The sequence below is a fragment of the Protopterus annectens genome, chromosome 4.part0 (assembly GCF_019279795.1).
Source record: "Protopterus annectens isolate FY-2018-M chromosome 4.part0, PAN1.0, whole genome shotgun sequence".
Lineage (NCBI taxonomy): Eukaryota > Metazoa > Chordata > Ceratodontiformes > Protopteridae > Protopterus > Protopterus annectens.
The window spans coordinates 1,719,108,058-1,719,180,146 of NC_056733.1; positions in this window are offsets into that span (position 1 = coordinate 1,719,108,058).

Consider the following 72,089-nt stretch of genomic DNA (forward strand, 5'->3'; position numbering starts at 1 on the left):
TTATCCAATCAGCAGATGTGACTAAACAGTCTCAAGGCTTATTAGAGTGACCTGGTACTTGATCCTTATATACATGCAATATACTCTTCAAGCTTAACTTATCTCTACACAAAACCAGCCACAGTTAAAGTTTTTAAAATGTTTAATAATAAATAATTAAGACCACAAGACAATACTTTCTACTACACAGTCAGTGCCAGTCAAGAGTTCAGAGATCACACAGAAATACTTAAAACAAATCAGTAATACAGTTCTGACATCATAGAAAAACACTTAGTCTAAACTTTCTAATTCCTAGCTACATCTAGGAGAAAACACAGTTCTAACATGCTACTTACATAAAGAGAGCATAAGGCAGTGCTGGGTTGGATGTTCAAGAAGAAAATGCTTAATAATCTCTGGTTCTCACTGTTTAAATTGAAACTGCAGTTCTGCTAAAACATTACATCATTTCACACTTTCCTGGTGTTCCAGGCTGACAGAACCTGCATTTACATTATTTTACAGTTACAGCAATAAAGGACAATCTGCATGTAAATTCTGGTCATTAACTTTAGCCTTGAAACAACAGGCAGGAAGCCTTCATCTAGCCCGGCTGGAGCAGAATTGTAAACATCAAAGGCGCTCATGAAATTATTTTAATTTCAAAGGACCAACAAGAAATGTTTGACTTAGCTTTCTTTACAGCAGAGGGCAATGTTGCCACATTGTTTTAAGTTCAACATTTCACAGTATTTACAAATGATAGAATTATGTACCAAATTCTATTTGACTAGGCTAGCAGCCTTCACCCATTTCTACCAGTCTTTATACCCTGTCTTACATGGATGGTTGTGATTTGTCTTTTGTTACTAGAACTCAAAATTGTCAGGCATGTGCTAGCTCCCAGGAAACAGCATGTTCCTTACTGCAAAGTGTCATGCTACACAGTGGGTGCATAAAGCAGGTATAAGATATGATATACAGCAATCATTTGTGTTTTCAAGATGTAATCCAGGGCAACTTGTAGATAACTGAATGCATTCCAGTAACACAGGCAGTGTCCATGACCAATCACCACTCTTAAGAATGTAGTAAAAATGTGGAAAAAGCTCTAGATTATTTATTTATTATAATTTATTGACAAGGAATGCACTGCTGGAAAGAACCCATTTCCAGTGGTCTGCTGGTAAGCAGATTTCTAATCATACATAATTCATTGAATTGAAATAATTAGGCATTCCTTTGGCGTGCATTATTAACTGTGTATACAGATAAACTGAGAATAAACAAGCAAACAAACAATAAAACACTTGAAAATATTTATACAGAGACTCTTGCAGTGAAGTGACAAGGCTATTCACTGCACCACCGTACCACCATTAAAGTGTATTAATTGTCAAATATTTCAAAAAAAAAATCCAATCTATCAATACCCTCTTTTTAGCATAACATTTTAATCACAATGACTTGTAAATTCTACTTATTGGTTTAGTCTGTTCAGCCTAAGATGCCATATGTACTGTCATTAGCTTCTGATCCATTTAAAATACATCATGAATAAAGTCTGTTCAAAATGCATTGAATGATTTGTTTATTAATTTAGTCTATCCACCTTTAGATGCCTGATGTAGTGTTATTCTTTGAGCATGAATGTATTGCTGAAATGGAATCATTTTGAAATTCCTGCACACAGCTAACATTTTTGTTAATAAATAGATAATTGAAATTAACTGGTCCTTCAGCAATACTGTTCTCTCCTACTACAGTGTCTTTCAAGATCTACCTGACTGGAGTATTTTACTTTATCCTTGAAAGGAATGGCCACATGACATGCCCACATTGTCCATATTTTATTCGTCCCTATCATGATGGCAAGTGACATCATCTTCATAATGAAGAATTTCTTGTATTACTTATATCTGAATTCATTTATCAGCCTTAACTGATAATCTCATTTGCAAGAAGAAAGGCAGGTATAACATGTCTCAAAACCAACAGGTACTAAGTTCATCTTGTTCTTTCTCTCAAAATATCCTAGTACTGAGTTGTTTTTATAGATGTAAGTACTAAGCCTTGGAGTGCCTACTAATTCCATCTCTGTAATATTGGGATCTCTAACAAATGTGAACTCGACAGGCAAAGACAAACTGATAAATCCAAGAAGTAGGGACTGAGACAAGCAAACAGCACACCACCAAGCAAATGCAAATCCTACATTTTATTAAGCGCTTTTCATTTGATTCAGTATACACACTTCTTCAGACTGGTAAAACCATGTGCACGTATACAATAAATACTATATCAATTAGTAACCCAATTAATAAGGTTCTAAAAGGAGTAGATACACATTTAAAACCATTTTTCACAATACCACTAAGGGTCTTCATATATGGTAAATAATCCACTTTACACAAATCATTGACAATGAAAAGTTAGGAAACTAAATTTTAATTTGATGATGGGTAGTAACATCATTGTCAATAGTAATGATTTTAGAATTCCTAGTGTTTATAATCCTCCCCTGCACCCACTATTGCTAATATTCGAGCTTATGTGTGAGTTGGACATTCGTCAGAGATTCCATGAAGTGAAGCATGCGTATACTATTGACACTAATTTAAAAGCTGAGAAGGAATGTATTGACTTTGTTAAACTATTTGATGCACATATTTGCAAACCAGACAAGGGTGGGGGGGCTTGTGATTTTTGATGGTTCCGACTAGTGAAAGGATGTCACTTGTTCTGGATAGCCCTTCCTATATTCTTAGTTCGAGATTTGAAGTCAACAGGCCTTGCACTACCATCAGGAATAGTATCGAGGAAATGTATATAGAGGGAAGAATCAACCAGAATACGTTTAATTACATGTCAACAATGTATCTTAGATTTCCTTGTATGTTTGGGATACCAGAAATACATAAAGATTTAATTAATCCCCCAATGCGTCCCCTTGTTGATGGGAGGGGTTCCCCTACATATCCCTGTGCGAAAGTTGTTGAGTCTATTCTACAGAAATATTTGGTTAAAGTCAACCAAATTTGTAAAGACTCTTGGATGTTCCTTGATAAAATCAGCAAGTTAGAATTTAATCCTGGTCACAACTTTCTCACAATTGACGTTAAAGATCTGTATATCAGTATCCCGCATGATATAGCTTTGCAATGGGTTGACCAAATGTTAAGACTACATGGTGACACTGGGAATGAGTTGGACCTTGTCCATGAGCTCTTGGATTTAGAATTAGATAATAACTTTTTCATGTTTGAGGATAAATTTTATCTACAAAAAGTCGGTGTTGCGATGGGCTCCCCTTGTGGTGCCAGTATTGCTAACATGGTCACGGCCCACTGGGAGCACCTTTTTGTTTTCAATAATTGCATGTTTAAACAGCGAATAATTTTTTTATACTCGGTACCTTGATGACATCTTTATCCTTTTGGATGGTGACAATACTGTTAGTGATCAACTGGTCGACTATTTTAATAACTCGACACAGTTCTTAAAGTTCACATCCACATTCAATACAGAGACCATAGCATACATCGACATCTCTCTAACCAAAGACTACTCTATCCATAAGTTTATCTCCAGTATTCATAGAAAAAGTACATATTCCAATTCTTTTTTACACTTTTCCAGCTGCCATCCATTTCATCAGAAGCGGGCAGTAGTAAATGGTCAGCTGGTTAGGGCAGCCCGCATTACTACTCTTGACAAGGATTTTCATGCTGAATGTACACACTTGAAGAATATGTTTCTTCATCGTGGTTACCCAGGTGATATGGTGGATGATTTGATTGAAGAAGTCTCCAATAAATGTTTGAGACAGTTTTATAAACCAATTTTGGAAAGTGAACACATTCAACATGAGGATGAAGATGTTACACTTTCTGAATTGGTAAACGAGTGCATCTCTGCCCCTGAGCTTAAAACACAAAGTGCTACTTTTATCACAACATACAATCTCAACAGTAGAAACTGTTTTCAGATTTTATGTAAGAACTGGGCAATTTTTAAGAGTGACAACAGTGTGTTTCAGAGAGTAGGTGACAACCCTATTGTTGTTTATAAGAGAGCTAAAAACTTAAAAGCCCTTTTTGAACAATGTCCTAATGTGTGTAGTAAAACCACGGGTATGTATAAATGGCAATCCTGCAATTATTGTCAATACATCATCAAGTCTAATAGATTTAAGATCCATGACCATCAATACACCTTAAATTTTAGAGTGAATTGTAATTTGAGAATGGTAGTTTACCTAGCTCAGTGCCAGGTCTGTTTAGCCTATTATATTGGTAAAACGGAGAGACGTCTTCGTGACCGTTTATATGAGCATATTTATACAATAAGAAAAAACAAACTTGACAATGCGTCGGCTAAGCATATTCTTTCCCATCCTGACCACAGTTTTAAATTCATGGTAATTGACCAGGTTTTTCAGAGTCCTCGTTTTGGCCTGACTGCTCTAAAGTTAGAGGAACTTGAACTGATCTGGCAAATCAGACCAAATGCTTACAATGTACCTGGCTTGAATGAGGGCTGCTCAATTAGCAGTATACTTAAATTGAAGAGTCTTTTTAGATGATAGTTTTTAACGTATCATCACTTTAATTTAGGCACTAGTATTTATTGTGTTTTTATTTAGGTTAGTGTGAGTGTTATTTTTATTATTTTTATGGCTTATTACTTCTACTTTTTTGATTTTTTATTATTTTCATTGTCAATGATTTGTGTAAAGTGGATTATTTACTATATATGAGGACCCTTAGTGGTATTGTGAAAAATGGTTTTAAATGTGTATCTACTCCTTTTAGAACCTTATTAATTGGGTTACTAATTGATGTAGTATTTATAGGATATGTGCACATGGTTTTACCAGTCTGAAGAAGTTTGTATACTGAATCAAACGAAAAGCACTTAATAAAACTTAGGATTTGTATTTGCTTGGTAGATTGCCGTTTGCTTGTCTCAGTCCCTACTTCTTGTATTTATCTCTAACAAATGTGCTCTTCACATCTTTTAAGCGTTTTATGTACTTGAATATTCTGTTTCATGAGTCTTCATTTTTTTGGACTGACATCATTACCATTTGGTCATATTTTGCATAGGCCTGAGGAATCTTTAGATCTAGTTGTTTCAACCTGGCATGAACCTGCAGACTGAGTGACCACTGTTTATATTCATACCACTATCCCTGTAGTTGATAGGGCAAATAAATGTTTCCCCCGAAGAGCATTTACTCATGCCCTCCTGTTCCTTTGATGGGAAGCTTGTCTGTTGGCTCTTGGATCAAGCAATAAGAGACATCATTTACGTCAGTCTTGTCAGTCTCTCTTACATGTCATTCAAAATCAAGCAACACTGTCTCTGTGTCAGAAGACAAGGCCAAAATGTTACCCATCCACTACCAGAGTAACTAGACAAAATCAAGCAATACTGTCTCTGTGTCAGACGACAAGGTAAAATGTTACCCATCCACTATCAGAGTAACTAGATAAAATCAAGCAATACTGTCTCTGTGTCAGACAAGGCAAAATGTTACCCATCCACTACCAGAGTGGCTAGACAAAATCAAGCAATACTGTCTCTGTGTCAGAAGACAAGGGCAAAATGTTACCCAGCCACTACTAGAGTGAATAGACAAAATCAAGCAATACTGTTTCTGTGTCAGAAGACAAGGACAAAATATTACCGATCCACTACCAGAGTAACTAGACAAAATCAAACAATACTGTCTCTGTGTCAGAAGACAAGGGCAAAATGTTACCCATCCACTACCAGAGTAACTAGATAAAATCAAGCAATACTGTCTCTGTACATAGCTGGCGTTAGGCACCCGTGAAACCCGCAGCCACGGGGAGCCCCCGATTACTTCCCCACAAATGAGGGCCCCCATTCAGCATCTGCGGGTTACTCCGATGGTCTGACCAGCGTTACTTTGCTTCAGCTCTGCTCCTCGTGGACGTCCACATAGTCTAGCTCCGTCATCACGAAAAACTGTGTTTCCGTTTTTTTTTTGATTCGCTGGCAAGCTGCACTCAATCAGGTCCACTCGCTGAAACAAGGGATCTGATTGGCTGCAGCAGCCTGCAAACTAAGTCCTTGTTTTTTTTTTTTTAATCACACACTTCAAAGAGAAATGTGTTACTTCAGACAACAGCAAAAGAGATACCTCACTAACACATGCACAAGATTGCAACGTTGTTGCACACAAGCATACTTATCTGCTGTGTCGGAATGAGTAAGGGGGTGATCACTTCTTTCCAGAAAATGCAATTTTGGCATACAGTTCAGATTTATTGTAGTGCTGCTTACTGCTTTGATTACAGTGAGTGTTTTACTAAAGCGACAAAAAAAGAAAAAGGGACAGACATTTGGGACAGGTAAACCACTGCCACTACGTTTCCCACAGATAAGGTCTGCAGTGTAAAACTGTGCGCACATGCCATAGGGTGCCCTGTGAGACTAATAACATTAATTCAATTCAATAGTGGTTAAACCTAGTCAAACACTAGGTTTGCTAGCAGTTTCCGTTCGTTTTATGCAGTTTGTTAAGTTTCTGATGTTTGGACTCTCATTACACTCACAAACCCAGTAGTACTTTTACAATACACTGACTATGCTAACTATAGTAAGGTAATACAATCTGTGAGTCATTCAGACAGAATGACCTTGGAAACATGTTGTCCCATTTTAGTGTGATGAAAGGAAATTAAGAAATGGTCATCCTTCCTAATAGTTTGCTCTACCAAAATAAAATTGTAGTTGATGATGAACACCATGGAAATACAATAAGGACTCTCCCTAGTTTGAATCCTCAGGGAAGAAAGCAGAGCAGTTAATGTACTTACCTTGGGCATCAGGGCCAGCCTTAGGTGAAAGACCCCATTGTGACCGCATCACCGCCCCTCCAAGCATATCACCTGTTCATAGCTGGCTTTAGGCACCAGTGAACCCTGTGGTCACTGGGGGCCCCCTGTTCCTGGGGGTCCCCCAATCACAGCAAGTTATTTTTTCTTGATATTTTGCACTGTCTGTAAAACCAACAAAAGCCACTATAAGACTCTTGTATACTTAATAAGCCAGGTGAGTAATAACTCTTATTTATATCTCCTTTGAAATTCAAAGATGACTCTCCTGATATTAACAGTGTTTTATCAAGTAAGAGGCTTCAGAATTTCATTAAATATTTTACCACTGACATACTGCCCCTGACTTAGGTAAACCTAGATGGTGGGCATTATCGCCACTAAAATTAACAACATAGCCAGCTTTAAGTAACTGCAGTACATGTGACTGTGGGGGGGGGGGCACTTTAAACATTCTTGACTGTGTGAGGGCCTGCAAAAGCTGCTGCTGGTTGGGGAAAACAAGGAGAGAAAATGTATTAATTTTCTGATTAGCTCTTTAACTTGGGTGGGACTGTAATATGACTTTGTTAGGGTAATCCTACAGGCTTTTGAGGGGAGATCTATGCTTGGCATACAGGGCATTGTCAGACCCCACTCTGATGGACCTCCTGCATGTCCACAAAACAAACAGCAACAGAATTAATGGACACAGGCAACCTGTAAGTGGTTCATCTCCCAGGCCCCTGCTTACACTTATCAAGGGTATCAGAACTTATCAGTGATTTGGGATGCATGGCTAGGCTTAAAAAGGCCCTTGTAGTAGCCTAGTAAACACCTATGAACCTATGCTGATAATGAATATGAACAAGGTAAGCACTAGAGAGCTCAACAGCCCAGAGTGACTGATCTCAGTGCAAACTTTGGATTGTAAGAAGAGCTGATGCTTCTGCTCTTCAGGAATGGTTTTCTTTTTATGGGAAATTTATAAATGCTGGCAGAACCAGATAGTATAACTCTCAACTTCTTTGCTTAAGAATTCTGGGCAGAGCCAAAAATAATAGCAGAATAAAGGCTCAAAATCAGTAACATGTTTTAAATATTTCTCTAATTCACTTAGTAGAATAACAACTTTTGCATCAACATGCATTTTTGGACAATAAGAAGTATAAAACTCTGATGTCTGCATTTCTTGACTGTCTGTCACTGAATGATTTACAAGCAAGTCAAACTTTTTATGAAAGACAGAGCAAAATCACAAGCAAAATCAGTGAAGGTCTGTGAAATTAGAAAAAGAGGCAGGTATGCATTAGTCCTCAGTGAGGTAAATAAAAGTGACTTACTCCTGCTGCTGTTTGATGACTGCTAAACATCAGTCACTGATCTGGTGTGGCAGTACCAGTGTTGCACAATGTATTTCTATTTGCTGAAATAAGTACAAAACTAGTATTACTATAGTTCATGCATGCACGCGCAAGTGTGTGTAAAAAAATCAAAGATTTTTATCTGTGCACACACCCAATAATGCCAGACAGTGAGGACTAACGAGGCATGCTATATGTGTCAGTAGACACTTGAAATACATGACTGTGGCAATTTGAACCTCTGTGTTCATCCCGATCTAACACCAGAGGGGTACATAGGCAGTAACTGTCTTTTTTGGGGGGGTTAGGGGACAGTCAGTATTCCCAGATAGGACCTGTGTATCCTCACAACAACTGGCTTCTTAGTCTATTGTAAGCTACTATTTTGTCACCTTTGAACATAAAGGTTTGGGCACAATTTATGTCTTCCCTGAAAAAAATAAGACTGAAATTTTTTTCTTACCCATGATTTTTGCTTAGGCCAGCAATTAAAAGGTTGGGAAAATGCTCTAAAATGCATCCCAGAGCATCTATAACTCTGTGGCTTCTTGTGCCCTGGCTTATTTGAGTTACTTCCTAAATGTTTATTACTTTGCTGTCTTGGTCAGGGAAAGTGTGTCAAAAGGATGCAAAGAAAACTAAAGCTAAACAGCAACGCAGTGAATTTCTTTCCTTAGTCATAATTTCTGTTTAAGCCATCATTGGATGAAAAGGTTGTATGAAAAGAAAAAAATAACCTTAAAATACACTTCAGAGCATGTTGAAAGCTATGACTTCCTGAAAAACTGAAAGCTAAGGCAAAATGTGCAAAAAGGAAGAAAAAAGGAATGTGCATAGTCTTGGGATCCCAAGATGGGGGAAGCAGAGGGGAGGACTGCAGGGTGTGTGTGTGGGTGTATGGGCCGGTGGGTTGGTGCATGGGTGTGTTTGGGGGGGTTGACATAGTAGGCCTAGGGCACCATTTGACCTTAGTCCAGACATGGACATAGAGATGTTGTAATATATCATTGTTGCAACTAAATGCCAGTAACTGGAAACATTCCACTGAGATGGGCCAACATAGTATGGTATACAGGTCTGTTGTAATGTAACAGCATTGTATCGACAGGTCAGTCTGTATGTACTACTCCTAAATGTTTGCAGCCTGAACTAAAAGGTTACTTAGGAGTAGTGGCAGTGACAGGGTAATACTTAGACTGGACGTGCCTAGGGGGCCCCCAACTTGACATTTTGCTGGGGGCCCCCAAAATGCTAACACCGACCCTGCTCTGTGTCAGACAACAAGGGCAAAATGTTACCCATCCACTACCGGAGTAGCTAGAATAGACTTACTCTGCTTTAGTCACTGCCAACTCACTGTGTTTGAATTTAGATATAGGATTGATTTTAGCTCTCTTTAACTTATTGGCCAAAACTTTGCTATCCACAAAACATAACTGTGTAACATGTTTTCACACCTCTTAACCTTCTTGATTTTCATAGCATGTCCAGACTATTATCTAATTTCGCTGGTCTGTTACTCATAAACTGTATGTTTTTTCTGGCAAATCATTGAGGACTGATTTCACTAAATAATGACAAGCATTTAGGTTTCAGACTTCATATCCTTCAGAAAATGAATAGAAATGCAAAACCCTATTATTCTAGCAATGTTCGAATTTTATAAGAATAAGATGTAATATCTTTCCCTTTTTGTGAGTCTTTGGCTCCCTATTAGTTTTGGCTTTGTCCAGAATTCTTGTTCTGAGCAGCTGACGTCTATGAATGTTTATCTTTCCCTTTTCAATTACAGGCCCTTAAATTAGCGAATTCTCTCCTCAATCAAGTTCATAGCATCTCAACTTTTAAATACTTTACAAACCTTTTAAAGTACCTCACCTACAGCCTAGCCATCTGTACATTCTTTATTTCCATCTTCCAGTATTCTTCCATTATACACTGACAAATTATCCTACATTTTATTGTCACATCAAAACTTTCACTACTCTTTCAAGCAACACCATCCATTAACTTAGCTCTCTTAAGGGAATGTCTAAGAATATGGATTAATATTCTTCTATTAACAACTTCACACATAGTGCATACATACTCTTCTTTTATGTATTTACCTTATTAACTATAAACTTAAAAGAAGTTGCATTTGTATAGTAATTTTATTATTATTATTATTATTATTATCAGTGATTGCTGTCTCTACTTAGTATGGTGTTGTATTTGGCTTATTTGTTATACTTTGATCTTATGAAACCAAGATGATATATTTATGCATATATTTTAATAGATATTGACTTGTGGATAAAAAGATGCTATTACACCACAGTCCAGCTACCACAACACTAAATGAATAAATGCAATAAAATATATCTACAGGACACTATACATCATGTGTAGTAACTGTAAGAACTGTTTCATTTCATTTTTTTTCCTAACTATTGTACTGTTAGTTACACTAGCAGCTAGTTACTGCTAGTTAGTACATTATATGCCATTATGCTTGGGTCATTCTGAAAACAGTCCTTGAAATGTGTAGTTACCCAGTTAGTAAGTGGAATGAATGAGAATATAATATAATATAATATAATATAATATAATATAATATAATATAATATAATATAAATAAATAAATAAATAAAGTAAACAGGATATGACTATGGCCAAGCCAGCATCATTTTTATATAGCCTACTCATTTGCACAAACAAGAAAATTGATCTGTACTTTGATGAAGTAAAAATGTCCTTCTTTCAAAAAACTTTTACTCATGGTATGTTACAAATAGAAAAAAATCATAGATTATTATATAAGTAAAAATATGAACTAAAGCATAACTTAAAACTTTAGGCCCTTTTTAATGATTTATATATCCACTACATTTTGATGAATGCAAAACTTTGGACTTTTCTCTATAAATAATCAGATTAAAACTGTTCATCAATGAATTAAATATCATATTGTCTGCATTATTTTTTTCTGGCCGTGCCAGAAGACTGCAGTTAGACTGCAGTTATTATCAAAAGACAGTTGCTTGGTCATGTAAAGCTGCAAAGAGGACAGGAAAGAGTCATAGAAGTAGTTTACTAAGGAGGTATGACTTACAGAGTGAAGTTTCAGTAGTGGACTAATATGACTTTACCATATTTAATCACCTGAACATGACCAAATCCTTTAAATATACAGGGGTTGGGGACAAATGTATTTGTGACGGTTAACAGTTCACATTCTTATTATGATTACATGAGGAGCTCCATAACCTCTTCTTGACATAGCATGTACAGAAGGTCAGAAATAATACAAGTGTAACGTGGGGATAGGTATGAACACGAAAAGCAGAAGTCCTACTGTTAATTAAAAGAATGGTAGGAATGGAGTTTGAAGGTCTCTTATCAAATATTCTGTGGATAAACATACAACATAGCAAGACAGAAAGGTATATAGTTGGAATACTAGCATACAAATTGATGAACTGTTTGTAGATTCGACAATTTATTCTCCGTCATAACAGATTATAGATATATCTATGAAATCTTACTCAAAGCAGTTTGGGTCCACGAGAAGAAGGATGAATTGTCCTAGTGGCATCCAGGTAACCTCAGATACTGAAAATAAATGACATTATATTGTAAAAAGAACTATGCAAACTGGATCCAAACAAAGCACAAGGAAGAGACAGAATTAGTAATGATGACCTGAGAACACTTTGGTATGAACCTATAGTACCATTATATTTGTTATTTGCTAGGTTGTATAAATATGAAGACATTCCTAATATTTGGAGACATGCAGCTTTTAAACCTATCTTTAAAGGAAGGAGAACCAGGACAAGCCCAGAGTCATACAAACCCATAAGTTTACTTTCATGTTGTGGAAAAATAATAGAGAAAGTAATATTGGATACATTTTTGTCAGAATTGGAAAGGCTAGGACTTGAAACCATATATCGTCATGCATAAATTGAACATAGAGTTACTACAACCTGAAGCATGATGTACTATAACAATATAATGACAGTTATTAATGAAAAATTGTGCTGTGATGTAATATATATATACATATACATATATATATATATATATATATATATATTTAATTTCAGCAATTAATAGGGTCATACACACACACTGATCAATAAATTAGACCAACTAGGTATTGATGTACTCTTGATAAGACTGATAGCTGCATGGCTTACAAATAGGACAGAGCAAATATCATACAGCAACTGGACAGGTGAAATTCTTGGTTACAGTTAGGGTGCGCCACAGGGTTCTATCCTAGGCCCATACTTGTTTAGATCATATCTTTCAGAGCTATCTTTTTTCCTCTGATGTGTTCTACAGTCTGTATGTAGATGAATTGAAAATGGGTAAACTGGTTTACATGTGTTACAGATAGAAAATGTCTACAGAAGAACTTGCCTAAATTCACCATTTGAATACAGGAAAATAATATGCTTATAAATACATCAGCAACTAAGCATATGAGGTTTGGGAGACATAAATTGAAAGGCAAATGCTTAATGCAGCACCCAGTGATTGAAACTGTAGATTAATTTATAGATTTATGGCTAAATCCAGCTTTGAGTTTTTCCAGTCATATCAACCAGTTAGTTAATGATAGTTATAGAACTGTATGTTGCATGAAATGATTTATAAAGTCTATGAAATCAGAAATGAAGTAATTGCATGTTAGTTACAAACTTGAGTATGGAATAACAATATGGAAACTTTATAAGACAACAAATATGACTAAACTGGAAAGAGTACAGCAGAAATATATCATGGGCATTGATGGGTATGAAACTTTAAATTATTAATAAATACTAAAATATCTGAACTCGTACAGTCTCATATAGATATTTAAGTGAAGACCTTTCTTCAGGTATACAGAGCATTTACAGGCAACTACCTTTGGGAATGTATGTGGTTATCAAAAAACAGAGAATCATCAGGCAACCCATGTAGAAGATTATATTAGGGATGACAGGGGTAATTGGTTCTTTGAGACAGTAACTGATACATGGAATAGACTACCAAATTACATTAAAACAATCACTAGTTAGATACTTTTAAGAACAGCCTAGGCATTTATTATGGGAGCAACTGTTTTGGCATATTAGCATGCTACAAGGACATTACTGCCTGTGCTTGAAATATTTGTATGTATGTATGTATGTATGTATGTATGTATGTATGCATGTATGCATATACAGAAAAAGCCAAGACAAAAAGAAAACAGGAATGCATCATCACATAACATAGAAAGCTGGTACAACCACTCTATAGAGTAATATATGCAGTTCTAAGATACTTTTGTTTTCTCAGGATATAAACAAGAGAAAACCACTGTGCAAGAAGGTAACAAAAGCTGATCATGGTATTCACCAGGAAACAATCATTTTTACAAAGGTCTAAGTCATCTTCTGTTAAGCAGCTAAGTGGTGCTGACTGTGGATTCATTTCAGCCATGGTGCAGGCCACATTGGCAAGGGTAAATATTGTGTACACTGAAAATTTAGCGTAGCCACTGAGTGATATGCTTTTGGAGGCAGGAGGAAATCAGATTTCACAGTGAAAACCCAAAAAGACAAAAGGAAGGCATGCATTCTCCACAAAGACCTCCACAAAGACAATAACTACATACCAAGAATGAACTCTGGACCGTGGATATATTTTTTAATTTATTTAATATTTGTTTACTGGGAAAATCAAACTGGGACAGAGCTCATTTTCAGCCAAAGCCTGGGGAGAAATGCTCCAGATGCATGTCTTTGGAATGTGGGAGGAAAATGGAGCACCAGGAGGAAACCCACATGAACACAAGGAGGATATGCAAACTATGCAAAGACAGCACCTCAACTGAGAATTGAACCAAAGAACCTCTTGCTATGAGATGACAATGCTAACTGCTGCACCACTGCACCACCCAAATAAAGGATAAAGGAAAGATTTTAAAACTCAACCATCATGTTGCCTGCAGCTTAATATCTACATTGTAGAAGAAAAGAGCATGAAAAGGAATATTCTAGAAACATTTAAGTATTTCAAGAAAATTCACAGAGAACAAGTGAGAACAGTCTTTTCTGGAAAAAAAGCACATGAGAGACAAAGTTACAATTTGAAGATACTAGTTGGAAGAATCAATGGATAGAAAATAAATTTTCCTTTTTCAACAGAAAGATTGGAGGATAATAGAAACAACCTGCATTAAAATGGAGATACTGAATGCAGTAACAAAATTCTGGAATGCAAAAGGCAGGCATTATGCAATTTTGTGACAGAATAGAAGGAATAAGCTATTAAATAAGCAGAACATGGTTTTAGAAAAAGTGGCTTTTTAGCTGCCATCAATATTTACATCTGTACTATATTACAAAATGTAGGTGCAAGATGATGTGGTGGGTAAAGTCCCTATATAGATTAAGTGCAAATATAAGACCCTGTATAGAAAACCACTGACATAAACATGGTTTTCTCAGTTCAACAGTTTCCAACATTATTAGGACATAAACAGTTACATCTATGACCAATGAACAGTCTCACCACTGCCTTATGAGAATCACAAAGGCCGTACATGTTGATTCCCACAAACAGATACATTATTGTTTGGCAGTCTGTCCACTTGTTTGTATAAAATGGGTAACCTCATGAAGAAACTGTAAAGTAGTGAGTGAAATTCATTTCTCTGCCTCTGACTTTTCTGAGAAATCTATTCAAAATGGAGGGTTTATCACATGGATCATAGGATCCCCAGCTTTGCAAATGCGTAGATGACAGAAGTAAAAGAAGACAGGCATTGGAAGTATACAGGGTTTTTGGGGGGATGCCAAGTGAGAAGTTTAAATAAAGCTGAAGAAAAGGTATGGGAATGGGTGTGGATATGGTTATGAGAAAGCTGTGTAGCGGTCACCCTATCAGGGTCAGTCAACTCAAACCATCACAAAATGGCACAGAGATGAATATTTTGGCCTGTTTCCAGGATGATTCTTAACAATCCTTGTATACGCAGACCTGAACTTATTGATGTCTGATTGCTAGAGAATAAGTCAGATGCTGCCATGCAGGAGTAAAGAGAGATGAACTATATTTATAACTGCAATTTTAGAAGTGGGAGTTGGCAGATTTTGCAATGATACAATAGTCCCAACTTTGAATGAATCTTTTTCACAGCAAAGGAGATCTGTTTAGTGAATGATATTACCTCATCAAGTAGAAAGCCTGGGTATAAAAAGACTTTGCTCTTTCAATGTAACACAGGATAAAGACTTGATATCTAGTTAGGGCACCTCAGAGGTAACAGTATTCATGGTATTACATAGAATAACCAAGCTGTATCAGACATTATGGAGTAAGAAGGTGTCTGAGATTCATTCAGCTAATGTATGAAAGGAAGACTGCAGCACGGCTGGTACTACAGTGAGGTAAAGGCCAGAGCACAAGAAAGCAACGTTATCCATATACTGACTTGCAAACTCACCACATAATAATTACAGAGAAGTGTAAAAAGCACAGACACTTGTTAGCATATCAGCTGTCTGCCCTATCACAGGAAGAATCAGCATTAAGCTTTTAAGTATCTCCTTGTTAGGTAGCTCTTTAACCAATGGACAACATGTGTTATTAATCCAAACTGGCCTGATTTATGAAGCAGAAAAACATGAGAGATATTTATAAACACCTTCTTAAAGTCAACCAGAAAAAGTATTCCTGCATATTAGACTGTTTCCCGCAGAATGTCGGTCTAGTTTGATAAATGCATCATTGTACTTTTTACCCACAATTTACATCTGAAACTATGTTGATAATCATAAGGTAATTACAGTAGAGGAAGAAAGTATGTTCTGGATGCACAATCTTAATATGATTTGGTAAAAGGGGTAGTGCATTCTGTGGTAAAAGGGGTAGTGCTTTCTGTCCACCATCTTTATGCCTGAATTCACAGTAGGAATAAACTGTTAGTTTATTGCTGACAAGGTAAGATGTCGCTTACAGATGCACGGCCTTTTCAAGATGCTAAGTTTAGATTTTACAGAGATGCAGCAGTAGCTAAAGACAGGATCTTTTTAGCACATTTTTATAAATAGAAGCTGTGCAAGCAATATTTCTTAGTTTTGGGATGGTCTGCTCAGATATATAACATAACTACACTAGGGGTGTAATTTAAAAGGTAGCCATCTTTCATAAGTACAGAAGTTAGAGTATTTTCTCTGATTTCTCCATATAGTTTTATGGTAAGTAATAGTTTTAAGAGAGTACCACCCAAAAAAGGATGAAAGGAATGTTACTGCACAGACTTAATCAGATCAGTCTGGGAGATTGCTATAGGTGGAAGGCATTTACTGAGGTTCCAGTGTAGGTTCCCATTTCAGCACTGGTGAGTATGTTTCTGAGAAATTCCCCTCTTAGCAGTGTGTTTAGGTCTTTTCAAAAATGTTTCCTGCTGGAAACAGAGCCTTCATGGTGGTCTTGCAATAATCACATTTACCATTTCTGATCAAGTATTTGTGCTTATTGTGGCAGGCACTGCAATTATTTATGATGGCTTGGGTTTGCCCCTGACATTGCAAGCAATTAACCAAACTTTGTCTCTTCTTGACCAGAGAACTGAGTTCAAGGAATGACCATGCCACACAGCACCTCAAAATGTTTACTTTTCTTACAGGGATATACTTGGGTGGAACTGAGAAGAAGCAATTCTGGAAACATATATACATACATACTAGGCCAATGTCAAGGGAAATCAGTCAAGCACCCAGCATACTCTAGGAGTGCATATGCAATGAACCCTACTTGTGTGTTGTTAAGACAAAGGCAACCTTTTCCAGTTCACCAAAGTTGATGGTGGTCACTAGGAGACTCGGACAAGATAGCAACTACAGATGCGTCATCAAGCTCATTTGTTGGCACTGAGCTCTGTCTGCAATGTCTTTATGTGATTGGGTAAATCATTAGTGGCAAAGGTGCTCACTGCTGAAGGGACATCGTTACCGGAGAAGTTCTGCTTGATAAATTCTGCAGGATAGCAAAGTCAGCAATGATGTCACCCAGTAATATTATCTTATGTTTATTAGTCTGTGTTATCTATGAGGAATCTTTAGCTAAGATGTCAAGAAAACATGGGAACTTTGGTAAGCATGACAACTGGCCATTTTTTCTTGAAAGAGAATAATCTGAAAAAAAAACTATGCCTTCTGAAAAAGAGAACTGAACTTTGAGTTCTGAGTTCTAAGGTGAGTCCTTTATATACAAAAACACATAATCACATGCATTGCTTAGACTATCAAAGCTTGTTAGAGTTTAATCAGAGATGTGATCTTCATGACTGAAAATGGAAAGATTCAACAAGCGTGTTACTCCATATAGATCAAGACTATACAGTACTTGCAAAGATTCAAACTCAGACAATTTGCCACCAATAATCTAGGCTCCAATATGCACTAGTTTATTCCTTATATGCATAGCTCATGCCTGCATTGAGAAGAAGTTGATTTTGTACATTGTTTTTATGTTATGGTTAGGCCAGATGGCAATAGCTTATCTCATGACAAAATAAGTATTTTATTGTGTGAGGAAAGGTGCGAAACAGTACATGTATGTTAAACATGGGGATAGAGGGCAGAATCTATTTAATACCCACTGAGGTCCATAGGTCAAAGGTGAAGAAGCTGAGCTCCATCAAGCCGTAGCAAAGTTGCAGCATGGCAATCTAAAGAAATGAAAAGTTAAATAACTATTGTGACAAGGTGATTGGCTAAACACACAGAAGGGGAACCAGTAGGAGATATGCATTTATTGGGTGTATACCTTTGATAATAAAGAGCTAGCTACAGTATCTCTCTTTTATTTATTGGTCATTTAGACATTGCAAGGCATCAGGCAAGTAATGAATAAATATGTGACTGAAAATACAAGATATGTCTGCAGAATTAAAGAAATATATTGTTTTTTCTACAATGTATTCCTTTTATTTGTTAGCCATCTAGATACTACAAGAGACATCTGAGTATGAAGTGTAACTCTAGGTCCCAGAGGGTTTTGGAAAGCATTTTCTAAAAAAGATGACAAATGATTGGTTAAACAGGTAAATAACACTTGGAGCTGAAGAAATAAAGGTTGAGCTGTTAAAGTAGTGGATGTACAGCCCTAACTGCTGTCATGATATAGGAGAGAGTGAATCAATGTGGAGAACCAGTACAGACAAGAGTTGCATAAATATAAGGGTGCCTGCAATGTACCCCAAACTACTTACAAACCAAAGCTTACTGAATGGTTTGCTTGCATGACCTTTTTAACATTTGGTTTAGCATTAGTCCAAAAGAAAGACAACTGTGTAAAGGTCTTATGCTGATTTATATAACCTGATAGTGAGTGCATCCATCATAGACCAATGAATTCAAAATAAGGTGTCCCCAGAAATATTCTATTTTTGTGCTGCAGCTGAGAGCTGTCTGTGAAGTAAGCAGCTATGTTAACAATGGCAGCTGTAGCCTGTCATTCGTAGACTTTTCAGTGTGTCTAGTGCACCATGTATTTTAACTAATAGTCTAATAGTCTATAATGCTATACATCATGAGCGTAAATTCATGACTGATATCTGCAATGACCCCCTCTATGTCATCAGTGTGTTCATAGGTTCATAGGTTCATAGGTTCATACTAGGCTATCTGCTCTAGGGCATTTATAAGACTAGCCAGAGTGTGTTTGGCTTTCGCCACCCATTTTAAATGAATTTTGCTATGCCCTTTTTCGAGGTTGGTATACTGTGCCTCTGTCTAACAGTGACACAGAAGTGATACCCAGGGTAAACCTATGATCTTCCATCCACTCATCAAGATTCCTCTTGAAGAGAGTCAATGAGGACTCTGCCTAACCTGGACTGGGATTTTATTCCAGAGGGAAGGGAGCCTCTGTGTTATGAATCTGTCCCTCCAGCATGTCCTATTTATTTCAGTGCTGAGGTTCAAGTCTCTCGAGCGCATAGCTCAATGGGAATTGGATTTTCTGAGGTGTAGCATGTCCACTAATTCCGGGTTGGACATGGCTTTATACATCAGATCGCCTCTGAGCAGGCGGTATGCCACTGAGTAGAGCTGGAGTTTCTTTAACCGGGCAGCATATGGCATATGTTTGAGCCCTTTGATCCTCTTGCTGAGGTACTTTTGGGGTCTTTCCAGTTGCTGCAGGTGTCTGGAAAGGTACATCCCAAAATGGGCATTGTACTCGATTATGGGTCTGATGAAGGATGAGTAAAGAGGCACGATGACCTCCCCTGATCTAGATGTGAATCCCTTCATGATTAGGTGGGCTATATAAAATGTTTTTCAAACCACTTTGGCCACGTGGTTGTCAAATGAGAGATTGCTATCAGCTTGGGTCCCCAGGTCCCTAATTACTTCTTCTGTACTTAATGGATTACCACCTATGTGATAATTTGTGGGCACTATATACTTTTTGGTGTTTAGCTTGAGGACATGGCTCTGGCACCAGTTGTCTGTTTCTATGAGGCCCTTTTGGAGGATGCTTGTGTCAGCTGGAGAGTCAATTATGGCACCCAGTTTGCAGTCATCTGCAAACTTGGTCAGCCACAGTCCTTCTGTGTTGGCCTGTACCTCCGAGAAATATATACCGAACAAGAGAGGTCCCAGGACTGAGCCTTGTGGGATGCCACTTGTAACTGGTTTGGAGTCTGACATGGCTCCAGCAATTCTAACCATGTGGGTTCTGTCCTTGAGCCAGTTTGCAACCCATCTAGTGACATAGTGGTTTATATTTAAGCTGGTGAGCTTATCTATAATGCCCGAGTGGGGTATTGTATCGAAGGCTTTTGCAAGGTCCAGGTAGGCTGTATGGACCACCTTCCCCTCGTCAATGGCCTTGGTGACTGTTTCAAAGAAATCGACCAGGTTTAAGAGGCAGGATTTGCCCTTAACAAAGCCAAACTGGGTAGGATCCAGTGTCTGTAGGTCCCCAATATCTTTATTTATGAGGTCCATGATGATCCTTTCTATAGCTTTGCAGACCAAGCTAGTCAGTCTTATGGGGCGATAGTTTCCAGGATCTGTTGAGGCACCACCTTTGTGGAGAGGGACCACTGTTGCTGTACGCCACTCTTTGGGTACATATCCTGTAGTAAGGCTGAGATTGAACAGTAGTTTTATGTTTGGGTTTAGCTGTTCTTGGAGTTCATGTAGGATGCAGCCTGGGACACCATCTGGTCCCGTTGATGCTGTGTTTTTTGCTTTGTAGAGGGCGGCACTTACCTGAGCATCTGAGATGTCATAACTAAAGAAAGCCTTGTGATTTATTAGTGTCCTGTGCAATTTTTTTCTCTCAAGCTGGCCTTAGATTTTTTTTGCCGTAGTTTTTGCTAATACTGATCAAAGATGCCTTCCCTTTTTGGGATTTTGCTGTATCATGTAGTAGCTTCCTCCTTCTATTGTATAGTTTGTTTATGGCTGGGGTCCACCAGACAGGATGTCTGCCTTTGGAGGATTGGGTCTTGGTTTTATTTGGGATTGCATGATCCATGCATTCCTGAAGGTGTTCATAAAATGCGTTTATAAAGGATTCTGTGGTCTGGGCCATATTTTCCAGAGGCCTGGGGCTTTGAAGGATTCCACCTTAGTTTTGAGGAGTGAGAAATTTGCTTTAGAGAAGTTTTTCACTGTGGTTTTCTGGGCAAGGGGTGGGATCAGGATGTGAATATCCAGTGAGATTAGTTTATGGTCTGATCTTACCAGTGAGGGATACACTTCTGGTCTGGAGCATAGAGTCCCCATGTTGGTGATGATCAGGTCCAGTATGTTTTCCCCTCTTGTGGGAGTGGTAACAAGTTGTTCCATAGCATTTCAGTTTATAAATTCTAGGAGCTAGAGTAATGCTCCCAGTCTATGTTTGGGTAGTTGAAGTCACCCAATATAATGGTGTTTGGAGAGACCTTCATATTTTCCAGTGTTCTCAGGAAGGCCAGGTGGGGTTCCTGGATTTGGGAGGGTGGTCTGTAGCAGGCTATAAACTGGAAGGCAGTTTTACCCACTGTTAGCTGCACATGGATAGTCTCTGATGCTTCGTGCTGTGCCACCAACCTGGAGGTGTGGGTATCTTTGACGAATATTGATACTCCCCCTCCATTTGTGGTTCGGTCCAAGTTTTGGGGCTGAAAAGCATGGTATGAGGTATAACCTGGTAGTGCTGGGATGCTCTCGGGAGCCTTGAACCAGGTTTCTGTTACTGCAGAGATATCAATGTTCTCCATGCTAAGGAGAGTTTCGAGTGCATGCATCTTGAGGTTTAGGCTTCTGGCATTGAGTAGCATTACTCTTAGTTTCTTATCCCTTGTGATACCAATGGAGGTGGGTTTGTCTTTTGAGCCTTGCCTAAAAAAGGCACTATGGGGGTAGCAGGAGCCTTTGCCAATATCCGAAAGCCCAGGGGTGTCAGGTACAAGCTGCCCCTAGCGAAGCATCGTGGCTTGTCGAGCATGTCATCCCAGGCTGACAGGCATTGGATCCCCTTTGAATGACACCAATACTTAAGCCAATTGTTGAAATTGATCATCTTGTCTTCATATTGTGGCATCATTCTTGGTGAGGGTAAGGTGCTACTCAAGGTCAGGGTCATACCGGCCTGGGCTACATGCTCAGAGAGCTCCTCTATGTCTCTTATCATGTAGTCCAGTGAGGTATGTCTCAGGTCATTCACACCAGCATGGACAATGACTGAGTCATATTTGTACTTGCCTTGGCGTGACCTGAGTGCTTGTGTTATGTGGCGGATCCTAGCGCCCGACAGGCAGCTCACCGTGACCTTCTCCTTGTTCAGCCTGGTGAGTGGGACGTCAGTGTGCCTGATGCTAGAGTCACCTATTACAAGTGTATTAGGTGTGTTGTTTAGCCTTAAGGGCTGTGACTGTTCGGCACACTGGCTTTGTGAGCTATGTGTTGCATGTGTTTTGTTTTGGGGTAGCGGTTGCCTGGGTGTCTGCTTTGGAGGTCTCTGCTGCTTAGGCAGATTTTTATTTAGAGCCTCCAAGTATGTTTTTGTGTGTTTATGTGTTTGGTTTGCTGTTGTGGTAGGTCTATGTGAGACTGGAATTGTAGTGAGTGTGGTTTCCTTCTCCTCCTGACTGGTTACACCAGTACTGAGTTGAGAGAGCTTAGCCTCCAGTTTGGCTATATGGTTGCATCTCTCACATGTGTTGGAATTTGTTGGGAGGAGGAGAGGGTTGTCTGTGTACATGAGGCAGTTGTAATATTGCCTCAAGATTCCCAGATTCACCAGCTGGACCGGAGAGGAGATTGACAACTGACCTTTGGACATGCTAGAATAGTATTGGGAATTCTTTTATAATTGAAAAAAAGGGCCAATGGGGAACAAGGTACTTAAGGGGAGTTTGTGAGGGTGTGGTGCTTGTAATTTTTTAGTGCTGACTTAGTGAGCAAGTGCCAGGTAACTTAAATGCAATGTGTTACAGGTAACTTAAATGCAAAAATGACAAACAGTAACTTTCTTTCAAGTGAAACAAGGAAATAAGTACAGTAAGCAATGCAGATATCACTAGGGATCCAAAGAAGCACTGAAAAGTCGCCTTTTAGGTGGAATTAGCATTTCAGGAAAATAACAAACAACAAGCATACAAACAAAGCTAGATTCAGCAGGCCTGGATCTAGTCTATGCTACAGCAAACAAGGTGTACCAATTTCATTAAGAAACAGTTCAAATATGCAGGCACTATAAGCCTTTAACCAGAAATTCCCAGCTCAGAAGGGCAAAGTCCAGCCTCTCCTCCCACAAGAGTGCAGACCATGAACCTTCTTAATGTAAAATAACTGGCCTGAAGTCCAAGTGCTTAAACCAGAACTAATACACTTTTAGAATAAAAAACACTGAGCCCTCAATCAGCAGTTCCCAACTTAGAAGGATGTAAGCTACCTGTCCTGCCACCACAGTGCAGGCCACAAACATTCCTAATGTAAAACAACTGGTCTGAAGCCCAAATGCTTAATCGTTATACAAACAAAACTAGATTCAGCAGGCCTGGATCTAGTCTATGCTACATCAAACAAGGTGTACCAATTTCAGTAAGAAGCAGTTCAAATATACAGGCATTATAAGCCTTTAACCAGAAATTCCCAGCTCAGAAGGGCAGAGTCCAGCCTCTCCTCCCACAAGAGTGCAGACCACGAATCCTCTTAATGTAAAATAACTGGCCTGAAGCCCAAGTGCTTAAACCAGAATTAATACATTTTTAGAATAACAGACACTGAGCCCTCAATCAGCAGTTCCCAACTTAGAAGGATGTAAGCTACCTGTTCTGCCACTACAGTGCAGACCACAAACCCTCTTAATGTAAAACAACTAGTCTGAAGCCCAAGTGCTTAAACTAAAAGCAGCCCATTACTTCTGACCACTGTCCCATTGGAATGGTAGTTAACTGATTATATTATAGATGAGTTTCAATTGCACTGCAGGTAAAAGGACCAACACTTGCAACTCACAACAGATTGCCTTCTATTTTGTACCACATGTAAAAGAATGTGGTATAGGAACAAGTAACTGTACTTATTCTTACAGGTCGTCCATATTGTATCCATTAATGTCTCTGACATTGTGCAGCTTAAAAGGAAAATGCACTGATAGTGTGCGCTATACAACTAAGCTCATCAAAATATATACATCAGACTTAGCAATTCCTGCCTTCTGTGGAGAATTGTCTAATCAAGTTTTGGGCATAAGTGATTCATAAAAAATGTTAGTGCATTGCTCATGGATAGGAAGAATACTATATTTGCATGTGTGTTAATGAATAACTTACAGATCTCACTAGCAAGAGATCAACCGCATTACTGCTAGGGAGAGCAAGTCAGGTGTATCTGAGTTAGCATGTTTATGTGCACTGCAATGCACAATGAGATGTGTCATGTCATTCTAAGTTTGAAATTACATCTACTTGTAGTGCAAGTGCTTCTAACAGTGATGAAGTTTAGCAATATATACTAAACAATGCATCAGCGATATTTTCTCACTGAGTATTGGACTGGAGTTTATCTATTTATTTATTTAGGCATATGTCTTCTGTCAGAGAGTCATAAATCACTTCATTATTTAATAGTTCTTACATATTTTCCTCACTCCTTCATAAAAATCATTTCCCATGGCAGTTGCTACCTGGTGAAGTCCAGCTCTGTCTTATTTTGAAATTCTTATCACCCCAGATAACATTTTTCTCTCCCATAGTGTCCATATTCTGTTCATCTGTCCTATGCTCCAAATACAGAAACTGTACAATCTTAGGAGCATTCCCATGCATTTTCCTTATAATTCTATGTGCTTCCTCGTTTGCCTTTGTACTCTCACAAAACATGCATGTCAACCCTGCCTCCTCAGTCTCACATCTCCATCTTAAGCTGCATTGTTTTCTTCCAGCTTACCATAGACTTAGAGTTTTGAGGAACTATCTGTGGTTATTCATAACTGCTGAGCTCAAATACAGTACCACTGTCTCAAACTGTATGTTATTTCTTTCAGTCTTTCTACCTTTACTGAGATGGTTATTACTTGCTCCTCCTTCTAACTCTTATTTAAGTAATTGAAACACAGATGTATTCACATTTCACTCCCTATTTTCTCCATATATAAGATCTTATCTCCCTCTTTGGGTTTATACAATTTTATCTGAGGTGTCAGTCTCTTTCGTTGCATCTACTTTTCCTTTTAGTTCCATGTCCCCTTTTTATCTATACACTTTACCATTCATATGTCCTTCATTTGAATATAGGGGGACATGCCTCCTATGCCAGATATCAAGAGTTGGAGATGCTGGGTGGGTGGATTGGTGTGATGACAGATATAATTTTTTGAGCTAGGATACAAAATCAGAATTGTCTAGACATGGTAAGGCCTTGCTTTGTCTAATTATGGTGGCTGCCATAAAAGCAATTACTAGAAAATGGAAATCAAAATCTAAACCAACTATATTAGAAGTAGTGAATACAGTAACAGAGATAAAACAACTGGAACTAAGATCTTTAGAAAAGGGTAGGAGCAAACTACATAGAAAACAATGGGAAATGTGGGAACAATACATACAGTAGGGAATGAGGTTTAAAAGAAGGCAGGACTTAAATGAACTATGTAATGTTTGAAAATGATTGGGTTGATTATAAATGATGTAAAATGATTGAAACTAGGATTGTGTCTGTGCAGTTTGTTTTCATTTAAATACATGTATGATTGCTTATGTTGTAAGTGATGGTTTAATAACTGTGTTTCTTGTTTAAAAAAGGGGCAGGAATTGAATTCATTTATGTAATGTTGCTTAGGTTATATGATAATATGTGAAGTATAATGTCTGTTAATGTTAATTTAATACAGTTTAATTACTTTTGTATGTAAATTTGCCTATGTCACAAGTGACAATTCAATAAAGGTGTTAAAAAAAGAGATTCTGAATATGGCGACACATTTCTGTTTTGCTGCTGACCACTGCTCTACCTCTGCAAATTTCATTTTTTTTCCATATGGACCTATATAAATCACTTTCTCCCCATTCTAGAACTCCCTTCTCCTATATAAAACTTAACACTACCCCCACTATTTCATACCACCTCCTGTGCCCAAATTGTGCTGTATGCAAAATCTATTGTTTCATCAGACAGTTTAGGGATCTGCTTCAATATATCTGATGAAAGGCATGTACAAGTGGTGTGGAACCATGGTAAAAGCACATAAAGAATTCAGCTGTGAGGAATACAAGAAAATATATTAATAAAGAAAATATATTAATAAACCCATTTTATATAACAAGGCTGTTAATCAGCAGTGAGAAACTGAGAATGACAGAATAAGTTTTGTTAAATTTCAAGAGAGCATGTGGTTATTTAAAACAGTCTGTGTCTGGTAAAGGCAGAACAGCTTCAGTGCAGCCTTACATTTAGAGAAGCAGCATTAATGGTGCAATTTATATGTCAGTCTTTTTTGGGCCTAATACTGGAAGGGTTAGAATATTTCTGCAGGGAGTTTAAATGTGCTGTCAAAATATCTGAACTTTTTAGCAGATGAGAAGATGATAACAGCCTGTAAAGATATGAAAATCATCTGACTTAGGAAAAAAAATCATGGCAAGCATGTATTTTCACTGTTCCCAATCATTTGGCTGGAGTTCAGTTTCTTAATACTCAATGGACTCACAGATACAGTGGGTCCCTTTCAATAGAGACATTCTGATGCTAAAGACTAACAGAAAGCTAAGTTATACAGAAGCATAGGGGAGATAACCCACAAGGCACTTGTCATTCAGTTTTCCATTCTTAAAGTGGTTTTAAAACATCAGATAAAACTTTGAAATTGACTACTAAGAGATAATGGCAGTCTGTTACAAAGACAACAGGGCAACTTAATGGTATATAGACCCTTTAAGGACAAGTAATTTGAAACACTTTTTGTGGCATAATGTTAGTATTAACCTACTTTTCTGAAATCTTTACATGATTTGATTTAATGCACTGTACAGCTACTTTGTGTTCAGCTTATTTAAAACTAGCTTGTGATCTGTTTTTTGATTGAAAAATATTTGCTGACATTGAGTCACACAATCACCAACAAGTAAACAGAATTTTGTTTATATGTCTGTCTTTCTTGCTGCCTGCCCATGTTTATAGCTATATATCTTTATTATTAGAGTTATTTAGCATCCAGAGATTTTCTCTTACAAACCACGAAAGTCAAGTCACAATGATATCTTAAATCTGCTTAGGTATTCCAATGAAATTCCTTGATTCAAATAGTGAGAGGAGGACAATGTCACATATCTGTCCACAAAAGGTGAACCTGGACATTTTGTAACATGTGCTGATATGTTGGCAGATGCTGGAGGAGTTCACAGTACTAACAAAATGTCATGTGATATTAAATACTTAACTCTCAAACAAAATTGGAATTTATCCCAGATACATAGATTATTGTGTGGTAGATGGAAATGTTTACCCATCCCGAGTTTTAATATATTTATGTAAGAATGATATGATTGCATCAGAATAAATGTTAAGTCCTAAATAACGTGGTGATATAGGGCATAGGTCATCCTGTCCTGTGGCATACATTAATGACTTCCTGTGTTTGCTTTGTTACAACTCATAAAGTGGAAAGATATGCTTGCATAGCTTATCTGCAAAGGGTAATAAGCTCAAAGGTTCTCTTCCCAAATTTGTGACCTATCAGCCTTAAAAACACTTAAAAACACTTAATTGTTGTAACCCTTGTTTATACATTCCTATTTCCCACATAAGTATCAAGATTATTTTTGAAAGAAGTTGATGATGAATTGTGATCTACTGACCTTTAAAGAGCTTAATTGCTGTAATCCCATGATATTATTTTCTACTTCTTATGCATGTATAGTGATTTACTATTTTTTTTAAAGTATAGTGATTATTTTTGAAGGCAGTCAATGAATGACTTGCTCAGTTTGTAAAGGGATGCAAATTCTATATTCTTGGAAGACTGTATGTTCCTTTGCCATCATATTATTTTTTCCATTACTGATATTTACTTTTAGAGTGACGTTTCCGGTTTGATGTTATCTTAGCCAGTAGTATTATTCAGTCATATGTTTTGTAAAACAACTTTATTAAACATTTTCTAATAACAGAAATAAAATGCACTACAGCTTGATATCAAGGAAACAGTAGTAATAAGGAGCACTTAATGAGCGAATACATAATATATGGCAATGCAATATTTCTGATAGCATAAAATAATAATAAACTATGCCATATTAGCAAAGAAAGGTTTTCAACCAACATGTTCTACGTTCCCTTATGTATACATTCATTCTCAAAGATTAGGTCACAAAACTGCATACTCTCTAAGCTGGTAGAAAAATACTAAAGACTGTCAATACCTGCATTTAAATCTTTTGTTATAAAGCTCATTCGGTCACATTTTATCACAGTCATAATTAACTCCATTCTGTTCAGTGTCTGAGATTTCTTCCAGTGTTTTGCAAAACAAATTCCTGTATTTAAGTTTGCAATACTTAGCCAACTGCTACGGCTCTATATGAGGTGCACATTCAGGTATTGGTAACATCCTATCTTTACAAAGTGCTACAAAACAGTAGTAACTCTAAAGAAAAAAATAACTGTATGTTACGACTTCTCTTTTGTAAAGTATTAAATTCTATGTTTTATATTTGTAAAACTTTAAGTATATTAATAGAAACCCATCACAAACACACTTTATAAAAGCACAGTTTCATTACACCAGTTGACTCTGTTTGACCCTTAACTATTCTGCTCTGTAAAATAATATAACTAAAAATGACAAATACTAACAGACTACCTCATTTATACAACCAAGCACAAGCATTCTACTTATTAGTGTAGTTACACTATGTCATTTCTGACTCTTCTTATGACATTTATCTCATTTGGTATAATAACTAAAAAACACCTGAAACAGGACTGCAAAAACACTATACTAAGTGATGAATGTACTGCAGGTGCTCACATATTAGCAAACTGTGACATACTTGTTCACTGCCACTAGCAATGGCTTTAACTACAAGTAGCCTGATTGTCCATTTCTACATAATTCAGTCAGAACCTAAACTCTAAGCTAAATCTCCAACCCAAGTCCCAACCTGACTCTTCAGTCCCTTAGCCTTAACCTCCACTACCTATCCCTAAAGACCTCAACTGATCCCTAAATCTTAAACTCCGACCACCCTCCCTAAACCTAAATCTCGCAAATACTCCCTAGCACTAAAACTCCCCTTCATCATCCTAATCCTACAACTCTAACCCCAACCTAAATCTGAGTTCTCTAATCATTCCCAAAACAAAAATTCCCATTTCTGCTTCCTAAATCTAAAACTGCCTTCTTGCTGTCTGACCTGAAGATTCCACTCCCTCCCCATAGCTACTTGCTGCAACTCATTTTCAATTTCAAGCACACGCAGCAGCCTAGCTGACTTACAAGGTCCTCAAGCCCTTGGCTTTAAGACAGTGGTTTTCAAGCACTTGGGACCTGAGCACCTGTACTGCACTCCAAAGTGACTATATAGCCCCACAACTTCCTCACAAACATATTAAACTAAACTACTCTACTCAGTGGAAAAAATATATATGGTTAGGCTAAAATTATTAAGTAACCTTTTCCCTACATTACCATAAATGGACAAAGTCACACTTTGACATTATTTCTCAGCTCAGCATATTTATAGCATTGGACATTTACCTCCACCAATCCATATAACCTTTCAGCAACCCCCCCCCCCCCAAAAAAAAGGAGTAAGTTCAACAATTAACTCTAATCCATCAAGCTAAAACCATCAACTGTCTTTCGCACCTCATATAATGTTATCAATCTCCAGTTCAAAGTGTTCTTCCTCACCATCAGCATTCAACTTTACTAGAAGTCTAAACATGCATTTTAGTAGAAAACGTCAGAAATGGACATTTTAACCCCCAAAGCATTATGAACAAACTTAATTCCTTCAGCAATGCATAATCATTAACAAACATGATATATTAGGTAAAAGTGAAACATGGCTAAACTAGTATTTGTCTTTCAACCTTTTTTCCCAACTTTTTGTATTTATCTAACAGAATAAGCCACAAATAAGAGGTTTGTACAATGCTGCTTCGGAACAATCCTTAAAATTGCTGAAATAAAAACTAGTCATTCATAATTGTTGGTGAAATAATACAAAGATATGTATTTATAAAACTGTTTTCAAGAGCAAGCTGCTGCTACTAGTTGTTTTGGAGGCAAGATGGAAAATCACACTAACCTACTTATATGGAACTAAATTGATATATACCATAAATGTAAGAATGTACTGATAACCCAATTTAAATTTCACACTATCAGACACTACTTTTTGTCAGCACATTGCTATCAAGGGGAGTGCGATGTCCTTGCATGTGTTTTCTCACCGAATCCATCATTTTGGTCATGTGTCAGCTCTTTTCACTTTGTCTTATTACATTTATTTAATTTATTTATTTATTTATTTATTTAACATTTGTTGACCGGGAATGTCCGACTAGGTTCCACAGAGCCTGTTTTCAGCGGAGGCCCTGGGAGAAATGCTCCAGAACATGTCTTTGTTACTAGGCAGAATTTAATACATGTTGTACCCACTGTCAGCACAGACTTTGTGATCAGCCAGCATATGATTTTTGATTTTTAGTCAGTTTCTGTGGCTATTTAAAGTCAGCACATTTGTGTGACACTGCTCACTGCGAGCAGGGTTTGGTGGTATCTTGAACAGACACAGGCACCTTGAATTCAAACTTTCACTTTTAATCTTAGATAATCTCTTGTGGTCTGTACTCTTACATTATCCTAGGTAGTGAACTGTAGACCTTTCTTTTGCCATCCCCTTCTAAAACATGTAAATAGGATCTGTAACTATGGATATTCATTATCCTGCTATCTCTACAGCCAGCTTGGTGGATTTGAGCATCCTGACACAATTTAAGAATTATTTCAAGTATACTGACACTCACCTAATTCTAAAGCAAACTGATACAGTGTGTGAGAAATGTAGTTACACAATGCCACTGGAGGCAAGGCTCTCACTTACTAACACTAAAAGTACCAAACAGGTTGTCAGTAACACACACACTTCATCCACCACATATGGTATGCACAAAACAAACCTCAAAGTCCATCCAGATGTTGCACTTATATTTTCCTTAGAAACCACATAAGCAATATACAAAACATTCACCCCCCCATGACACATACAGTTACACCACAAGGTGTTTTAACCTCTGAGCCCATAAGACCTGCCACCACACAACTTGATATTTTGGTCATAGACACACAGATGTCCCACTTACTAGGCTGCATCAGGAATGGGTCACAGTCAGTTATCTATCAGGTGTCAGGATCCCCCAGATCACATAAGCACTCATGTCATTAAACAACAGATACCAGTAAGACTCAACTATGGTCCATGAAGATGTAAGTGGCCTGAGATGTACCTACTTGGACTATATGAAGACAGACATGATGGAGCTTTCAGACTATGTTCCTCATTCTGGTATGAGCCTAGCACTGGGCACCATTTTATCTTCTCCAAGGATGATGCCACAATATGAATAGGAGATAGTTGACTTTAATAATTGGCTTAGTTTCAGGTGTCATTTGAAAGCAATACAATATTTGTCAGTCTGGGAACATATGGTTGACAGTCAACCTGCTTTGCCAGAAATAGTCGGCACCTGTCCCCTCTAGGCTTTCAAATATTTGCTAAAACCTTATCCACCCCTAGACATTGACAACTGGATAAACCTTCTGACATAGCTAGACCTACCCATGATAATCTAAAGGTGTTACTACTCATGTCAGGAGTTGAAACATCAAACTCCACTATCTCCAAGCTCTATTCACCCTGGGGAATACAGACATCTCTGCAGTTACTGAGGCATGGTTTAAAGTCATGTACATTACCCAGGCAGTGCAGGGCTATATTATATTCCAAACATTCAGACAATCTACTGCACAGGAAAGGACAAAAGATGGAGGAATCTCAATTTGTATCAGACAGAAACTCACCTCAAGGCTGGTCCAAAAGTATGATGCGCTTGAGCTTATTTAAGTTCAATTTACCATAAGTACATTTCCATGATATAGCATATCCTGGCAAGCTATAGATCCCCCTGTATGACTCAGGAAGCCTCTAGCTTATACATAAATGAACTAGAGATATTCACCATTCAACTCCATACCATTATCATGTGTGACTTTAACTACCATACTATAAACTGGGAAACATACACAGCCTCAACATGCAGGCCCAGAGATTCTTCAGCTTTGTCAACACAAACATGCTGGACCATAGTATGGCTGCTAAGGGTGCTAATATCCGTGAATTAGTCCTCTCAAACATAGGGGAATGTTGCCCCATCCCAGTATAATGTTCTCACTTGTCAGGAAACACCATAAAGCCATCTTTCTTGAAACATAAATTAAATCTGGGACCCCAGCTAACCTTGGAACGTTTAAGACTTATTCTAAGGCTAGCTTCCTACTATTATGTGACACTCTAGTAAAATTCCAACCCCACTCCCCAAACCCTGAGAACACTGCTACCTATACAGAGCTGTTCACAGAAATCATGTCCATTCAGATAAATAGGTACATAGAGACAATTGTATCTACCTGAAATAAGCACAGAATAACTTCAAAAACAAGCCACCCTGGTGAAATCATCATCAGTAGGTTGTACAATGAAAGAAAGAAAATAATGGCAAACAGTAGGAATGGCTATGACCAGCGAGGTAATAATAGCTTCCTTATCAATCTTAACAAGCAGCTTAGGATTAATCATGTCTACCAAAGCTAAATTTAGGGTAAAATTATCCTCTCAGGAAAGAATACCCACAAGGCTTTCTTCAGCTATGTCCATAACCTCAAAAAGCAACACAAAGTAATACTATACTAATTGTAACTGGAGCCACCTAGACTGAGCTAGAAGGTTGCCTATCTACTGGCTGATAAATCTAGTAGCACTTTTACCCCCACCCCAGTCATCCCTCAGGAAATAACCTCAACTATAAGTCCCCCAATTATCACAAGGGAATAGGTTCTCAATGCATTCTCTAAGGCCAGGAACACTTCATCAATGAGCCCTGATAATATCCAAGGTTGCCTCCAAAACAACAGGAAACATGACCTGTGAGGACCTATAGAATCACTGTTTGACCATAACCTCCAGAAAGGCCTCAAGCCAGGTGAACGGAGGACTGCAACTTTTATTACTCTTCACTAAAGCAGGCCATCTATGGATCTGGGCAACTACAAACCCATAAGTCTGACTAGCCTCATATGCAAAGCTATGGAAAGAGTAATCACTGAAATGATAAACAATGACATAAGAAACCTACAGACAATAGATCCAACCCAGTCTGGTTTGTCAAGGGTAGGTCATGTCTCCTCAACCTGATTGGCTTCTTCAAGAAGGTCACTAAAACCAAGGACAAAGACAAAATGGTGCAAACTGCCTACCTCAGCCTGACCAAGCGATTCAACACAATACCTCACTCAAAAATTGTAGATGAACTCACTAAATTAGGCGTAGATTCCTATGTCACCCAATGGATAGCTACCTGGCTCACAGATTGGACCCAAGAAAATAGGATATGAGAGGAGAGTTTACTTCCCCAAAGAGGCCAGTCAGTAAAGGAGTACCTCAGGGCTAGGTTCTGGGGCCTCTCCTTTTTGGGCTCTTCTTCCCTGAAGTCAAGGTCATGTCAAGGTACTTTGGATAACCAAGTTTGCCAATGACTGAACACTAGATGCTGTCATTGACTCTGTAAAAGACATGTATACCCTTCAAGAAGACCTGACACAGACAAATAGCTTGTGTCTGAGCCATGATCTAAAACTCAAAGCATGTATAATAGTATTATTTGGAAAGACTTCCACCCCTGGAAATTACCACATTGATAATGCACCCTTAAGAGTAGATCCAGTTGTCAGGGATTTGGCAACACATTTAGACAGTAACCTGGTCTTTAAAATCACGTGTTTATGGTAGTGTAAAAATAAATCTATATTGCAGTTTATAAGCAAGTGTATGGCATCTATGCCCAAGGATGTCATTTCTCTACCATAGTTGGCCCTCATCCAAATGATAATTGAGTACAAACAACCCTTCATTATGTATATGATCAGGCAATTGCAACATCTGAAGCATCCATAGAGGTTCCTCACAAAAAGAATACAGGGTGTAAACAACAAAGCCTACATGGATCACCTAAAAGCCTTATAGCTCTACTTGGTGTCCCTCTGACTGCTCCAAGGAGATTTATTCCTGGTTTACAATGCGCACTCTGATGCCACTCTAATGGACATGTTGTACATCCACAAGAGTAATTACATCAGAAATACCTAATTGATGGACTTAAAACCATGCTTGCAACTTAAATAGGACATACTGGAGGGTCAGGTATGTGTCTCAGAGATTATCCCACCTCTGGAACAGACTTTCCATCCATTTGAAGCAGAATTCTTCTCTAACTAAATTTAACCATAACTTGGGCCAGTGGATAGCAAATTGGAAATGTACCCCTAGCCTGGCACCTGTGCCTCTTATGAACAGAGGTAGCAGGTAAATACTTGAATATTATTTGCCCAAACTATATTCAATTCATAAAAATGTACCCCATGGTATCAAAAAAAAATTGTACACTTTATTCAGCTGCTTTTTCTGTAATTGTGTTCTTCATACTTTATCACCTTATTTTTGCTGTTTGCTCTTAAGTGTTCAAGTGTTTTTATTCTGCTGCATTTAATACTGCTTGTTAGTAGCCTGATTAAATTTATCTGTTATTCTAAGCATTTTAAGCTTTGGTCTTTGCACTTGTGCTTCAGGCAAGTTACTTTACATTTAAGAAGGTTCTTCTGGTCTACACTCTTGTGGACAAATCCTTAACAAAACCTTCTCTCCATAAAGTCCTGCAAACCATTGATAGAATCTCTTTGTATTCTGACTGTGTGTGCTTCTCAAATGATTGGTAAATATAGAGCTGATAAGTATATTTTTTGGCACTTTTTAACTGTTCAGAGTTCTTGCACTGTCTTAATTTTTGCTTGATTGAATTTTATATATATATATATATATATATATATATATATATATATATATATATATATATATATATATATATATATATATATATATATATATATATATATATATATACTGGCGCTGTTTTTTGATACTCTAAGTGCCTCTATTTTGATTTTTTCCTAATTTAATGCTTTCTGCACTTGTTTTAATCATTTTTAATGTGATTGCATTTATTTAAACTGTGTTTGCTTTACTATTGCTATACACTCATGTGCTAGCTTGCATTGCATTTGAATTGTGATTACTGCTGTTTTAGCTGCTTTTCTGTAAAAAAAAAAAAAGTTTTAAGCTTCTTTTCACCTTTCCTGTAACTAGTCTAGTCCTAATACAGATTTTCTGTATCCAGGACTGTTTGTAAGCTTCTGAGACCCCCCCCAGACCTTTATGTGTTGGAGGGAAGCCTTCTAGCTTATCAGTAGGAGTGGTAAGCACTAGGTAGCCTATCTACCACAAGAGGAGTGGTTTGTGGCCCAGAAATTGTAGTTTATTGTCCGTTTGGGCAGTTTTTCCATCCCTTTCAACTTTCTGGTTTAAAAGCCTGCATTTGTGCTTGTTTCCTGCCTTTTCTGTAACTAGTCTAGTCCAGATACAGATTTGCTGTATCCAGGACTGTTTTGTAAGTTTCTGAGTCACCACAGACCTTTCCGTGTTTGAGGGAATCCTTCTAGCTTACAGTGGGAGTGGTAAGCACTAGGTAGCCTATCTACCAGAAGAGGGGTGGTTTCTGGCCCAGAAACTGTAGTTTATTGGCTGTTTAGTCAGTTTTTTCCATCTCTTTCAACTTTCTGGTTTAAAATCCTGCATTTACGCTTGTTTCCCGCCTTTCCTGTAACTAATCAAGTCCAGATACAGGTTTGCTGTATCCAAGACTGTTTGTAAGCTTCTGAGCCCCCAAGCCTTTCTGTGTCAGAGGGAAGTCTTCTAGTGTATCAAGTGGGAATGGTAAGCACTAGGTAGCCTATCTAGCGTATAGATTTGCTGTATCCAGGACTTTAAGCTTCTGAGCGGTACCAAAAAGTCTGCTCTTCAATGTTTCCCTTAGATCTCCTAGTTCTCTCCTCTCTTGCACTTTTACTAGCTTATTAGTGTAGCACTTCACCAGACTTCTTGTAGCAATTATTGTAGCACACTAAAGTTCTACCAGCACTAAACATTCTACAAGGAAACAGCTCCAGTACTTGTTATTAATGTCCACTCCTCCAGGCATGTCTAAAGGTCAGTTCTCTGTGCTTTCTTCTATTAACCTGGTGAACTTGGCCATCCTGAGGCAATGTAGCAACTGCTTCATGTACACTAACAACCCTCTCCTCTTACCCCCCCAACACTCAGATTTGCGAGTGATGCACTTAAATTTCCAAATTGGAAGCCACGCACTCTCTAGCCAAGACCGGAATAGATGGTCAAGAGGAGATGGTCAACACTTGCACCACACCACATGGAACACATAGCCCTCCAGAACACACACCAGCACTATCTTCACATAAAAATACAAACCACACACCCACCTTCACAGAGGCTCTCAATAGAAATCTACCCAAACAGCAGAGACCTCCAAGGCAGAAACTCACTCAACCACCACAACACAACACTAATCACAAGACACATAACTCTCCTAAACAGTGTGCCAAAGCTCCTAAGACAAAACAGCATGCTAAACATACTAGTTATAGGTGACTTGATAGTAAGGCACACTGATGTCCCACTCACTATGTTGAATAAGGAGAAAGTAACAGTCAGCTGTCTGTCAGGTGCCAGGATCTACCACATAACACATGCACTCAGGTGCCTCAACAACAGGTACAAATATGACTCTGTCATTGTACATGTGGGTGTGAATGATCTGAGACATACCTCCCTAGACTACATGAAAAGAGACGTAGAGGAGCGCTCATATTATTTAGCCCAGACGGGCATGCCCTAGCCCTGAGCAGCCTCCTACCATCACCCAGAATGATACCACAGTACAAGCAGAAAATGATTGATTTCAACAACTGGTTAAGTTTCTGATGTCATTCTACAGGGATCCAGTATCTGTCTGCCTGGGATGACATGATTGACAGACCTTGATGCTTTGCCAGAGATGGCCTGCATCTGTCACCCCTGGGCTTCTGGATACTGGCCAAGGCTCTTGCCACACTTATAGTGCCTTTTTTAGGCGGTGTTCCAAAGACCAAATTACCACCGTAACAGCTACAGTCAAATGCAATCTGAGGGTCATGCTGCTCAATGCTAGAAGTATAAATCTCAAATTGCACTCACTCAAAGCACTCCTTAAAATGGAGAACATCAACATTTGTGCTGTAGCAGAGTCCCATTTCAAGGCAGCAGAAAGCACCCCTGCACTACCAGGCTATAACTCATTCCACACCGTTCAACCCCAGAACTTGGACCAAAGCTGCAAAGGCAGTGGTGTTTCCATATTCATAAAGGATGTACACACCTCCAGACTGGTAACCCAACATAACGCATCAGATATACTTCAGGTGAAGCTAACATTGGGCAAGACAGCGATTCAGGTCATAGCCTGCTATACGTCCCCAACCATGTCCCAAGACTCACACTCCATGTTCCTAAGCACCTTATAGAGTATTAGGGTCCTGTCTAACACTCTCATACTGGGAGACTACAACTACCCCTTCATTAACTGGGAAAACTACTCATGTAACAATACACTTGCCCAATGTTTATATGCTGGCATTGTTTTCTGATACTCTACAATATATGCTGGCATTGTTTTCTGATACTCTAAGTGCCTCCATTTTGATTTTATCCTAATTTACTGCTTTCTGCACTTGTTTTTAATTGTTTTTTAAATGTAATTGCATTTATTTAAACTGTTTTTGCTTTACTATTGTTAGACACTCAAGTGTGCTAGCCTGCACTGCATTTGAATTGTGTTTACTGGTGTTTTAGCTGCTTTTCTGTAAAAAAAAAAAAAAAAAGTTCTAAGCTTCTTTCTGCCTTTCCTGTAACTAGACTAGTCCTGATATAGATTTCCTGTATCCAGGACTGTTTTTAAGCTTCTGAGACCCCCCCCCAGATCTTTATGTGTTGAAGGGAAGTCTTCTAGCTTATCAGTGGGAGTGGTAAGCACTAGGTAGCCTATCTACCACAAGACGAGTGGTTTGTGGCCCAGGAATTGTAGTTTATTGTCCGTTTGGGCAGTTTTTCCATCCCTTTCAACTTTCTGGTTTAAAAGCCTGCATTTGTGCTTGTTTCCTGCCTTTTCTGTAACTTGTCTAGTCCAGATACAGATTTCCTGTATCCAAGACTGGTTTGTAAGTTACCTTTCCTTATTTGAGGGAATCCTAACTTATCAGTGGGAGTGGTAAGCACTAGGTAGCCTATCTACCAGAAGAGGAGTGGTTTCTGTCCAGAAATTGTAGTTTATTGGCCATTTGGGCAGTTTTTCCATCCCTTTCAAATTTCTGGTTTAAAAGGATGCATTTGCGCTTGTTCACTGCCTTTCCTGTAACTAGTCTAGTCCAGATACAGACTTGCTAGTTCTTTCCTCTCCTGCACTTTTACTAGCTTATTAGTATAGCACTTTAACAGACTTCTTGTAACAATTATTGTAGCACACTAAAGTTCTACCAGCACTAAACATTCTACAAGGAAACAGCTCCAGTACTTATTATTAATGCCCACCCCTCCAGGCATGTCTAAAGGTCAGTTATCTGTGCTTTTTCCTATTAACCTAGTGAACTTGGGCATCCTGAGGCAATGTAGCAACTGCTTCATGTACACTAACAACCCTCTCCTCTTATCCCCCAACACTCAGATTTGTGAGAGATGCACTTATATATCCAAACTGGAAGCCACACACTCAACAGCCAGGACTGGAATAGCTAGTCAAGAGGAGATGGTCAACACTTGCACCACACCACGTGGAACACATAGCCCTCCAGAACACACACCAGTACTGCCTTCACATAAAAATGCAAACCACACACCTACCTTCACAGAGGCTCTCAATAAAAATCTACCCAAACAGCAGAGGCCTCCAAGGCAGAAACACACTCAACCACCACAACACAACACTAATCATGAGACACATAACTCTCCTAAACAGTGTGCCACTAAACCAAAGCTCCTAAGACAAAACAGTATGCTCAACACACTAGCTATAGGTGACATGATAGTAAGGCACACTGAAGTCCCACTCACTAGGTTGAATAAGGAGAAAGTAACAGTCAGCTGCCTGTCAGGTGCCAGGATCCACCACATAATGCATGCACGCAGGTGCCTCAACAACAGGTACAAATATGACTCTGTCATTGTACATGTGGGTATGAATGACCTGAGACATACCTCCGTGGACTACATGAAAAGAGATATAGAGGAGCTCTCATATTATGTAGCCTAGACGGGCATGACCTTAGCCCTGAGCAGCCTCCTACCATCACCCAGAATGATACCACAGTACAAGCAGAAAATGATTGATTTCAACAACTGGCTAAGTTTCTGGTGTCATTCTACAGGGATCCAGTATCTGTCTTCCTGGGATAACATGATTGACAGACCTTGATGCTTTGCCAGAGATGGCCTGCATCTGTCACCCCTGGGCTTCTGGATACTGGCCAAGGCTCTTGCCACCCTTTTAGTGCCTTTTTTACATGGTGTTCCAAAGACCAAATTACCACCATAACAGCTACAATCAAATGCAATCTGAGGGTCATACTGCTCAACGCTAGAAGTTTAAATCTCAAAATGCACTCACTCAAAGCATTCCTTAAAATGGAGAACATCAACATTTGTGCTGTAGCAGAGACCCGTTTCAAGGCAGCAGAAAGCACCCCTGCACTACCAGGCTTTTACTCATTCCACACCATTCGACCCCAAAACTTGGACCGAAGCTGCAAAGGCAGTGGTGTTTCCATATTCATAAAGGGTGTGCACATCTCAAGACTGGTAGCCCAACATAACGCATCAGAGATACTTCAGGTGAAGCTAACATTGGGCAAGGCAGCGATTCAGGTCATAGCCTGCTATTAGGTCCCCAACCATGTCCCATGACTCACATTCCATGTTCCTAAGCACCCTGGAGAGTATTATGGTACAATCTAACACTCTCATACTAGGTGACTTCATCTACCCCTTCATTAACTGGGAAATTATTCATGTACCAATACACTTGCCAAATGTTTCCTGGAATTCATTAATTCCAATGAACAGGACCAGCTCATTCTTACCCCCACAAGAGGTAACAACATCTTTGACCTGGTCATTACTAACATGGGTGATAGTTGCTCTACACCAATAGTCAACTGCTCCCTAGTTAGATCCGTCCGCAAACAAATCACCTTGGAAATCCACATCCCTCCCACCCCCAATGCCCCCAAAAGAAACCACCATGAAAAAATTCTCCAAACCTAACTTTGGGCTCCTAAAAACAGAGGTGGCTAACTTCATTCCATGCATGCAAATGGGGAATAGTTGCATAACCGCTGAATCATACAACAATGCACTGTACGAACACGTACACAAATGCATGGATTTCACTCTACCCAATAGAACCAGGACAGTCTCCTTCAGAAAAAGCAATCCAATCTGGTGGTCCCCTTCCATAAACAAACTCTGCAACAGAAGCAGGAAACTGATGCGGAATAAGGTGAAGTCCCAAGACTGGAAAAACTCTTTTGTCAGCTTCAACAAAAAGTTGAGATCCCTCATCAATTCCTATAAAGCTAGCTATGAAAACAGAATTGTAGCAGGTAGTAAAGACAACCACAAGGCCTTCTATAGTTATGTAAAGACTCTCCACAGCAATACCCAGATTTGGTCTGAGATACTGCACAATGGTACCTCCAATACTGAGCCAACAGATATTGCCAATATACTGGCCAACAGATTCAGTGCCAAGCCAACATTACGCCTCTCTCCCCCACCAAAGGACCAATCACAATACCAGTAGATTGCCAGGCATCCAGTATTACTGCTGCACAGGTTAAAACAGTACTGTCCAAAGCCAAGAATACAGCTTCGATGGGACCTGACAATATCCCTGGCTGTGTTCTATATGAGCTACAGAGTGAACTGGCACCTCACCTGTGTGCCATGTTCAATCACAGCCTCACCTCAGGATTTGTCCCTACCAAATGGCGCACTGTTACAGTTATCCCACTCCACAAAGGAGGACCGACTACAGACCCTGGGAACTATCGCCCCATTAGCATGATGAGTTTGATATGCAAAGCAATGGAATGCATCATCATGGACGTAATAAACGAGGATATAGGGAATCTCCATACTCTGGATCCCACACAGTTTGGTTTTTTGAAGGGTATAGCATGCCTACTGAACCTGGTCGACTTCTTTGAGTCAGTTACCAGAGCTGTGGATGAAGGAAAGGAGATTCATACAGCCTACCTTGATCTGGCCAACACCTTTGATACCATTCCCCACTCAGGAATCATAGAAAAACTCACTAAGCTAGGCATTAACCCCTGTATCACTAGGCTTGTTGCAAACTGGCTCACAGATAGAACCCACAGTTTGAAAGTAGCTGACTCCAAGTCAGACTGCCGACCAGTCACAAGTGGAGTCCCACAGGGTTCGGTCCTGGCTTCTCTCCTGTTTAGTATCTACTTCTCTGATGTCCAGGCCAACACAAAGTGACTCTGGCTGACAACGTTCACAGACGATTGCAAGTTGGGAACTATTATTAACTCCCCAATGGTCAGGAAAAGCACATAATAATACAGCTGGCAGGTGGCTGCATAGCTGAAAGTGGGAGGAGATGTAAGTAAAAAATAATTAAAAAAAATGCAACAGCAGAATAAAGGCAATCATGCACAAATTGCCAGTAATGCCTCTAACACTCACAGTGGTCAAATCAACGCCATGAGTAATATAGGGGGCATCTGGAATGTACCATAGTGAACAAATCATACAGGCAGTATCTGTAGCACCACAGTTTAAAGTATGGAAACACCTTACAGTCTGGTTTGTCCCACAAACTCTGCACCATTGGTGTATACACGCGGTGGGATTTAAACTGGAAAAATGTTAGGGGCTGCCATTGCTTTGATCCATCAGTATGTGCCAGAGGCTGAGGGTGGAGAGGAGGATAATGCTGACAACCGCCCCAAACTTAGCAGGAAGAGAAGAGTCTTCAGACCCAAGGCAACCTACCAAGGTCTACATGACCTGGAGATAGTAGGTGCTACAGGGTGGACAGGAACATACTTCAGCAAATTGTGGAGCTGTGCCGGCCTCACCTCACATCCAGAATGAACATAGGGGAACCCATCCCAGTTGATGCTAAGGTATGTGTAGCCTTAAGAATACAAGCTATAGGTAATTTCCAAAGACTTACTGGGGTATCAGGGGGGTGTCACAGGCATCTTCATCCAGCTCCTGGATGCCATCTTACCAAATGCTTGTGACTACATATACTTCCTCAACACCCACGAGGAATTGACCAGCAATATGCACCTCTCCCGCCATGTAGCTGAATACCTGGAGGTACTGGGTGCCATAGACTACATGCACATCCACATCAAAGCAGCACCCGGTGAGCAGTGTAGGGTGTACATAAACCGCAAGGGCTTCCCCTCCATCAACTGCCAGGTTGTGTGCAATGCCCAGGGCATTATCATGAATGTGTGTGCTGGCAGCCCTAGAAGCTATCATGACTCCCACATCTGGCATTCCTCACAGTTGTATCAGGGATTTGTCAGGGGGGACATCTCGTATCGCCATCTGATGGGGGATGCTGGCTATGCACTGGTGCCATGGATGATGACACCCATCAGAGATGCACACACACACCCATGCAAGAATTCCATACTGAGACACACACACAAACCAGGATTTTGTGTTTGGGATGGTCAAGTCACAGTTCCACTGCCTGGACATATCTGGTGGAGCCTTGCACTACTCTCCACTCACATGTACACACATGTTCATAGTATGTGCCATGCTACACAAAATGATCCTGTGCAAATAGCTGCAGCAAGAACAGGATGGGGAAGGACCCCACAGCCCCCCACCATTGCCAAGGTTCCCACAGACACAGAGGGATTTGGATGAGAAACCCCCTGAGCCAGCCCCTGTAGGCAGATGGAGGCATGCCCAGTATGGCCTGCCCTTGGCAAAGAGGCAACACATAGCATACGCACTGACACTATAGGTACCCAGGGACTAACACCTCTCTCTACTTGCACACACAGTAAAAAGGGATGACACACACATCACACTACCTGTAACTTACCATGTATATGCAGTGTACTGTGTTCATCCAACATAGGCAGCCCTCAAGCTCCATACACACAACTGCCACAGGCACAAGGTAAGTCAGTTGTCTTAACAGTAAATTAATGTATCAGTATGTTCTACTAGCATATGTATGGTATTATTGCATGCATGCAAGGGAATGGGGTAGACTACTGGGATGGCAGCAGACAACTGACAGCTATGTGGGACACCGGGAAATATCTGCCCAATACTGGCCTCCCAACATTATGCCGTAGTACCCAAGGTGGCAAATCCCACTGCAGTATATGTGTGGGGAAAACTAACTGGGGGGTTATAGCTCACAGCCATGGATGTCAGTGCTGGGTCCCATACCCACACCTCAGACTCACACAGCAAGTCAGCTGTAGAAAATCAGAGGGAAATGTCTGGAAAAATTCCACAAATGGTAACAATGTTGAATCACCCCTCCAACAGACCCACATAGTCATAGCACAGCAGATCTTGCAGTTGCAGTAAGGCTCTGATGAGTAACAAGTCTGACATTCAAATGTATGCCATAACAATCACACCTGTGCTCCTTACTGATATGCCTGTAGTCCCTAGGACAGGGCATAATAGTATGGTAAATGGAATCAAAATGTAAAGCAAATATCACCACAGTCTCTGCAAATGTCTACAGTTGACAGGTGTGCCCCCCCATATACCCACAGAAATGCAGTAACATGTATGTTTGCAGGGAAATTGCAGCATAACACAGATTGGTAGAGCTGTCCCAATACACATGAAAACATGTTGCATGTGCTCAATATGCAGGGGTCAATGAGCTATGTCCATGTGTGGACAATACTGTCCGGATCTGGCCAGCATGTTCTCCTGGCTGTCATCTTGTACTGACCTAGGTACAGGCTGTTTGTCATAGGGCCACATGCAAATAACTGCAGTGCCAATGATTATGCATGTCAGTGACACCTATTGCTCTGCCACTAACATACCTGAAAGTCACTGTGCTATATGGAATATACTACACATATAATGGACTTCTGTGTAGCTGAGGTGCTATGGCTTTTGTGAATAATCATGCTTCTTGATACTGTTGCCAATGACCATTGTCAATATAGCTTTTTTCCTTGTTTTATGTCTTCTTAAGTATATAATGGACATGCCTGCACAGTACAATGCAGTCAGTACCTACACCCATAACACCAAACGTCTGACAGAAACATGTCTGATCAAGGGCAGAAGTAAATGTGGAACAAAGGCACAATGATAGGCATGTGTGGTAAATATTGCCCTGACATACTGAAAAAGTTGGTAGGGTGTGGGGTATGCAGTAGCGGGAATAGTCTGAAGGGTATGTAGGCTAACACAGTAATGCCTGTCAATATTTTGTAACATCACTCTTCAATTATACTGAAATAACTTGCCATAAAAACACATGTTTATGCAGACTGGCCAAAACCTCTAGCCAAACACCCAGACAATCTACCAAAAAATGTACAGCAGACAGGTATGGCCACACCAGGATATCACATCTCAGGTTACACAGACACCACAGAAGCAGAAGATCCCCAGCCAGTATATCAACAAGTTGCTGGACTATAAGTCAACTGGCTGCAGCCACACCTCACATATGGCCTTGTTGGGCAATAATGTACATTGCTGCCATTATAATATCAGTCTACACATCATACAACTAGTATTCCTCTGGTAAAGCACTGTGATGATTTGACGATGTCTGACACTAGGTAAAGACACAATACATTGCACTGTCAGAATACAGATATGTCAGAAAATGTCTGCCAATCAAGCCATTACCCAGAGGAAAGTCCTCTGTACCTCTGAGAGGTATGTCTGTAGCACACAAAACCCTGGACCGGAGTACACTTTTCTCTGGAATGGAGTCCCACTCTAACTATACAAGGTCACACTGAGCATGCTCCTACACTTAGAGAATCACAAGACATGTTGGAACCTACGCTGGTCTATGTGACTATATTGTGTAGATATATCTGTGCATACAGACAAGTATGCACACCTTAATTTCCCTACACACACACACATCAGACAGGATTACCCCCAGCTAGATGTAGATGACCCATATGTGATATATCTGCATCTGTTGTGTGTGACACACATGCAGACATATATGGCCAACAGATAACTATATATGTCAAGCATACACACACATAGATGTGGGCAAGTGGCAGACAGACAGTAATAGACAGAGTGACACAGGGGGACAGACACAGCAGCGTGGGTCACACACATGGGTACCCTGAATGGCATACAGTGATGTCCTGCTGTAGAGAGTGGCATACTGGTTTTAAACAGTGGCACATGCAAGCATAAAATGTGAGCCCCATTGTGTAATAGTACTGAGGTTGGGGTGTTAATATCACATCACCTGTGTGTGTGTGTGTGTGTGTGTGTGTGTGTGTGTGTGTGTGTGTGTGTGTGTGTGTGTGTGTGTGTGTGTGTTTGTGCAGGTCTAAGTATTAGGAGACTGTTCCCACTCAGTACACTTCACATTGCCCAACTGCACAAGATCTGCTGTCATTCACCTTAGAAGTACCACTGGACACCCGCTATGCCTATAAGTTCTATAGCGTGTGTGATAACTGCGTAACACTATAGTACAAGTAACTAGATAAACCCAATATTGGTAACTGTGTGTGTGACAGTTGTGTGTGCAAGACCGAGGGATTTGTTTGTTCGTTTGCAGGTGAAATAGTTTTATGCCATTCCCACCCACAACACTTCCCACTGCCCCACCTTATCAGTCCAGATTATGTCATTCCCTTTATCAGCAACTTTGGCCAGCTGTCAGCTCAGTAAGATTAGTAGTGCATGTGATAAATGCCTAACGCTGTAGTAGAAATGACTAGCTAGGCAGGGGTTCTACTCTCGTATCTGGCAAATGTGTGTGTGTAAGTGTGCATGTTTGTAGGCAGAAGTATTGAGATATGTTTCCCGCCCACTGCCCTACTTTATCAGTCCTACTGATGTCATTCCCCATATCAGTATCTTTGGCCAGCTGTCAGCTCAGTAAGCTCTGTAGCACATGTGATAACTGCGTAATATTATGGTACAAACAACTAGTTAGGTAGGGGTTCTACTCTCACATCTAGCAAATGTATGTGTATAAGTGTTTCTGTTTGTAGGACAAAGTGTTTTGGTAAGTTTAACACCCACTGCCCTACTTTATCAGTCCTGCTGATGTCATTCCTCTTATAGGTTCATAAGTGTGTAGTAGGCTAATGGCCCAAGAGCCTTAACAAGCCTAGCCCATAGAAGGGCCCTGCCATTGTGCCACCAGATGTTACTTCCCAGTTCCTGTACCAAGTAGAGCCACTGCAGTGATCCTTGGGGTGAACTGTCTATTACCCATCCACTCATCAAGATTTCTGTGAAACAGGGTCAGCTAGGTGCTCTGCATGACATGTATGGGAAGTGTATTCCAGGGCATGTGCAGTCTCTTGGTGAGGGACCTGTTGCACCAGCATGTTGTGTCGATTGTGGTAATGAAGTAGAAATCTCTGCCATGTGTGGTGTGGAGGGATTGGGATGTCTTCATATGTAGCATTTCTAAAAGAGCTGGGTCAGACATGACTTTGTAAGTCAAGCACAGAAATCCTCTAAGTAGGTGATATGACATAGAGAATAGCTGGAGTCCTCTGAGTCTGTCTGTGTAGGACATGTGTTTAATGCATAGGAACCTCTTTGTTAGGCACTTCTGTGACCTTCCCAGCTGTTGCAGGTGTCTAGTGAGGTACATGCCAAATGGGCCATAATACTTGATGAGTGGTCTAATAAGGGAAGAGTAGACAAAGATGATTACCTCTGTCTTCCTGGATGCAAAACCCTTGGTAATGTGATGTGCCACATAGAAGGAATTCCTAACCACAGTGGTAATGTGGCGTTTGAAAGAGAAGTTGCTGTCAATCTGTCTCCACATATCTAATAACACCTACTGTGTTCATTGGGCTCCCATCAATGTGGTACTTACTGGGGACTAAGTGTTTTACCAAAGGGAATGATGATGCATGTTGTGGTGTTAAGCTTCTGGCCATGGTTTCCACACCACTCATTGTCTCAGTGAGGCTTTCTGTAGGATGTCTGCATCACTTGTGACATTAATTATGGCCCCCAGCTTGCAGTCCACTGTGAACTTGGTCAGCCAGAGTTCCTCTGTGTTGGACTGGACTCCTGAGAAGTAGATGTTGGATAGGAGACTGCCCAGTACTGATCCCTGTGGGACTCCACTCATGACTGCTTGGCAGTCTGACATGGAGTTTGCCACTGTCAGACTGTGTGTTCTGTGAATCAGTTTGTGATCCAACTACTGATACAGGGGTTATTGCCTAGTTTGGTGGGTTTATCAATAATTCTTGACTGAGGAATGGTATCAAAAGCCTTGGTCAGATCAAGGTAGGCTGTATACAGTGCCTTACCACCATACACAGCCCTGGTGTCTCTCTCAAAGAAATCAACCAGGTTGAGCAGGCATGATCTACTATTCACAAAGCCAAACTGTGTGGGGTACAGGGTTAGGAGATTATCTATATATTTGTCAATCAGGTCCCTAATGATGTGATCCATACCTGTACATTATAGACTCATCAGGCTAATGGGCCAATAATCCCCAGGGTCTGTAGTTGCTACCCCTTTATGGAGAGGAATGACTGTAGCAGTGCACCATTTTGGAGGGACAAAGTCTGAGGTGAGGCTGTGGTTGAACAGGGCACACAGATGTGGTGCCAGGTATCTTTGTACGTCATGTAGAATACAGCCACAGATATGTTTGGATCCCATGGAAGCTGTATTCTTGCCTGTGGACAATGCAGGTCTAACCTGGGCTGCAGTAATGTTGGGTGCCTGGCATTCATCTGTCATTGTGATTGTTCCCTTGGGGGAAGTGAGGGGAAAAGCTGGCACTGAATGTGTTGGCAAGATGGTTGCCAATATTTGTTAGCTCAGGATAGGAGTTAGCATTGTGCAGTAATTCACAACACATGTGGGTATTGCTGTGGAGGTTGTTGGTATAACTATCAAAGGCTTTTTTGATTGTTTTCAGTGTCTGCTGCAATTCTGCCTTCATTGCTGGCTGTAGATGATTCCATGAGCGATCTCACATTGTTTTTGAGGCTAATAAGGGGGTTTACCAGTCTTGGGACACCACCTTTTTCTGTAACGGTGTCTTGCTTCTGTTGTACACTTTAGTAATGGCAGGGGACCATCACATTGGCTTCCATTATTTGCAGGACAGTGTCTTAGTTCTGTTGGCTATGGCTAGTACCATGCATTTATGTACATGTTTGTACAGTGCATTTGTGTATGAGTCAACAGTCTTGCAGCTATTTTCCATTGGCATGGCTGCAGTGAAGTCATCCACCCCTGTTTTTATGTCTCCAAAGTCAGCTTTGGAGAGTTTTTTCAAGGTGGTTACTTTTGTGGGGGGTGTGGGCAGGATGTGGATTGCCATGGTGATTTCATCATATTTGGATCTGACCAGGTAGGGATTGACTACTGTTGTCGAGCAACAGCCCCATATGTAAGCAAGCAACACAAGTCAAGGTTGTTGCTTCCTGTACTAGGGGTCAGTATGAGCTGGTCCAGGGTATTGGAACTGATGAATTTCAGGAAGTGTTGGGCCAGTCTATTAGTGCTTGACTACTTTTCCCAGTTGATGGAGGGGTACTTGAAGTCTCCTACTATGTCAGAGTTGGGTTGGACCTTGATAGATGCCATGGTGTTATGGAAAGTGGATTGACAGTCTAGGGACATGGATGTGGACCCATAGCAGGCTATGGCCTGGATTGCACTATTACCCAAAGTCAGTTGTACCTGAAGTATCTCAGATGCATTATGCTGGGATACTAGTCTGCAGGTGTGCAAACCTGTTATGAATATGGAGACACCCCCACCTGTGGAGCTGTGCTTCATGTTTTGGGGCTGACAGCTGTGGAATGCATCATAGCCTGTTAGTGCAGGGCTGCTGTCTGCTGCTGTAAACCAGCTGTCCATTACAGCACAACTGTCAGTGTTCTCCATTTTGAGGAGTGCTTTGAGTGATGCATCTTGAGAGTTAGATACCTACTGTTGAACAACATGACCCTCCGATTGCATTTATGTCTAGCTGTTATGGTGGTAATGTGATTTGGAAGACTGTGTAAAAAGGCACTATAGGGGTGGCAAGTGACTTAGCCAGTACATGAAAACCCAGGGGTGACAGATGCAGACTAGTCATTGAGGTTTGTCAATCATGTTATCATAAGCAGAGAGAGAGAGACTGGATCCCATGAAAATGACAAACAACATGTAAGCCAATGTAGAAGTCAATCATTGGTTGATAGTACTACAGCATCATTCTGGGTGATGGTAGTATACTGCTCAAGGCTACTGTCATACCTGCCTGGACCACATAATCTGAGAGCTCAACCATGTCTCTTGGCACATAGTCCAAGGAGGTGCATCTCAGGTCATTCACACCCACATGGATGATGACAGAGTGATACTTGTAGCTGTTGTGGAGTGACCTGACTGGGTGTGTCATGTGTTGGATGCTGGCATGTGATAGACTTCTGGCTATTTCCTTCTCCATAATCAATCTAGTGAGTTGGACATCTGTGTGCTTCAGTACTGAGTCACTCATGATTACTGTATTGGGAAAGGTGGTTAGCCTTAGGGGCTAGGTTAAAAGGCACACTGTGAAGGTGACATATGACTCCTTTGGTATGTGCTGTGTTGTGGTGTCCGAGTGGGTGTCTGTGTTGCTGGTCTGTCCTGGCGGTGTCAATGTCCATTGAGTGCCTCTGTGAAGGTGAGTGTGTGGTTTGTGAGTGTATGTCACGGCTGTTATAATGGGTATTTAGGCATGTTATGTGTGCCACATGGTGAGGTGCAGATGTTGACCTTATCCTTTAACCACCTAGCCCAGTCTTCACTGGAGAGTCCATATTTTCAAATTTAGTGATGTTGGGATAACTCTTACAAGTCTAAGTGTTTGAAGTTTAGAGGAGAGGGGTGTCTGTGTACATGAGGCAGTTGCAACAATGCCTCAGAATGGCCAAGTGCACCAGGGTAATGGGCAAAAGCACAGAGAACTGCACTTCAATCATGCCATGAGTGGTGGTCATGACTAATAAGTACTAGGGCTAATTCTGTGAGGAACAATTGCTGCTGATGGTTCCCAGGTGTGCTACACTTATTGATACAATAACCCATTGAAGTGCAAAGCTATTATGCTATTTGAAGTGCAAGAGAGAAAAAAATAGCAAGATCTAAGGGAAAAACTGTAGGCAGAATTTCTGCCACCTGTAATTCTTTACCTCAGCTATGCAGTTATCAGCACCTTTAGCCAGTTGTTAGTCCAATAAGCTCTGTCGTGTGTACATTAACTGCATAATACTGCAGTACAAATAACTAGATAGGAGTTTTAATCCCAATACTGGCAAGTGTGTGTGTGTGTGTGTGTGTGTGTGTGTGTGTGTGTGTGTGTGTGTGTGTGTGTGTGTGTGTGTGTGAATCAAATACTGTGTGTGTTGTACCATTTTGAGTTGTGTACCATCCTTTACACTTCCCCTCACACTAATTTACTAGTCCTGTTGATGTCATTCACTTTACAAGTATCTTTGGAGTAGACAAAATTGTATAAGCCCCATGGCACATTTGATAACTGTGTAACACTATAGTAAAAATAACTAGATAGGCAGGAGTTCTAATGTCAATATGAGCAACTGTTTGTGTTTGCATGAGACTCATATAGTGTGTGTGTTATACCAGTTTGATTTGTGTACCACCCTGTAAATGTCCCATCACCCTACTTTACTAGGCCTGCTGAGGTCATTCACCTTAGAAGTAAGTTGGGAGTAGAAGAAGTTATGTAAGCTCTGTGGTGCATCTGATAACTGCATAACACTATAATACAAATAACTAGATAGACAGGGATGCTAATCTCATTACTGGCAACTGTGTGTGTCTCTTTGGGTGAAGATCATAGTCTGTTTGGCTGATACCATTTTGATTGGTGTACCATCCACACCTGTTTACCACCTCCCGATGGCATTACTTTATATAGCATTGTAACAACATCTGCCTCACATGCAGCATGTTAAGCCATTGTGCAGGCCAAACCAGTCCCCTGTACAAATATCTATGGCATATCCAGATGTTTAGGTTCATAGGCTCATAGGTATGTACTAAGCTAATGGAACTGGAGCCTTTACAAGCCTAGCCCATAGGATTACTCTGGCATCATGCTACCCAACCTTAGTTTCCAGTGCCTCTGTTGAGTAGAGCCACTGGAGAGATCCTGGGGGGGAGCTTTCTATTTCCCATTCATTCAGCAAGATTTCTCTTGAAGAGGCATGAGTTATGGTTGGGAGGGTGGCATAATGGTTAAGGTGCTTGCTTTACAAACACAAGGTGCAGGGTTTGAGTCTCACAAGGGATAATTGGCTAGGCTTAAAATGTCTCGCAAGGGCAGTTTGCCTAGTACTAACCTATGAACCTATGAGGGTCAGTGAGGTCCTCTGTTTGACTTGTATGGGAAGTCTATTCCATAGCATGGGCAGTCCCTGGGTTATGAACCTGTCCCACCAGCATGTTCTGTTGATTGCGGTAATCAGAGTGAGGTCTGTGGAGTGTGTAGTGTGGAAGAATTGGGATTTCTTTAGATGTAGCATTTCTAACAGAGCTGGGTCAGACATGGCTTTGTAAGTCAAGCAGAGATTGCTTCTAAGTAGGTGATATGAGACAGAGAATAGTTGAAGTTGTTTGAGTCTGTCCATATAGAACAACTGTTTTAGGCCTAAAATCATCTTTGTGGTGTACTTTTGCAGCATCCCCAGTTGTTGCAGGTGTCAAGTGAGGTACATGCCAAATGGGGTATTGTTCTCGATGATTGGCCTAATGAGGGAAGAGTAGAGGGATACAATGACCTCTTTCTTCTGGGATGCAAAACCCTTAGTAATGAGATGTGCCACATAGAAGGACTTTCTGACCACATTGTCAATGTGGAGGCCAAAAGAGCAGTTGCTGTTAACTCATGTTCCTAGATGTGTTATAACATCTTCTGTGTTCAGTGGACTACCATTGATGTGGTAATTTATGGGAACAGAGTTTTTCCCAAAGGGGATGATGACACATTTTTTTGGCATTGAGCTTAAGGCCATGGTTCTGAAATCAGTCGTTGATCTCAGTGAGGCCTTTCTGCAGGATGTCAACATCACTTGGGGAGTTAATAATTGCTCCCAACTTGTGACCATGTGTGAACTTTGTCATCCAGAGTCCCTTCATGTTGGCCTGGACTTGAAGTAGATACCAAACAGAAGAGGACCCAGGACTGAACCCTGTGGGACTCCACTCATGACTGGTCAGCAGTCTGACTTTGAGTCAGCTACTTTCAATCTGTGGGTTCTATTTATGAGACAGTTTGCAACCCACCTAGTGATATAGGGGTTGACACCTATCTTAGTGTTTTTTTCAATGATTCCTGCATGGGGAATGGAATCAAAGGCTTTGGCAATATCAAGGTAAGCTGTATGAACCACCTTGCCATCATTCACAGCTCTAGTGACTGAAACAAAGAAGTCAACCAGGTTGAGCAGGCATGATCTACCCTTCACAAAACCAAACTGTGTGGGATCCAGAGTTTGGAGATTCGCAATATCCTTCTTAATTAGGTCCATGATGATGTGTTCCATATGTTTGCATATCAGACTTGTCAGACTAATAGGGCTATAGTTCCCAGAGTCTGTAGTCCCACCTTCTTTGTGGAGAGGGATGACTGTAGCAGTGCACCATTTTGTAAATACAATGCCTAAGGTGAGGCTGTGATTGAACAGGTGACACAGGCGTGATGCCAGTTCACTTTGTAGTTCATGTAGAACACAGCCAGGGATATTGTCAGGTCCCAAAGAAACTGTATTCTTGGCCTTGGACAGTGCTGTTTTAATCTGTGTAGCAGTAATAGTGGGTACCTGGCAATCTACTGGTACTGTGATTGGTCCTTTGGTAGGGGAGAGAGGGGTAAAGTTGGCACTGAATCTGTCGGCCAGTATATTGGCAATATCTGTTGGCTTGGCATAGGAGGTATCATTGTGCAGTAGCTCACAGAATATCTGAGTATTGCTGTGGAGATTCTTTACATAACTATAGAAGGCCTTGTGGTTGTCTTTACTATCTGCTGCAATTCTGTTTTCATAGCTAGCTGTAGAGGATTTGGTGAGGGATCTCAACCTTTTGTTGAGGCTGATAAGGGAGTTTGTCCAGTCTTGGGACTTCACCTTATTCCATAACAGTTTCTTTTTTCTGTTGTATGGTTTATTTATGGCAGGGGATAACCAGATTGGCTTCCTTTTTTGGAGGAGAGCATCTTGGTTCTGTTGGGTTTGGCAAGATCCATGCATTTGTGTACGTGTTTGTACAGTGCATTGGTGTATAATCCAATGGTAATTCAACTATTCTCCATTTGCATTGGGTACTGTGAAGATAGCCACCTCTCTTTTAGGAACCCAAGGTTAGCTTTGGAGAAGTTTTTCATGGTGGTTACCTTTGCAGGGGGCTGGAAAGGATGGGAATTTCCAAGGTGATTAGTTTGTGGTCAGATCTAACCAGGGATGACTTAACTATTGGTGCAGATCAACAGTCGCCCGTGTTAATAATGACCAGGTCAGGGATGTTGCTACCTCTAGTTGGGGTATGAACGAGCTGGTCAAGGGCATTGGAATCAATGGATTCCAGGAAAAATTGGGCAAGTGTATTGCTGCATGAGTAGTTTTCCCAGTTAATGGAGGGGTAGTTGAAATTGCCCAGTATGAGAATGTTAAGTTGGGCCCTAATATTCTCCAGGGTGCTTAGGAACATGGAGTGTGGGTCTTGCAACATGGTTGGGGACCTATAGCAGGCTATAACCTGAATCGCTGTCTTATCCAATGTTAGTTACACCTGACATATCCAGATATGTTATGTTGGGCTACCAGTCTGGAGGTGTGCACATCTTTTATGAATATGGAAACATCACTGCCTTTTGAATTTTGGTCCAAGTTCTTGGGCCGAAAGTGTCAAATGAGTTGTATCCTGGTAGAGCAAGGGTGCCTTCTGCTGCTTTGAACCCGGTCTCTGTTACAGCACAAATGTCGATGTTCTCTATTTTAAGGGGTGCTTCAAGTGAGTGCATTTTGAGATTTACACTTCTAGCATTGAGCAGCATGACCCTCAGATTGCATTTGTTTGTATCTGTCATGCTGGTAATTTGGTCTTTGCAACATAGCTTATAAAGGCACTACAGGGGTGGCAAGAGCCTTGGCCAGTATCCAGAAGACCAGGGTTGACAGATGCAGGCCATCTCTAGCAAAGCATCACGGTCTGTCAATCATGTCATCCCAGACAGCAGACACTGTATCCCCTTGAAATGACACCAGAAACTTAGCCATTTGTTGAAATCAATCAGTTACTGCTTATACCGTGGTATCATTCTGGGTGATGGTAGGATGCTGCTCAGGGCTAGGATCATAGCCGCCTGGACTACATAATCCAAGAGCTACTCCATGTCTCTTTTCATGTAGTCCAGGGAGGTATGTCTCAGGTCATTCACACCCACATGTACAATGACAGTCATATGTGTACCTGTTGTTGAGGGACCTGAGTGCATGTGTTATGTGGTGGATCCTGGCACCTGATAGGCAGCTGACTGTTACTTTCTCCTTATTCAGCCTAGTGAGTGGGACATCAGCATGCCTCACTATCGAGTCACCTATGACTAGTGTGTCGGGCATGCTGTTTTACTGAGAGACTTTGGTTGAGTAGCACAATGTTTAAGATAGTTATGTATCTCATGATTGGTGTTGTGTTGTGGTGGTTGATTGCGTTTCTGCCTTGGAGGCCTCTGCTGTTTGGGTAAATTTGTAATGAGAGCCTCCGTAAAGGTGGGTGTGTGATTTATGTTTTTATGTGAAGGCAGTACTGGTGTGTGTTTTGGAGGGCTATGTATTCTATGTGGTGTGGTGCTAGTGTTGACCTTCTCCTCTTGACCATCTATTCTGGTCATGGCTGGAGAGTGCATGGCTTCCAATTTGGATTTATAAGTGCATCTTTCACAAGTCTCTGTGTTGGGAGGTAAGAGGAGAGGGTTGTCAGTGTACATGAAGCAGTTGCTACATTGCCTCAGGATGCCAAATTCACCAGGTTAATATGAGAAACCACAAGGAACTGACCTTTAGACATGCCTGGAGGGGTGGGCATTAATAGTAAATACTGGAGCTGTTTCCTTGAAGAAAATTTAGTGCTGGTAGCACTTTTGTGTGCTAAATAATTGCCACAAGAAGACTGGTAAAGTGGTAGACTAATAAGCTAGTAAAAGTGCAGGAGAGGAGAGAACTAGCAGATCTAAGGGAACAATTGAAGAGCAGACTTTTTGGCACTGCTCAGATGCTTACAAACAGTCTTGGATACATCAAGCTGTATCTGGACTAGACTAGTTACTGGTAAGGCAAGAAGCAAGCTTATACCTTTTTTGGCAAGCTACATGTGGTCTGTGTCCCTTAACAATGCCCATGTATGTGATATTGTTGCCAAATTGGCCACAGTGAAGGTAGTGACACACGTTGGCATCATGCATCATACTTGCCTGAAACATCATGCTGATGCAATATCTGCTACACTATCAGTTGTCTAGGCTTGTAGGAGCGCTACATGACTCCACATCCTATGTCTGGTGGGTTATCTCACCATCCATTGAGGCATTCAGAACATTATGTGTTGTAAGAGGTAGCATGTTATGTCCCATGCACATAATCTATATGGGGCATGTCATGTGTATGTAGTAGTACAGTACATAATGCTGGAAATGTAGGTTTACTAATCTGTGTATTGCCAACTGTATTTATGTTACTGTGTGCACATCCCGTGTGTCAGTCCTTACTGTGTGTATGCAAAGGATATATCATTTTATCTCCCTATTCCACCTAGTGGACTCAGGAATACATACCACAGACCTGTCATACACGGTATCATGCATGCCCTCATCAACTGCATCAGGGCTGAGTGTATGGGAAAGAAATTGCAGGACCAACAGGTGTTGACAGGTGAATCTGATGCAGTTAATGTAACGGCTATGCTTGTGAGGAACCTGCTGAGAGGACTGCAGTAATCTGTTCTGTATGTATGAGTCTGTAGTAGTACACAACACTGAGCTGACATGTTTGAAGGCTACCTGTCTGTGACAAAGGGTATGTATGCAAGGTCACACTTTCTGACAACAGTGTCTGTCACACACTGTTGCATGCATGCAGACCTGGTACATGTACATTTAAAGCTGTACCTTGATTATGACATGGTCGGTGTATTCCCAGTCTGCCATACTCCCTCTTGGGTATGTCTGCAGGGCCACAGCCTGCAGACACACAGACACTTGGAACACTAGCAGAATACAGCATGTCAGACTACATTCAGTCAGTGGTACTAACAGCAATAATGCCTCCTGGCTAATGTGGTACATACACCTGTATGTGTACCCATAACAAATGCCAGCAGACAGCACTTTACATAGTATTACTTAGCTACACTGTACTATATTCAGCCTGTGCATCAGACCCATATTAACATGTCCCTGCATCGATGGTATGGATGACAGGGATGTGGCACAGGTATAATCATATGCACAGGGTGTGGTGTGGGTTTGCCAGAGGCCTATGCTGGGTCATACTGTTGAAATCGTGTGTGTTTGGAGGGGAATCCAATAGATGGGCTGTGCAGAGGTGCTGTGTGCATCTGGATGTGACCTGCCTGTGATACAGATGTGTGTGTGTGTGTGTGTGTGTGTATGTATGCACACAGTCACACCATGTGGCTGGCCTACACAGGGGTATATTGGACAGCTGTGTACCATACATGGCAGGGTGTCCAGGTCAGCATCTCTGAGCACGGAGAAGGGAACTGGTCCTGCCAGGGGTATCACTGGCACTACCAGGCCCAAGGCTAGATGAAGTACTTCTTCCTGATGACTGCTGTCTGCTGGATCTGTGCCCCTGACAGGACTGGATAGAACCACATGGCCATAGCCTGCTCCAGTGTGATGTGGACAGCAACCCCCTTCGGTTGTGCTGGTGTCACTGACACTGAGTGAGTGTGAAGGTGCATGGCCCCATAGACTGTCAGCTGTTGTTGGTTATGACATACATCCACGTGACCAATGCCCATCTCCTACCAAATGCTCTAGCACAGACATACCATGGTCAAGGATTGCCAAGGTCTCACACTATCGTCTATTCATGACCTCAGTATTTTGATGTTTGGCCTCAGCAAGGTCATGTATATCACCACATAAATCAGGGAGAGTTGCATCCACCACCCTGATTATTCATGTGTTGTGGCATTCACTATGTGCCTGTGCATCCATAACAGCCCGGAACATGTGTCTGGTGACCCTTTCTGTGGCACTTACAACAGTGGCCCGATGAGCAGCATTCCTCCTGCAAGCATCCCTGTACATCTGCCTGTGTGGGACCTCACCTTTACTCTGGCTATGGCCAGTGTCTATGCTCACATCTGCCATAGTCACCATGTTAGCCTGTTCGGTGCCACCACCTGCCACCTGTACATCATCTATGGCCACTGGTGATGGGGTATGTGTGGGCATTGTCACTGTATGTGGGGATGGTATGGACAGCAGTGGGATGCCAACCAATGGTCCCTGACAACCCCACCTGCACCTCAATATTCCTATCATCATTGTCAGAGTCTGCAGGGATAATGACACTAGTTTCCAAAAGTGGAGGACCCCAACCCCATTGCCACATGTGAAGGGAAAACAGCATATATATACATTAATACCTGCACTTTGACATTGACTGGTATACACACACACACATACACACACACACACACACACACACACACACACACACACACACACACACACACACACACACATACTTACAGGCGAGGTGGCACAAATCTGTTACACAGACCACAAATTGCCCAGATGGTGACATGCATGACACATGGCTCTCAACATCATGCATTGCAGCCAGTTTTACTACATGTAACTAACAATATAGATCTCAGGGATACATGATTAGTGTTAGTATGTGATTGCCGTTCACCAGCACAGACTATACTCATGTACACATCATTGCTGTTCACCTGTATAGCACAGTGGCAAGTACTACAGCTCATACCTCACAGCTGGACAGATCCTCACAGGATGTGTAGAAGACTGGCTCAAATGTTTGCTCTATTTCTCATAACCCCTGTGTTTCTCTGATACATAAGTGGGATATCCGGAGGAGTGACATAACTGATTAATGGCATACATTTCAGTGTCAGACCTCCAAATCAGCAGTGAATGTATGGTCACACAATTCCTGTTACACCACCAAACTTCTAAGCTTAAAGTGGATATGATAAGTGTACACAACCCTGTTAACATGCCATGTTCTTGTAATCTACAAGATGAGACCGCAGTAATATATTTAAAAATGTTACCCACTGTTTATGTGATATATGACCTGTGCAATCCAATTGATAAACAAACACATGTGCTATGTGTAAAATATAATGACTGCAATATGTACAATATGGTGATGGCATAATTGTGCACACCCTTAAAATGATACTTTGTTGAAGCACCTTGTAAGTGATTTACAGCATTCACTCTTCTTGTGAAAGTGTCTATTAGCATGGCATATCTTGACTTGGCATTATTTGGCCACTCTTCCATGCAACAGTCACCCAACTCTGTCAGACTGCATGGGCAGCTCATATGTACATCCCTCATCAGGTTACACTGGTGTTCTATCTGGTGTAGGTGTAGGCTCTGGTTGGACCAATCCAAAACAATGAGTGTGTTCAAGTGAAGCCATTCTCTGGTACCTTTGGATGTATGCTTCGGGTCTTTGTCATGTTGTAGGCTGACACACCTCCCCATCCTCAGTGTTCTTGCAGACACCTGATGGATTTTTGGCAGATGTGGGTGTTATTTGGAAATGGCCAGAATTCCCACCACTGTGACTACAGGCCATGTTCTGGCTTTGGAACAGCACCCCCACAGCTGGCCACTGCCACCAGTGTGATTCACCATGGGGATGTTGGTCTTCAAGTTATGACAGGTGTTGCTTGTGCACCACACACACCTTTTGGTACTGTGGCTGTGAGGTTGAGCCATAGTCTCATTACACCAAGACACATTTTCACACATGCCTTTGGGAGATGTGATGTGCTGTATTGCAATCTGTATCCACCCCTGAATGTTTTCTGGTGTGGGGAAATGCTTCCATCTTCTCACCCTACCCCATGGGCCAGACGTATGCATATGCAGAACACCGGAAAGTGTTCCCACAGGTAGTACACAACACCAGTTCTAGCAAGAGATTCCTGCAACTCTCTCAGTGTTGCTGTATGTCCCTTGGCAGCCTCCCTGACCAGGTCTTGACATGTCCTGTAATCATTTTTAGAGGGATGTCTTTTCAACAGCACTGTTGTCCCATATTCAATCCACCTTTTGTCAACTGTCTCCACTGTGTTCCATGGTGTATGCAATGCTGTGGTAATGTTGTTGTACCCTACTCTTGACTGATACCTTTCAAATATGAGATCCCTTTGCTGCTTTGTGAGCTGTCTGCAAGTCATGGCTGTTGCTGTTGCAGGCAACAGAGCAAATGTCATGATTATCCCACTTGGACAGCAGACTATTTGGTGTTACTCAGAGTGCCTTTACTTGATGGCAGGTGTGTACCCAAGCAGACTATATTCTGTCAGTAAATCGCAAGCTGCTGCAAAATCATATTATTTGAAGGATGTGCACACATATGCATCCAGCTTATTCACACTAATATAGTCGCAAACAACTAAGTAAAAATAAAAATAGATTCCAAACTGCAAGTAGGATAAATCTCTCACAAATTTATTTAGAACAACCACCACATATAAGCGCTTTCATCTCATAATGAGACTTCATCCAGCTTATTGTCAGGTTTGTATACTCCATATTTGGTATCCAAAAGATTGATTGGTTTTACAGGTGACTTGCTCAGGTCAGAGGTCACATTACAGTTTGGAAAAGGTGTGGACTGACATATTGTGGTCTCAGTTTGTATATATATCACAAACATATGGCATCTTAACAGGAGTGTGTACACTGTTTATATCCACTATATGACAGTAATGTTTCACACATTCCCCTACTTTAGTTCATTTGTTCCCCCATTTTGTTGGTTTCTGTCCAGAAGTCTTGCACTGACAGGTTGTGAGGTATGCTACAGGGATGTTACATTCTCATCAGATCGGCCCCTGTGGTGACCACTGGGATGCAATGCAATTAAACCCAACACAAGTGAACATGGACATAAAGCAATATGGCTATGAGAGACAGCTGTGTGCATGGTACATTGCATGGACTTCACATGCCTGGGTTATTGGCAAACCACAACAGAACAATTGTATACTCATCAACTGCGTGCTGCCATTCCTCATGCAGACTGGAGGGACCTAAGTAGTTGTGGGAGGGAAGCATTGTCAGCAGACCCACATGTGGCATTGGTATAGGATGGATGCAGCATGTCTGCACATTTACAGTACATTCCCCAATACTACACAATTTGTTTTCTTTCACCATAGGAAACCACATCCACAACTGCAATCTGACCTGAAATATGCAGGTAGATATTCCACAATTACAAGTATACCTGCTACACTAGTCTAGTAATCTACACTGGGGCCTTACCTGCACACTCCTCGTCCATTTTCTGGGTGCCACCTACTGCCAGTATGTACGGGGTCTGTACTCTGATGTTGTACTGGGATGAGTGTCCCAAGTTACCCAAGGAGCACCATGGTGGTTGTCAGTGGGGCTGCACGGCCAGGCCCACACCAGTGGTTGTGTGGTCCCTAGCCACTGCAGCAGCCTTTTGCTGGGCATGACGTATGAGGTGACTTTCAGGATGCTGGACCTGCTCGTATGTACATGCGTGCAGGCCGACATCATTTACCCTGTGGACAAGGTATTCCCACAGGCCTGTCTTCTCCTGCAGATGTTGCTGGCTCCAGCCACACATTATGGCATGGTTCTGTAGTATGTCTTCTATGATTATATTTGTCTCTGCCACTCAAAAAGTTGACCTTTGCTGATGCAACATCGCACCTTGAAGACATAAAAAAGGGAGACACATCACAGGACCTCATACATTTGGCAACAGTATGTACAGAATCTGCACAGCTACATTGCATACCAGTAGCCACAGCTCACAATTGCACCATACCCCTGTAATGTATCAACACTGTATCTGCTTGCATTGCACTGCTGGTCCTGGAGTGTCATATTCCCCTCAATGAGGGCTAGTTGATTCCATAATCCTGTACTCCTCATTCATGTCTGTGTAGAGGGATGACATTGGCCATCTTCCATGTGGATGGGGTGTGGATGGTGCCAATGCTTGGTGTGACTACAGTGTGTAATGGAGTTGGGAGAACATGCCAGAGTTCATGTAGGATGAAGACAGGGATATTATCAGGTCCCATGGATACTTACATTTGTTGGCATTCAGTAAGCAATATGCACCTGCTCACTGGTAATGAGGGGAGGGGTGTGGGGGCTGTGCATATCCACCTATAGTGATACTGAGCCAGGGGGTGGTGTTTGCCCTAAACCTATCTACAGCAGGTTGGCTATAGCTATGTTGTGTGTGTATGTGGTCTGATTGGCCACCATTACAGGGTGGGTTGGCTTGTTGCCACAGAGACTGCAGACATATGTGAAGATGGCCTTGTAATTGGCTTTAGTGGATGTGTCCAATTTGTACTCATAGTTAGCCTTACAGTACTCCACCTGTGGCCTTATATGCTTGATCAGACAAAGGCTGACTTGATGCCAAGTTGGTGTGTACTCCTGATTTGCTATTTGCAGCCAATATAGGGACAAAATCTGTGGTTTGTGTATTGCTGCTGTCCACCACAGGCATTCAGCCTACCTTGAGGGGGTTGATGTTGCCCTGTCGGATATTGCTAAGGCCATAAAGCTATGTAGGTGCCCACATAGTATTGTGCTGTGGGCCTGGAGACAGCTTCTAGTTTCCAACATATTGGATGCCCTTCATGTGGGCCTTTGCCATTTCCCTTGCCTGTCCAGGGGACATTATAGAGATATGGGGGCTACAGCTTCACAGACAGTAGGTGGAAATATCTCACAGGATAGGACATGTGGAGACAGCCCAACAACATGGGGGACAAAGCTCCAGATGTTGGTACAGATTGTATGTCATTAGTGATGTTATACACATGGAGGGTTGCTACATTGACAGGGTTTGCCTGGACATGCATTTACAGGGTGACTTGACATCTGATAGTGATATGCTTCTGACATACCTCTCAACTGTCATGTTGTCCACAGACTCTCCTGATGTTTGCCTATTATGCTTGATCTGTTTCTCGAACAACATCTGTTTTTGTGGGGTTGATAGGATAATGTGAGGGTTGTAGTCAGTAAGTGTTGCCATCCATTGGTGTTCCTGACATCATATCCATCAGGGATGCTCTGTTACAACAACACGTGTAACACCAGCTACTGTTTCAGTTTGTAACACCATTATGTGTGCTATGTCCCTCTTTCCAGCCCCCTGTCCCACAGGTATGCCATGAGTTGTCCAGATGTCTTGAACTATGAGGTGCAGAGATATGGTATATCATTAATTACCAGCTGCACTGCAGTTATCATGCCAATGTCCTGGCAGACTCCTGGCCATGCTATGCAGCAGTGACCAGGGTTATGGGTCCACATCCTGGTAATTCAGTGGAAATCTGCACATATGACAGTTATGTATATCTGGCCATTCTGAACAGACTGCCAAGATTGTGTAGCAGTGTTGTGTGTATACATTTGTTGGGCTGGGTAGGGAGAGTAGCAGACGTGAGTGCCATACATCCTTTACCTATCTGACTCTGCATGCTGCTACAGCTGCTGGCAGTTTATCAGGTCTGTATGCTTGTGGGGGCTGACTGTGACATGCCCTTTAGCACCTCAGGATTCCCAGTACACTGTGACTTGGGGCAGTAGATGTAGGGGTAATGTGTGATTGGCAAACAGTATGTGGTTGCTCACACAGTATTATACTGTCATGTTCAGTTTGCTTACTGGTATGCCACTGTGACTGTGGTTCACTTGTTTGGGGCTATGCACTTGCACACCAGTGGCTGTTTTCCACCAGTGTTACATCCCTGTAGTGCCTGATATATTTGTTAATGCATGTGTACAGCCCCATAGCTGTACCTGGGTAGTGCTATGTCAGTCTGATTGTAGTTTGGACATTGCTCGGTAGCTCAGTGTACTTTCCCTACCCAGCTCCATTCCTACCTGTCCAATAACAGGGAACGCACTTGCACTCTACCTACCTAATCCTGCCTAATACACGAATACATACATTTACACAAACTACCTTCCACCTTACCCAACAGGAGTTCAATCATATTTACTGTTTTCTTACAAATGTTTCTTTCATAGCATTCTCAGAAGATTTAAAACGTCAGTATAATGGTGACTCGGTATTATCGACCTCTAATTGTATTTACATGTAAATATGCACTGTATACCATACTATGTTGATATTCTTCTGTGCTTATGTTTTACTACATAATTTTTATTAATTGTTTAATTGTTACTATGTCTGCTATGTTTTTGTGGAGCTTTTCTCCCCGGGCCTCCACTGAAAACGGGCTCCTTGAGCCCAGTGGACCTCCCTGGTCATCAAACTGAAAATAAATAAATAATAAATTGTATATTCATAGGATGTCCAGTTGTCTGCCGATATCTTTTGTCTGGTCCCCATGACTGTTATGTATGCATGACACATCAATGGGATGATGTGGGGATTGAGGACAGTAACTAATGAGAAGCAATTGAGTCCTGGAATTGTGATATTTCAGTCGATATATGTTAGGACATACACTGTTAGTACATGAACTTTCTCAGCTTATCTACTAATGTATTTTGGACATGTCCCTATTTTCAGGCCTTTGACCCCCTACTTTGTCAGGCTTGGTCCAGATTCATTGCACTAAGGGGTTCTGAGCATACATCTCCACTGCCAGAATTTTCACAGAATGTCCATATGTTTGGACCATACTTTTGTTCAGTTCCACAATGTGTGTCTTTTTGTCTGGGAAATCACAGTGATGTTTCAAGGATTTATGTCAGTAAATAAATTACATGACATTTCAGTTTCTATCCTCATATCCTTCAGGGATTGTCTGCTGAAACACACACTGTTGCTGTAACACATTTTCATTTGTAACAGCGATTTTTGCAATATGTCCGTATATGTGGCCTATTCCCCCTCTCCCCCTTTTACAGCCTTTGTACAGGGTCCTTGCACTAACAGGTTGAGAGGGATTGTTCTGAGGTATAACTGCACTGCATGTTATATACATGTGTATATATATATATATATATATATATATATATATATATATATATATATATATATATATATATATATATATATATATATATATATATAGATATATATATATATATATATATATATATATATATATGTATATATGTATGGATTCACTTCATAACATTGAAATATCAAAATACTGAAACTCAAAACACTGAAACCAAAATACTGAAAGCTCAAAATACTGAATACTCAAAATACTGAAAACACATATTATCGTAACTCAGCTTAAACAACATAAATCATAGCAATTTCTACCAAATATATGCAGGGGAAAGCCCCCATGTGGCTGCACCCCCACACCCTGCTAATTAAATATATCAACTCCAAGATTGCACATGGTGTAGTTAAGTGCAATCTTGGAGTAGATATATATAATTAGCAGGGGTGTGTAGCCCCCATCGGGGTGCAGGGGGCTTTCCTGCATATTGGTAGAAATTGCTATGATTTATGTTGTTTGCTGAGTTTACACAATATGTGTTTTCAGTATTTTGAGTTTCAGTATTTTGAGTATTCAGTATTTTGAGCTTTCAGTATTTTGGTCTTCAGTATTATGACGTTTTGTCATTTTCAGTATTATGAAGTTTCAGTGTTATGAAGTGAATCCATATATATATATATATATATATATATATATATATATATATGTGTGTGTGTGTGTGTGTGTGTGTGTGTATGTCTATATACAACACACAAAAGGCTGCACAAAGTTTTCTCCCTAATGATGTATGCCTCTATTGCATGATATGTTTGAAAATACAACATTAATTCCTATAGCTCAAATGGTGTAATGGTGCATTCCCTTGACTGTAGTGTTCAGGGTCATGGATTCAACAGTTGGGACTGCTATTTTCTTTATTAATGTTAAATTACCTGAATGCAGGATATGTTTGTTAAAGCACTACACTTCTCCACAGCTCACATGGTGGAGTGGTACTTTCCTGTGATTATAGAGGACATCATCCATGGTTGGAGACTTGGCAAGGCTGACTATTTTGCTGCTGAGCAAAACAAGGTCTGATGGATACAGTCTGATTAATGCATGTTTAAGCATATTATACTTATAATGTTATATTTAAACAATAACCCACACCTGGGTGTGGGTAATGCTGGATTTACCCATGGTTGGTGTGGTTTGGTCATAAGGCCGAAGCCCAAGTGCCCAAACAAAGCCAGCTGTGGGTAAATCCAGCATTGCCCACACCCAGCCATGGGTTATTGCTATTATACAATGACATTATTTAAGAAAAACAATATTTGCCTTTCTTATATAATGTCATTGTATCATGCCTATGTGCTGCCCTTCTGCGGTTTTCCGGTATCCTGGGACATTTCTGATGTATTGTGCATGCATAAGGGATGTGTTCCCACACTTACGCAGTACATCAGTGCTGTGCACAGGTAGAAATGGAGATAAGGAGATCTCCATTGCTTTTTTTAACATATCTCAGTATGTTATACGAGTTGAAGAACTCGTATGACATAATGAGATATATTGAAAAAGCAACAGAGATCTTCCTTTCTCTGTTGAAAGAAGGATCTCCTTTGCATTTTTTTATGATATCTTGCTATGTTATATAAGTTCTTCAGCTTGTAACACATAGCGAGGTATGTTTAAAAAAGCAACAGAGATCTTCATTTCTCTGTTGCTATCTCTGCAGACAAAAAAAAAACAAAAAAGACAAGAGATATACAAATGGAAAATGTCCAGGCAACCGGACCTTTTTCCATTAATATACTTTCGGATTTACAAAGGGTACTCTGTTTGGGCTGGCCAGTTATCATACTCATTTTTGTATGTTAATGGCCAGTCATGGTATAATATAAAATAAATATTTACATACACATTATAATTTTACATTTAGCTTCCATGACATCCCACTATGTGCTTTCATTACATTATATTCTTGTGTGACTATACTGTATGGAGCACGTGTGTTTATATTGGGGTTTCACATCTGTTCTACACTGACATCTCACTTTTGGAACTACTACACTACTCTGGTTGACAAAAAATAGTTGCTACATAATTTAAGTTTACTAAAATAATTCTAACGCTACTTTCATATGAGAAAATAAGTTGCTTGTCTTAGAATTTGAACCATGAGTATCTGCATATAAAGCTGCAAGTCTAACCACTACACTATCTTAGCTGGGAAGTTTCATCTCTATTTTTATTTAGCTCCTATGGGATGTTTAAGCTACACTTAAACATTCCTTAAGGCATTAAAAACAAGTATATATTATTATTATTATTATTTTTAGGTTATATGGGTGTGTGTTGTGGTGTTCTGTTGGACTGTATTTGTGACATAATGGCAATGACTGGGCTTCCAGGATTCTGTGTGTGTTTCATGCCGATGCATGACATGTTCTCTATGGACTTTCTTGTTTTTCTGTGGCTGTCCTTGTACTTATTTACATTTGGGGGATTTATCCCATTATGTGTGCATACCTCTCAACCTCTTAGAAAAAGAAATATGGACATAGCCATAAATAAAAGTGATACAAAGGCCCAAAAATATGGACAATTTTTCAATATTTCTCTTGCCAACTTAGAAAGTTGATAGAATAACAGGCTTTGCATTGGCATGAATTTTCTGAAGGGTATAATGTCTGAAACTCAAATGTCTCTCATTATTTTCCATATTGAATCTTTAATGATTTTCCACTAATTTGCCAGAAAACCATAATTTTATGAAGCGTGGACAAAAAATATGAGGCAAAACTCTGGATATTATGCAAATATTTGTACGGTTGAGAGGTATATATGTGTGCATTTGCATACATTTCCTGCTTCTGCAGGATGCAGAAGTGCCATACGACGCTTTAGCAATACAGGGGGTGTGTCACAGAAGTTGTGACAAACTCCCAGTATTGCTTTCCTTTTTATTTCACTGTCTGCGGACACTGAAATGATCCATTTTACATTTCAGTGTCCATGGACACTGAGATACTGGCATAATATTAGAGCTAAGCTCTAATATTATGCCAGTATGGCTTAAAAAGTGCTGTACAGCACTTTTTGATTGCAGGGGGCATGGTTAGTGTCTGTTTTTTGCTTGAACATGCCCCCTGTGCTTGTACACGATTCATGTATGTGTGGGTTAAACAGCAGTGCACCTTCATGCATATGCAAGGTGCGCTGCTGTTCAACATGGACACAAACCACTCCGTGTAGGAATAGCACTATTCCTGCATGGAGTTTAATGAGTCCTGGGGATAGTCATTCAGTCCAGGTGGATTTGCTAAGTCTAAAGCCAGCTGCCAATACATCTCACAATGTAGAAGTCTGTCTTTCTAATCATCAACAAATGCAAATGCTTCCACTTGTTCAATCCCCAAAAAGTGAACTTCATGAAATTAGAGCATGTAAAAGCATACCTAGTCAAAGCACTCTTATTGTCCTATTTGTATATACTATAATAGTGTTGGTATAGCCTCTTGTTGGGTGTATTTATTGTCTCACCAATATAGAAAGCAGGGCATGACAAACATTTCACCAAGTAGACTAAACTCTCCGGCAATTGAACTTACCACAGATATTCATGCCACTAATGTTTCTATTATGTCAGCTTCATAGCTGGTTTCAATATAAGTGCACTGATGGCAACATTCACATTTTTTTGTAGTCCAAGAGCCGCTTTGTCTGGAAACAATCAGTTTCTCCAATAACCGTTTTATGTTAGGCTTGTTCTTAAAGGTGAATGAAGGGAAATCAGGAAGATTTTGTTTCAATCCCTCATCACAATGTAAGATGGCCCAATTTCTCTGCACCACTTTTTGGATGTCTTTAGAGTCCAGCGAGTAATGTAAAATCATATTGTTGTGGCCAAAATATCATTACTTTCATCCGTCTTGTTTTTTGACTTATTATTATCAAGGCCATACCTAATATGGTCTAATAATCAGGTTCCTATCACCAGATCGCAGACGCAGTTTTCGAATGCATCTTGATCCAACTGACAAGAGCGAAAAGGCAAAATAACAAAGTGTTTTTTCAGCAAATACTTTCCCTGGGAAAGAATTCGCTTGGCCTCTTTAGTTACTTTGACATTTTTGGCACTGTAGTGTGATCTCGGAGTTAGTATATTTAAGTAGGGGGGTGTGGGGGGTGAAGCCCCCACATTATGTAATGTTTTAAAATAATTTTTTTTTTTTATTTCGGAACAGAGATTGTTTTCCCTTGGAAAAAAAAAATCACTGTTCTGAGGTTTCTGAGTTGTTAGCATTCGCTTACATGGGGTCGATTATTTATCGTTCGCTTTTCTAATTGTGCAGTAATATACTATAGACCCTTCTTCTTCTTCTTCTTTCAGCTGCTCCCACTAGGGGTTGCCACAGCGGATCATCTGTTTCCATTTCTTCCTGTCCTCTGCATCTTGCTCTGTCACACCAACCACCTGCATGTCCTCTTTCACCACATCCATAAACCTTATCTTTGGCCTTCCTCTTTTTCTGTTATCTGGCAGCTTCATTCTTAGCATCTTTTTCCCAATATACTCTGCATCCCTCCTCAGCACATGTTCAAACCAATGTAATCTTGCCTCTCTGGCTTTGTCTCCGAACCTTCCAACCTGGGCTGACCCTCTAAAATACTTATTTCTAATCCAGTCCACCCTCGTCACACCCAGTGAAAATCTTAACATCTTTAACTCTGCCACGTCCAGCTCTGACTCCTGCCTTTTTGTCAATGTCACTGTCTCCAACCCATATAACAGAGCTTGTCTCACTACCCTCTTGTAGACCTTCCCTTTCACTCTTACTGGTACCCGTCTGTCACAAATCACTCCTGACACTCTTCTCTATCCACTTCATCCTGCCTGTACTCTCTTCTTCACCTCTCTTCTACACTCACCATTACTCTGAACTGTTGATTCCAAGTATTTAAACTTATCCACCTTCACCACCTCTACTCCCTGCATCTTCATCATTCCTCTATTCTCCCTCTCATTCATACACATATATTCTACCTTAGTCCTGCTGATCTTCATTTCTCTTCTCTCTAGAGCATATCTCCTCCTCTCCAGGGTCTCCTCCACCTGTTCCCTACTCTCACTACAGATTACAATGCAAACATCATAGTCCATGGGGCCTCCTGTCTGATCTCGTCTATCAACCTGTTCATCACCATTGCAAATATAGGGCTCAGAGCTGATCCTTGATGTAATCCCACCTCCACCTTAAATGCATCCATCACTCCCACCGCAGACCTCACCGCTGTCACACTACCCTCATACATATCCTGTACCACTCTTACATACTTCTCTGACATTCCCGACTTCCTCATACAATACCACAACTCCTCTCTAGTCACCCTGCCATATGCTTTCTCTAAGTCCGCAAAGATACAATGCAACTCATTCTGATCTTCTCTGTACTTCTCCATCAACACTCTTACAGCAAACATTGCATCTGTAGTGCTCTCTCCTGGCATGAAATCATACTGCTGATCACTAATCATCACCTCCCTTCTTTACCTAGCTTCCACTACTCTTTCCCATAACTTCATGCTATGACTGATCAATTTATTTATTTATTTTACATTTGTTTACCGGGCTAGTCTAACTGGATATATTTCCATTTTCAGTAGAGGCCCAGGGAGAAAAGCTCCAATAGTAGCACAAAAAAATTTAAAAACAATTTTATCACACAATAAAAGAAAGGATGTCAAAATACAAAGAAGTAATCTTAAAATGAAGAATATTACATTAAGAAACATTGACATACAGGATAAGACAAGTCATTTTACAGTATGATACATGAGGTAATTTACAGTACATTAAAAGATTGAATTCATACAGTAAGTTATTTTAATTTTACTAGTGACAGTTACTGCTTCCGGAGGGGTAAGCGGTATTGTTTTGGTAAGACGAGGCAATATAGAGATAAAAATAGTGAAAGCAGAATATTAGTCAGGGTTGCTGCAAGGGCATAACCAATCTGTTTTGAGGTATCTTTTTAGCTTTTGCTTAAAGAGCAGAAGGGAAGGTAGTAAATTTAGTTTACTAGGTAGAAGGTTCCAGTTTTTTCCAGCAGTGTTGGAGAACAGGGAGTCACCTGCCAAGTTGTTGGACTTGATTGTGCTAGCTAGAAGTTTGCTAGAAGAGCGCAGGGAATTAAGATTTTTATAGGGGATAATGAGGTTAGAGAGTATAGGAGTGTGGTTTGGTTGGTAAAATATCTTGTGGGCAATGGTAAGTTGGAAAAATATCAGAATGTTTTGTAGTTCAAGCCAGCCTAGCTTCCGTATATTCTGACAGTGGTGAGTTCTAAATGGATTACCAGTGGCAAATCTGGCAATGTTATTGTAGGAATTAACTTGTTTGAGAAGATTATTTTTTTTATGTTAGAATATATGGGTGAAGCGTAAAGAAGAGTTGAGATTAAATGAGAGTGGGCAATTGTGGTTCTAGCTATTGAAGTTAAGAAGGGTTTGATTCTATATAAGGAGTCCATTTTTCTGTTTACTGTTTTAATAGTGTTATTTATATGGCTATCAAAATTGAGGTTATTGTCAATTGTGATTCCTAACAGTTTGGTGGTAGAGTCGGGCAATATAAGGGTGCCGTTACTGGTGAACCATGCCTCTACTGTGTTAAATACCTTCTGAGTCAGAGATTGTAGCTCTGATGTGGAGTTAGCTGAACATATGAGCTTAGAATCATCTGCATATTGTATGCAGGTGGCGTGAGGCATTGCTACATAAAGGTCATTGATGAATACTGAGAAAAGAATAGGTCCTAGAATGGAGCCCTGAGGGACTCCAAAGGTGACTGGCAGGTGGGAGGATAGATTATTGTCCCAGAGAACTGCTTGTTGCCTATTGCTAAGGTAGGATTTGAACCATTGAAGAGCCTGGGTGTCAAGAGAAAGGGATTCAATGGTATTTATATGCAGGGGGTGGTTTACCATGTCAAAAGATTTTGAGAGATCGATGAAGAGTGCTGATGAGAGGATGTTTTTATTATGGTTTCTATTGATGGACTCGGTGAATGATAAGAGAGCAGTGGTGGTACTATGAAATGGCCTAAAGCCGTGGTGGCAGATAGCTAGTATGTTGTGTTGAGTTAAGTGGTCTAATAGCTGACGGTGAATACCTTTTTCCATAACTTTTGCTAAGGGTGATAAAAGGGCTATAGGCCTGTAGTTGGAATAATCGTTAGAGTTACCACCTTTGTGTAGGGGGATAATGTGGGAGATTTTCCAGATGTATGGGATGGTTCCCTCTTTAATGGTTCTGTTTATAAAGATAGATATAGGATAGGCAACTGCTTTGGCTGCTTTTTGCAGGTATTCAGGTGGTAACTAGTCAACAGAGGGAGTACAAGGCTTACGTCTTTGGATGATTTTGTAGATGACAGTGGTAGAGATGGGTTACAATTGGAATGTTGGGAGAGTACCAGGTATAGAGGTAGGCAGACTTGAGTTGTCTGTGGATAGTTGACTGGCTAGAGACTGTATGGTCTCTGTGAAGAAGGTATTGAAGGCATTGGCAGTTTGATGGGGGTATTATGATCAGCCCCTAGTGGGTTTGATGTACTAGAATGCCCTGGGTGAAGGAGTCTATTAATGCTTAACCAGAACTTCTGTGGATTATTTTGGTGAG